Source organism: Cervus elaphus, chromosome 26, assembly GCF_910594005.1.
Source record: "Cervus elaphus chromosome 26, mCerEla1.1, whole genome shotgun sequence".
In the NCBI taxonomy this organism is placed as follows: domain Eukaryota; kingdom Metazoa; phylum Chordata; class Mammalia; order Artiodactyla; family Cervidae; genus Cervus; species Cervus elaphus.
The window spans coordinates 23,738,160-23,810,248 of NC_057840.1; the positions used below are offsets into that span (position 1 = coordinate 23,738,160).

At 39.6% G+C, this 72,089-nt stretch overlaps 1 protein-coding gene across 2 annotated transcripts; it reads right to left on the bottom strand.

Annotated features, from left to right (window-relative positions):
• Positions 1-1,384: 1,384 nt before the first annotated feature.
• Positions 1,385-54,942, bottom strand: TXLNB (taxilin beta). 2 transcript variants are annotated; one of them, XM_043888397.1, is made up of 10 exons: positions 54,776-54,942; positions 51,619-52,062; positions 41,116-41,207; positions 35,449-35,619; positions 25,872-26,066; positions 23,949-24,068; positions 18,612-18,686; positions 8,371-8,463; positions 3,911-4,006; positions 1,385-2,643 (listed from the first exon to the last, which is right to left on the bottom strand). In XM_043888397.1, exons 2-10 carry the CDS (start codon positions 52,046-52,048, stop codon positions 1,708-1,710), a joined length of 2,208 nt encoding a protein of 735 aa, XP_043744332.1. In that variant the 5' UTR covers positions 52,049-52,062; positions 54,776-54,942; the 3' UTR covers positions 1,385-1,707. The 2 variants fall into 2 exon arrangements, with proteins under 2 accessions (XP_043744332.1, XP_043744333.1); XM_043888398.1 differs by lacking the exon at positions 54,776-54,942 and adding an exon at positions 53,801-53,895.
• Between the last annotated feature and the right edge of the window lie 17,147 nt (positions 54,943-72,089).

The window sequence follows — 72,089 nt, forward strand, 5'->3', positions numbered from 1 at the left end:
CAACACTGAAGAGTGATTTCTTGGATGATTAGTAGAGAATCTTGCTTCTATCCATTTTTCTACTTTCAAGGTAGGATTGGGTTAGATGTTTTTTCCTCTTCCTCCCTTCTTTCTTCCTTTTTCCTACCTCCCTCTCTTCTTTTCCTATTTCTCTGTTGCAGTCTCTCTTTATTATAGATACAGTAATTCATGCTGTCAGTATTATTAGAGGTTCTTATTATGCAATGATAATGTAATACTCATGTAGACAACCCCAGGTGTTTTTAGCTTTTGCATCTCCTGAATCTTCACCTATTTTTCAAGTCATTTTGAGTAGGAATCCATTTTTCCTTTGCTTTGTACTTCTGGCTGTACAGTATTCATTAAAGCAGAAAATGTGTTAGCTTGTATACCTCATCACTCATATTGAGACCCTGTGTAGATTTCTGTTTCAGAAGAATAATAGCTTTTACTAAGCCATAATTGAGATGAGGGCTGAGTGTAATTTTCTGTTGCAAAGGAGAGGATTGGAAAGAAGGAGCAGAAGCTTTGAGAATTTAGACCACGAAAGTGACAGCAGGAGGTAGTGGGAAACCCTCTGGAGAGAGTGGTAGACAACAACAAGGCAACTGAAGAGTTGGCAGGGCCAGGTGAATATGGTCTCTTGAGACCTTTAGTTCAGAGATGGGGGATCAGAGCACAGCTTCTCCACCTGAGGGCCCTCAATGCCTCCACCCCCTAGTTCCGTTTCCCACTTCCAACTCTTTCCTTGTAGGAAGCTGCCTTGCCCCATGAGTGGGTTGCAAAGCAATGGACTGAGTTGTGTAGGAGAAGCAGCTGGAAGAGGTGAGCAGTCCACTGCTGTGATTGTTGCCCCCCTTTAGGGCTGCTTTTGGCTATCTTTGTGTCCATGCACTCTCTGTAGCCTTGCAGTCTAACTCAACTGCTGTTCTGTCACTTAATCCATCAGCTGAATTTATTGACCTACCATTGGGTTACTTATTTTTACCCAATATTATGTGGCCTAATATTTGTGTTCTGAACCTATTTCTGATTCACAGAACATTAATCTACTGTAGTCCCAAGTGCAAGTAAGAGATAAAAATTTTTTTGATAAGCATCTAAATATTTTGCATGAGAGAAAGCCAAAAAGAGGTAAGAGAAATGTGTATTCAATATATGCTTGCATACATGTATATAAAATATGCATGCATATATGTGCATAGACACATATATGTATATATTCACACATATACATGATAAGCATACACACATATGCATATATTATATGTATATAATGTCTAAATGGAAACTGATCATCCATTTAACTTACTGTGGAACTTATTAAACTCTATGGAAATAAAGCATCACATTTTCAGTATTTATGTAGTGGAAGTCTTTAAACACCAAATCTTACTGTTGATTAAGAAATGGAATTAAGTACCATCTTAATGGCAAATTAATATAGATTTGCTACGCTGTATGTTTTGTTGTCATTTGGGAAAATTATACTATCAACCAATGTTAAAGAGAAAAGCTCCAAATCAATTATAAATTGAGAACAAATAGCAAAGGCTGAAGATACTTTACATAACATTTAAAAATGTATTGATTCTAATTAAGCCTCTTCCATTAGACCTCCCTAGCCCTTAATGCCTCCTTCAGGAGATAATCCGTTACCACGACGATGGAAAGTCAGGAAGAACAGCCTCCAAAGGCTGAGGAGGCTTAGTCTACTCCTTCCAGATTGGTGTCGGCCACTTTGGGCTGTGGGGGTCCACCTGAGGCCCCTCCTGGCAGCCCCTCTGCTGCTGGTGGGGGCTGTCTCATGGGCTCACATCCAGACTCCCTAGCTGGCAGGTGCGCTCCCGCTGCAGGTGGTGGGGCGGAACATTCGGCCTCCATCACACATGAGGTCTCAGCTGGGGGCGCCAGGGCTTGACCGGAAGTCGCTGCCTCAGGCTTCCGGGGCTGCCCGTTCACTTCCATCGCCGGCAGCGAGGCCTCGGCTGCGGGCTCCTGGGCCTGACTGGAAGCTGCTGCCTCTGGCTTCCAGGGCTGCTCATTGGCCTTCACCACCGGTAGGGAGGGCTTGGCTGGGGCCTTCGGGGCCTGACTGGAAGCTGCTGCCTCTGGCTTCCGGTTCTGCTGATCAGCCGGTGCTGCACCAGGGAGACCATCGCCTTGGGCCTCAGCTCCTGTCTCTCCTCTGAGGGTAGGTTCTGTCTCACTGACTCCCTTGTCCTCAGCCTGAGGATTTGGGGGAGGCAGGGGGATATCTAAATGGCATGTGGGATTCAGAGGAGCTTGTTCCAGCCCCCTGAGGGTCGTGTCACAGCCCCCTGGAGGACTGTCGACTTCTGGGTGGATTTCTTTGGACACGTCGAGGGTTGACTCTGGACAATGCATTATCATGAAGGCCGCTGCGAGATTTTGCACAGCTTTGTGAACGCTGTTGGCTTCCTCCGCGTCAGCCTCTTCATTCACAGAGGTGTTTGGCTCCTCATCAGAGGTGTGCTGACCTTGGTCATCCTTTTCAGGCATTTTTGCTTCTCTGATTTTTTTATAGAGTTCGTTTCTCTCTTCTTGTAAAGCTCTACAGAGGTTCTCTAACCTTCCAATTTTCATCACGAAGCACTCATATTCTTTAGCTCTCAATGCTTTCTGTGATTTAAACACACACAAACAAAACGGTGTGAAAAGTGAAACTGCCAGGTTTTACTGGAGTAAAGTAAAATGCTTTCTGGAGACAAGTAAAATCATTAATCCAGGAATTTGTCTGTTAGGCTCTGACCACAGGGTGGTGGCTGAACAGATACTTGGTCAGGGATATCACTTCTATTTTTGCATTATGATGGAGACCTTGGTAGAATTTTAATCCACTTTTTTTTTTTTTTAAAGGAAAGAAAGAGCAAAGCTTCTCTCTGCTTCAGTCTAGGGCTTCTAAAAATCTTAAAATAGATGCATTTTCTGCTTCTAAGACTTAGAAGAAATAAGCAGAGGCTTGCGGCAAAATGACTGAGATGGACTGGGATTTGGCGGTCAGCAATGCCTTATCTGTCCTATAGATAAACTGCTATATGCTAATCCAGCATCTGTTTGATTTCCGTTTGTGAATAATAAGCACATCTCTTTGGAAGTGGTTGCAGTTTGGGATGAAGTGTTAAAACAGTAATTATATCCAGAGAAAGTAACCACGCTCTTTCATGATGCTTCTCAAACTATTCAGTTCTCCTTTTCTCTAGAAATGTTGGTGTGTTTGTGAATGGAATTATCTTACTTCTCCACCCCCCCACCCTCCCCCACCCTTCTGCTTTGTGCTACTCTGTAGCTTTTAAGACTTTTTTTCCCTCATTTGTTTACATGGAGAGACCTTCACCCATAAGCCTGTCTCTCACATTAAGGGTCATGTATCTTTGCTTTTATGGTCTCAAAACCTCCAGAGCCTGATGTAATATCAGGATTTAAGTGCTTGTTGGAGGAATTAAACAGTGTACATGCACATCTGTCTGTAAGTTAGCACATACCCTGGGTGCTCGGGCTGGTGTATTCTCTCAGTATGCTTGAATCAGCTAATAAATTTATTCTGCACCTGTTATGTGTCCGGCACCGGGGAAATTCAAAGACAGGTAAAACACTCATCCTGCCTTTGAGGAATTCACAGTCCAGCAGGTGTGGTGCTGTCTTGGGCACAGCTTTGGAATCAACAAGTAGTCATGTGACTTAGGGTCACAATGCTCTTTATGAATCTGGACCCAACTCTAAATTACTTTTGCTCAGATTAGTTTTTATTAGAGTATCATATACCACACCCTAGAAAAAATTCAGCTCTTCAAAGGTAATCATCTGTGCTATTAGGGCATAATTATTTTCTGAGTATAAATGTATTGACTAGACAAGGGAAGATGAGCAAAGGGAAAAACTTCCTCACCTCTTCAATCATGTCCAACAGAGCTTTGTTACAGTTCTCAAACCGAGCTTTCCATGTGGCTGTATCCTTTTCCAGCTTCTTCATTTTCTTTGTGGTCTACAGAAATTATAGTGTTTTAATGTTAATTCTGAACAGTTAATATATCAGAGAAACTATCAGTTCCATGTGGGACATCAAGAAAAAGTCCTTTCATTACTAGGTGCTGAAGGAAGCAAAAATCCAATGTCAAGGAATAAAGATTGAGTGGAAAGAGTCATTATTTATTTCTGAATCATCTAGGTCAGTGGTGAACAAACTTATTTGCACCAGAGCCAGTTCAGGAGAAGGAAAGCTACTTAGGTCCTTCCTTTTTTGTCACTGTGTTTTCTTTTGTTTAAAAGTCAAAATAACTTTATTGAGTTCCAAGAATAAGCTTGAAATTTAGATTATTTACTGTATTGAATGCAAGACTGTTAATGAGAAAATTGGCCCAGCATTTTTGCTATTAAAATGTTGATAATATCTGGGCACAGCTGAGAAGTAGCCACACAGAGGCAACTTTCAGTTTTCTCAGCCTTTGTATTTGTAGAGTGCAGTAGGATTCACAGAATGTGATTACATGCGTTATTCATTTCATTTCATCCTTGAGACAGTCCCCCAAGGAAGATTCTAATTTCACCTCTACTTTATAAATGGGGAAACTAAGGTTCAGAGAGATGGAGTAATGATTCAGGTGAGTTTTCAGAGGAGTAGGGCTGGAGTCATTTCCATTTAATGCAACATGTGCAGAGTGCCTGCTGGTGGCTAGGCAGGGGCCGGGTGTAGGGCATACAGAAATGAATAAAATGCAGCCTAGCTTTTGCAAATCTGAAACTACTCTGCATTCTTGGTTATAGGATCTCCTCTCTGCTTGGATGATGTGAAGGACAGGGCTTGTATTCAGGTACAATTACCCTGGATTAACTGCACATGGGCACTGGTTGCTTCGTGCCAAAAAGCCTAAGCTTGGGTCTGCTTGGAGGCCCAGGCTGTTGGCTTCTGGGCTCTGTAGAGAAGCTACGTGAGCCTCCAGTGCTTTTTTATTTTCATCATTTCTTAAGTGAGTTAATAGTTTATTAACTTTTTAAGTGTCACCAGCCCCTTTAGGAATTTAATGATAATCTGTGGAAAGTGGAAGTGATAAATAGATTCAAGGGATTAGATCTGATAGATAAGAGTGCCGGAAGAACTATGGATGGATGTTGGTAACATTGTACAGGAGGCGGTGATCAAAACCATCCCCAAGAAGAAGAAATGCAAAAAGACAAAATGGTTGTCTGACAAGGCCTTACAAATAGCTGAGAAGAGAGGAGAAACTAAAGGCAAAGGAGAAAAGGAAAGATATACCCCTCTGAATGCAGAGTTTGAAAGAACAGCAAGGAGAGATAAGAAAACCTTCCTCAGTGATCAATGCAAAGAAATAGAGGAAAACAGTAGAATGAGAAAGACTAGAGATGTCTTCAAGAAAATTAGAGACCCCAAGGGAACATTTCATGTAAAGATGGGCACAATAAAGGACAGAAATGGTATGGACCTAACAGAAGCAGAAGATATTAAGAAGAGGTGGCAAGAATACACAGAAGAACTATACAAAAGAGATCTTAATGACTCAGATAGCCATGATGGTGTGATCACTCACCTAGAGCCAGACATCATGGAGTGTGAAGTCAAGTGGGCTTTAGGAAGCATCACTACAAACAAAGCTAGTGGAATTCCAGTTGAGCTATTTCAAATTCTAAAAGATGTTAAAGTGCTGCACTCTCTGCCAGCAAATTTGGAAAACTGAGCAGTGGCCACAGGACTGGAAAAGGTCAGTTTTCATTACAATTCCAAAGAAAGGAAATGCCAAAGAATGTTCAAACTGTCTCACAATTGCACTCATCTCACACACTAGCAAAGTAATACTCAAAAGCCAGACTTCAGTAGTACATGAACGGAGTACTTCCAGATGTTCAAACTGGATTTAGAAAAGGCAGAGGAACCAGAAATTAAATTGCCAACATCTGTTGGATCATAGAGGAAGCAAGGAAATTCCAGAAGAACATTATTTTTGCTTCATTGACTATGCTAAAGCCTTTGACTGTGTGGATCAGAACAGCTGTGGAACTTTCTTAAAGAGATGGGCATACCAGACCACCTTACCTGCCTCCTGAGACATCTATATGTAGGTCAAGAAGCAACAGTTAGAACTGGACATGGAACAACAGACTGGTTCCAAGTAGGGAAAGGAGTACAACAGGGCTGTATATTGTCACCTTGCTTATTTAATTTCTATGCAGAGTACTTCATGTGAAATGGCCAGGCTGGATGAAGCACAAGCTGGAATCAAGATTTCTGGGAGAAATATCAATAACCTCAGATATGCAGATGACACTATCCTTATGGCAGAAAGTGAAGAGGAACTGAAGAGCTCTTGATGAAAGTGAAAGCGGAGAGTGAAAAAGCTGGCTTAAAACTCAACATTCAAAAAACAAAGATCATGGCATCTGGTCCTATCACTTCATGACAAATAGTTGAGTAAACAATGGAAACAGTGAGAGATTTTGTTTTCTTGGGCTGCAAAATCACTACAGATGGTGAGTGCAGCCATGAAATTAAGACACTTGCTCCTTGGAAGAAAAGCTATGACCAACCTAGACAACATATTAAAAAGCAGAGACATTACTTTGCCAACAAAGGTCCATCTAGTCAAAGTTATGATTTTTCAAGTAGTCATGTGTGGATGTGAGAGTTGGACCATAAAGAAAACTGAGTGCCAAAGAATTGATGCTTTTGGACTATGGGGCTAGAGAAGACTCTTGAGAGTTCCTTGGACTGCAAGGAGATCAAACCAGTCAATCCTGAAGGAAATCAGTCCTGAATATTCATTGAAAGGACTAATGTTGAAGCTGAAACTCCAATACTTTGCCCACCTGATGCAAAGAACTGACTCATTGGCAAAGACCCTGATGGCAGGAAAGATTGAAGGCAGGAGTACAACAGAGGATGAGATGGTTGGATGGCATCACTGACTCGATGGACATGAATTTGAGCAAGCTCTGAGAGTTGCTGATGGACAGGGAAGCCTGGTGTGCTGCATTCCATGCGGTGGCAAAGAGTCATACATGACTGAGCGACGGACCTGAACTGATGGGACCACACCTAAAGAAATGCAGTATGCATATCAATTTTTTTTCTAATTCTACTAAAAGTCTATAAATGAGCTTCAGATAAAAATTCTCACTCTAATATTTAACCAAATCTTAAAACTATTTAATTTTGAAATAAATAACATTTTTCTACTCTAATATTAGTTCCAAATTAAAACTCTGTAATTAAAAAAATATTTTTTAAATGGATGAATCCATTCTGGAGTGGAAAAGTTGTAACTTTTAAGAAATGTTGACCTATTAAGTTTTCTTGTGAATGTTGAAATTTATCATATATGTTTGTGAAATTTTTTTTTAAAAGAATGTTTTCTACACTTAAAAGAAGTTAATGCTAGTGCCTGTTCAGAAAAACAGTTCTGATGCTGATTTTGTTTTGGGAAAACAATGAATTAAATAAAATTTAAACATTATGTCCAGTAATAAAATTAGCAACTTATATTTGTAAAAGTGGACTTCCCTGGTGGCTCAATGGTAAGGAATCTGCCTACCAATGCAGGAGACATGGGTTTGATCCCTAGGTCAAGAAGATCCCCTGCGGGAGGAAATAACTACCCACAACAGTATTCTTGCCTGGAAAATGTGTGGATAGAGAAGCCTGGTGGGCTGCAGTTCATGGGGTTGCAGAGTCTGACATGACTTAGCGACTAAAATAACAACAAATGATACAATTTGTAAAAGACTTTTAAAAAGTTTAAAATCCTTTACATTAACTTATTTGAACTTCACAATCTTGTGACATAGGCAAGAAAAATAGCATTTTAATAAGGGAGAAGTTAAGTGAATTGTTTACTGCTACTTGATGAGTGAGAGCATGCCCAGAATTTGAATTCAGACTTCTCATTAAAGATTGTCTCAGTTATATCATATTACATATATTCTCTTCTGAGAAGGATTCTATGAAATGGTATTTTCTACTCTAACATTCTGCTTTTGCATATTTGTATGAAAGTTGTTTTTTTTAATCATTAGAAGATTTGATGTTTTTATTTCAACATAAACAACATAATATTATATTGCTAGCTCTTTTCTTTTTAAACGTCTCCATGGACTAGAAAAAGAAAATATTTTTCTTCAGGGTGAAAATGTATCCTGATGTTTTTTGATTCTTCCTAAAATTAATCCACCAGATATTTAACCAATAAAATACAGCCCAAATCTCATTTGCATGTATAAATGTTTCATTACTTCATGAAATGCACTGAAACATCTTAGCAAGAGAAACATGAACCCAAAGGAAAATTGCCTGTCGAAATAGAAAATGTCAGTATTTCATGGGAGACAAGCAATACTCACTTTATCCATTTCTTGTTTGAAAGTGGCGAACACCTCATTGCTTTTTGTCAGTGTGCTCTGAAACTCTTCAAACCTTCCAGAGTAGAGAGTAAGCTGTAAATGGGGGAAAGAGTAGATCTGTTTTAGGCCTGCTTTCCTGTTTTAGGAATGCTTCCAAAACAGAACAACCTGTCATTGTTTGTTATTTGAAAAGGAAAATGATTTAACAGAATTCTCAATATAATGTTAGTGATATGTTCAGTTCTTTTTACTTTGAGATCAGCCTAGGTCAGTGAGTATGACTGAAGTACTTCTTTAAAGAAAAATGACATAATAAAATGTATCATCACCATTTCATTGTATCATAGCTTTTACCAACAAACATTTATTGAGCTCTGACTGAACATAGCAAGGACTGTTATGTACAAAAGCATTTAACCTGTATCTCCTGTTTTTGAAGGACCTGTACTCCTGATAGGAAGATAATCCTAAAGACAACTTGATTACAGAACAGTGAACACAAAGTACCAAATTAGTTAAGTACTGATCAGAGAATTAGATGAATGTGGCAGGTGATCATATAAGCCACATTTTGGTAGAGAAGGTGAGCCTTGGACCTAAGGGAAGTGAGAATGCAGACAAGTATGGACCAGATATTGACTAGGGATACTGCCATTGTGTGGTTGTGCCATTATAAGCACTTGTCATTTCCCTTTTTGACATTGTGGTTTTGTGTGTTTTTGAATACAGTGTTCTAGCCAATAGCAGTTAAATGTTCCTTTTCAAGGAAATGAGTTTATTATACCAATTTTTAATAGAAATTATTGGAAGTTCATTGGAAGGACTGATGCTGAAGCTGAAGCTCCAATAGTTTGGCCACCCAATGCAAAGAACCAGCTCATTGGAAAAGACCCTGGTGCTGGGGAAGATTAAAGGTAAAAGGAGAAGAAGGTGGCAGAGAATGACATGGTTAGATAGCATCACCGAGTCAATAGACGTGAATTTGAGCAAACTTCTGGAGACAGTGAAGGACAGGGAAGTCTGGCATGCTGCAGTTCATGGGATTGCAGAGTCAGACACGACTTAGCAGCTGAACGATGATGATGACGATCCCAATTTTAATGGAAATAACGAGGAAGAAGTGCCTTTTTCTAATTTGCACCAAAAAATATCTTATGGGTTAACATGCAGGTATTGAGAATAGCCTCTGTACTTCCACATTTCAAGGCTTGTATTTGGGGTAGGAGTAGGGCAAGATTGGGAAGGAGATTGTATAAATACTTGATTGTTATTGACAGTGATATAATAATAAAATCTTACTTTTGAAAATAATTTTAGGATAGCATGTTTTGAGTGAGTGGAGATTTAATATGGATGATTCTAGTTTACTGACATGGAACTCTTCCATATTCAAATGAGACTTTGGTACTCTTGAATGTCGGGAATAGCCTGAAGTCCTCAGTTGGGCACCAACGGACTGGTAGGACCTATAGGACTGTCTTTTCAAAAGCACAGAAGAGTGATAGTCACAGCCAGTAGGTTGGAGAGTTTCCAGTCTTGGGAATGGGACTTCAGAGGGATTGTGTGGGAACCAAACAACTTCTAGAACCAAGAAAATTAGCTCATCTAGAACGGTTCATTCTCACATGATTCAGAATAGCAGAGGTTTTACTGCAGTACATGGGCTTCCCTTGTGGCTCAGCTGGTAAAGAATCCGCCTGCAATGCGGGAGACCTGGGTTCGATCCCTGGGTTGGGAAGATCCCCTGGAGAAGGGAAAAGGCAACCCACTCCAGTATTCTGGCCTGGAGAATTCCGTGGACTTGTATAGTCCATGGGGTCTCAAAGAGCTGAGCAACTTTCACTTTACTGCAGTACACAAGAACAGTAAAATAACATAAATCCTTTCGTAAGAAACAGATTTTCCAAAGAAAAAACAACAGCTCATCAGCATTTTGAAATCAGTCATTAACAATGTGAATAGGTGATAAATTTGGGGTAACTCTAGTGGCTTAAAAGTTTTCTCATGATTCCTTGCCATACAGACTGAAAAAGGCTGGGTACAGTGTCATCAGGGAATTCACGGCCAGGAAAGCTTTTAGACATATAGTTCACAGGACAACACAGTTAACCCTTGAACAAAGCAGGGGTTAGGGGGACTGACCCTCCATGAAGTGCAAAACCTGTGTATAATATATAGTCAGCCATCTGTATTCCCAGTTCCTTGTCGCCGCAGTTCCCTATCCATAGATTCAACCAATGTCAGATACTGCAGTACTATAGTATTTGCTATTGGGAAAAAAAAAAATCTATGCATGATTAGATCTTCACAGTTCAAATGTGTGTTGTTCAAGGGTCAAAACCAACTAATGCATTATGTGCAATGCACTCTTGACATATTCTGTTTAATTTAATAAATCTGTTTCATTTTTTCCACAGACAAGTGGCTAGGATTCACTGAATTGATTTCAGGGTGCATGAATAGGTCAAGTCCCTCAGTTTGAGGATAAGCCCCTGTGGGACTGCCTGCCTATGGGAACAACGACCCCAGCTGATCTTCACATATCACAAAATCCATTCATTTGCATTTTGGACCAACTCTCATGTTAACTTCTTTTCCTTACTTTCTCCTCTTTCTTTTCCCAACTTTTCAGTAATTCCGTTAGAATTACAGTGGGTGGATAGATATGGTCTCCTGAGCTGATCCTCCCAAACCCTATCTTGCAGTCCTATAGCTGCAGGCTGCAGACAAGAGGGGAAGGCGGGGCCACGTGTGTGATCCATTTCACCTGCCCAACCTTGATAGGGGGCTTCCATGGTGGCTCAGCAGTAAAGAATCCGCCTGCAATGCAGGAGACGCAGGAGACATAGGTGAGATCCCTGGGTCAGGAAGATCCCCTGGAGAAGGGAATGGCAATCCACTCCAGCATTCTTGCCTGGAGAATTCCATGGACAGGGGAGCCTGGTGGGGTACAGTCCATGGGGTCACAAAGAGTTGGACATGACTGAAGCGACTGAGCATCCATGCATGCATGCAACCTTGACAAGATCAGTGGGAGCAAACACACCCTTCCCGGCCAGCTCTCTTTTCCTTCTTTGGGCTGAGTGTTCTTTTGATGTATAAACTGGGCGGATTTTGTTTTCCTCCTCTATGTTTTCTTGTGTCATGGAGAAGACAGATACACCAGAGTTCAAGGGCTTAGTGTCTCACTTCATCACCACTTTGGCCTTTTTCTAGTGACCCTCAACTTTCTTATCTTTTAAATTGGGTAAAATACACATAACATTCACTGTCTTAACCATTTTTAAGTGTACAGTTCAATATTGTTAAGTATATTCACATTGTTGTGCAAATGGATTTCCAGAATTTTTCATCGTGCAAAACTGAAACTCTGTAACCCATTAAACGATAGCCCTCCATTTCTTCCTTTCCTTCTAGTGATTTTTTTTTTTAATATTTTGCTTTTCTTCCTGTTTGACCTTTTTGTCATAGGTGGCGAAATCTGTGTGAACTATACTTTTCTCAGGTAACCAACTCTGACACTCTTTACTTATATACTAACTAAAAATGTACACTTACTGTTTCCTTTATGGATATTTGTTTGGTCGTATTTTCCCTCTCACTATAATGCTGACATGATGCATGTCTGATATGTCATATTCCCTCTTTCACTTTGGTATATCAGAGAAGCATGGAAGGAACATCCAGAGGTCATCCTCAGGATTCTTACCAGAGGCAGAAATAGAAACAAACTACCCTAGGGTTAGTAACAACAACTCATGCCCCAGTATTTCACTTAAATGGGCTGGGTGGCACACACATTCTTTTAACTGAGCACAAATTTTAATTCCAACAGCACAAGAGAAGACTGTACACATGGACATCACCAGATGGTCAGTACCGAAATCAGATTGATCATGTTCTTTGCAGCCAAAGATGGAGAAGCTGTATACAGTCAGCAGAAACAAGACAGGGAGCTGACTGTGGCTCACATCATGAACTACTTGTTGCCAAATTCAGACTTAAATTGAAGAAAGTAGGGAAAACCACTAGACCATTCAGGTATGACCTAAATCAAATCCCTTAGGATTATACAGTGGAAGTAAGAAATAGATTCAAGGGATTAAATTGGATAGATAGAGTGCCTGAAGCACTATGGACAGAGGTTGGTGACATTGTACAGGAGGCAGTAATCAAGACCATCGACAAGAAAAAGAAATGCAAAAAGACAAAATGGATGTCTGAGAAGGCCTTACAAATAGCTGAGAAGAGAGGAGAAACTAAAGGCAAAGGAGAAAAGGAAAGATATACCCATCTGAATGCAGAGTTTGAAAGAACAGTAAGGAGAGATAAGAAAGCCTTCCTCAGTGATCAGTGCAAAGAAATAGAGGAAAACAATAGAATGGGGAAGACTAGAGATCTCTTCAAGAAAATTAGAGACCCCAAGGGAACATTTCATGTAAAGATGGGCACAATAAAGGACAGAAATGGTATGGACCTAACAGAAGCAGAGGATATTAAGAAGAGGTGGCAAGGATACACAGAAGAGCTATACAAAAGAGATCTTAATGACCGAGATAATCACAATGGTGTGATCACTCACCTAGAACCAGACATCCTGGAATGCGAAGTCAAGTGGGCCTTAGGAAGCATCACTATGAACAAAGCTAGTGGAGGTGATGGAATTTCAGTTGAGCTATTTCAGATCCTAAAAGATGATGCTATGAAAGTGCTGCACTCAATATGCCAGCAAATTTGGAAAACTGAGCAGTGGCCATAGGATTGGAAAAGGTCAGTTTTCATTCCAATTCCAAAGAAAGGCAATGCCAAAGAATGTTCAGACTACTGCCACAATTGCACTCATCTCACACTAGCAAGGTAATGCTCAAAATTCTCCAAGCCAGGCTTCAGCAATACGTGAACCATGAACTTCCAGATGTTCAAGCTGGTTTTAGAAAAGGCAGAGGAACCAGAGATCAAATTGCCAACATCCTCTAGATCATTGAAAAAGCAAGAGAGTTCCAGAAAAACATCTATTTCTGCTTTATTGACTATACCAAAGCCTTTGACTGTGTGGATCACAATAAACTGGAAAATTCCGAAAGTGATGGGACTACCAGACCACCTGGCCTGCCTCTTGAGAAACCTGTATGCAGGTCAGGAAGCAACAGTTAGAACTGGACATGGAACAACAGACTGGTTCCATAAATTGGGAACGGAGTACATCAAGGCTGTGTATTGTCACCCTGCTTATCTAACTTCTATGCAGAGTACTCATGTGAAACGTCGGGCTGGAGGAAGTACAAGCTGGAATCAGGATTGCCGGGAGAAATATCACTAACCTCAGATATGCAGATGACACCATCCTTACGGCAGAAAGTGAAGAACTAAAAAGCCTCTTAGTGAAAGAGGAGAGTGAAAATATTGGCTTAAAACTCAACATTCAGAAAACTAAGATCATGGCATCCAGTCCTGTCACTTCATGGCACATAGATGGGGAAACAATGGAAGCAGTGAGAGGCTTTATTTTGGGGGGCTCCAAAATCACTGCACATGATGGTAAATGCAGCCATGAAATTAAAAGACATTTGCTCCTTGGAAGAAAAGCTATGACAAACCTAGACAGCATATTAAGAAGCAGTGACATTACCTTACCAATAAAGGTCCGTCTAGCCAAGGCTATGGTTTTTCCACTACTCATGTATGGATATGAGCGTTGGACTATAAAGAAAGCTGAGCGCCGAAGAATTGATGCTTTTGAACTGTGGTGTCGGAGAAGACTCTTGAGAGTCCCTTGGACAGCACGGAAATCAAACCAGTCAATCCTGAAGGAAATCAGTCCTGAATATTCATTGGAAGGACAGATGCTGAAGCTGAACCTCCAATACTTTGGCCATTTAATGCCAATGACTCAGTGGAAAAGACCCTGATGCTTGGAAAGATTGAAGGTGGGAGGAGAAGGGGACAACAGAAGATGAGATGGTTGGATGGCATCACGGACGCAATGGACATGAGTTTGAGTAAACTCCGGGAGTTGGTGATGGACAGGGAAGCCCGGTGTGCTGCAGTCACAGAGAGTCAGACATGACTGAGCAACTGAACTGACTGAAATTTTAATTACAAATATTCATAGCATATATGAAACAGAAAGTTTTCTAGAAATTGTTTAGCCAACTTAGGTGATTTCGCTTGGGAACTAATTCAATTATTATTATAGTTTCAGAGAAATCTCCTCTCATCTTAAATAGATACAGTGAGGTCTTCTGAGATTAAAGACTGTGATTTCTCGTCTTTAAGAGTTGACTCACTGAACTTCCCGCTTGGGTAGTATTTTGTGTCTGCAATGCTGTGTTTTGTTGATATTGCTGACTTTCCACATCTACCACCATCTTCAGCCTTATTGATCCAATGAACACTATTTGTAGCCACAGTTGTATTCCATTGATCATCTCTGACATTTACTCTGTTGCCTTGGTTTGTATAATTGAAAGCCAGATGTCTCTTCCCTAAGTGAGAATCATGCTCCAGACTGGCAAGCTATTGTTTTAGGCTGAAAAGTGACTTCAGGCTAGGGAAACACAATCTGTCCTTATATTTTCTTTGCTCAGACCATAGACATGGGGACTAAGATGTCTCCCTCCTATCAACCCACTCTTTTAATTGTCACACCAAAGGAAGTGTTTGAGTGCTTTGCAAAATCATCTGTGATGGACATTGTTTAAGTTTGCTTAAAACTCAGAATTCTAAAAACTAAGATCATGGCATCCAATCCCATCACTTCATAGAAAATAGAAAGGGAAAAAGTGGAATAAGTGGTAGATTTTATTTTCTTGGGTCCAAAATCACTGCAGATGGTGACTCAAGGCATGAAATTAAAGGATGCTTGCTCCTTGAAAGAAAAGCTATGACCAACCTAGACAGCATATTGAAAAGCAGAGACATCACTTTGCTGACAAAGGTCCATCTAGCCAAAGCTATTGTTTTTCCAATAGTCATGTATGGATGTGAGAGATAGACCATAAAGAAGGCTGCATGCATGCGTGCAGGTGTGTGAGCTCTGTCATGTCCAATTCTTTGTGACGCCATAGACTGTAGTCCACCAGGCTCCTCTGTCCATGGAATTTTCCAGGCAAGAATACTGGAATGGGTTGCCATTTCCTCTTCTAGGGGGTCTTCCTGACCCAGGGATGGAACCCATGTCTCTTGCATCTTCTGCATTGGCAGGTAATTCTTTACCACTGTGCCACCTGGGAAGCCCATAGAAGAGTGCTGAAGAATTGATGCTTTGGAACTGTGATTCTGGAGCAGACTCTTCAGAGTTCTTTGGACAGCAAGGAGACCAATCCAGTCAATCCTAAAGGAAATCAATCCTGAATATTCATTGGAATGACTGATGCTGAAGCTGAAGCTCTAGTACTTTGGCCACCTGATGTGAAGAGCCAGCTCACTGGAAAAGACCCTGATGCTGGGAAAGATTGAGGACAAGAGGAGAAGGGGGTGACAGAGGATGGGATGGTTGTATGGCATCACTGACTCAATGGACATGAGTTTGAACAAACTCCAGGAGATAGTGAATGACAGAGAAGCTTGGGGTGCTGCGGTTCATGAGGTGGCAAAGAATTGGACATGACTTAGTGACTGAACAACAACAAACTTTGTTTTTCAAAGGCTTAAACTTTTAAAAAATATAGTGCTGATACTTTTCAATAGAAGCTTGTTTAAGCATTATTACATGTAGGGATTCGGGGCCTCCATATTCTTCTTGATGTTTAAGTAATTATTCAAGTTTTGAAAATGCCTTGAAGGCAAAAGAGATAGACAAGAGGGTCCTTGCAGAGAGAGCCAACCACCATGGAAAGCAAAGTGATGGAGGAGGCAGGGTTAACTCTGTTTAGTACCACACTTCTACAGCCCTGGAAGTTCTCTGTGTTCATGAGCTAGAGCTGAACAGGGTCCTGAGATCATCTTTTCCAGTGGTTCTGAAGCTTTTTGGCAGCTAAAGAACTTCTTTGTCTCATCTATCACTATGTGTGTCCTTACCCATGAGATACCACAAGTATTAACTCATACACTGATCAGTTGTTAGCATTCTAATTAATATCATTGTTATCACTAGATTGTGAGTTTAATTAGGCATTTTTGGTTCTTTTATTGAGTAGTATATCTCTAACATGTAGAGCCATACCAAACACTTAAATGCTCAGTAAATATTAGTTGAATTAATTATGCTTATTATGGGGCAGGCACTGAATTAAGTGCTTTGCATGCATAACTTGAAAACAAACTTCATGTATTACATAAACTCATTTGCCTTTTATAAACTGAATCAACTATACGAATAGCTACCATCCATGCTGCTGAGCGAAGCTGTTATAATGTCAAAAACAACTACATTTTAGATAGCAGCTGCTGCCTCATATGCTGTTATGTTTTGGAAATACTGAAAAGTAATGGGCCTCCAAGAGGTCAGAGGACTCCAGCTTGGGATCTTAGATACATTGCAGCATCCTTGTTTTACAGACCTGGAAGTTTAGGTCCAGGGAGGTTTAGGTGAATTGTACAGAATCAGACAGCGTCTCAGCAGAAGAGCCATCTGGTCCCTGGACTCAGCCCAGTTCTGAGGATTGAACAAGGAACACTGGCAAGTCTAGACCCTGGTTTCTTCTTTTCCAAGCTTGAGGGAGTATAGGTGGGAAATTATATCATACCTTTCAAATCATTAAAGGCCTGTTTTCTGATACCACCTGAATGAACCACTCTCTAGCCCAGAGTCTTAACGGTATTAACGTATTCTTCATTTAGCATAGAAGAGTAGAGATTGCTTATAACAGATGTTGTGAACACTGAATAGCTTCAAGTACTGTCTGTTGTATACCTCAAGGCTTTGTGCTGTGAATGGGACAGAGATAGAGCCAGAAGCCCTAACTTGATGCTCTGTATTCTCCCCTCCCCAACCCCTGCCCCACGACAGTCAGGTCACACCTCCTTCCCCCTGCCTGCTTCTGGCTCAGGAACTGTCGCTGCCTGCCACCCACCCCACACCATGAAATGATGTGTTCCATGACTGCCTAAAGGATGATCTTGGGTGTGTAACTTTATAGTTTAGTCTTTTAATTCTGAGTCCTTTCAATCTATTAATAGTGAAAAAATGTATTCAAATTTATATGTAATTAATATTTAAAAACTGTTTTGGTATATTAGTGGGGAAACAAATCATCATTGTGTTTGGTAAACACTTTGGAAAAGTGTTCTTAGGAAGGTTAGAAATCAAAATGGTATCTTTGTTTTTGTCTATGCAGTGATGTAATTTGTGATTTTGCTTCTTGTTTTTTAAATTTTCTTTTAAAAAATAAACAAATATTCATTGAACTTGTTCATTCATACAATGAATAATTTTTTAATATTTACAATGGACAAGTATTCAGCAGTCAGCACATAAACATTTATAAGTGAATTATTCAAATCTTAAATTAATGCTGCCCAGTTTTGGAAGGCTTCTGATTTTCTCGCTTTTCGTGAATTTTCACTGTGTGATTTTACAGTCCCTTTAGCACGTGGGCATTTCTCCCAGCCAGGGAAGTAGGACTCTGTGGCCCAGCTTATGGCAGGATGAGCAGAGCCGCAAGGGCCCCAGAAAGATGGGAGAAATCTGGCTTTCCTCCAGAGCCAGCTGTTGCATGAAGCTTTATTTTTGAGCCTGCAATATCATTTCCCATAGTCTAATAAAAATACACTCATAACTACATGAAACCAAATAAAAATGGTTTATGACTTGTCCACCATTTCTAATCATTCAGCACTGGCAAGGCCAGCACGAAAATGTGGGTGCTGACTCTATTTTTCTAATTTCCTTTTATTGTAAATAATATCAAACAAGTAGGGACATTTTCAGTATTGGGAATCATAGATGGTGCATTTGCACAGGTTCCATCACGCCTTACCTTGAGAGGTTAGTGGGGGAGGAGGGAGAGAGGACCTGTGAACAGATGGGTGAGGACCCAGCCACCAGCCTATTCTGGTTGACCCTCATTTGTATGTCAGCAGACCTTTTGACCAGAAGTTGTTGGTGCAGAGCATTTATTTTTCTTAGATAAATGATAACACTGGGCCTTTATTTTTACTTAAAAATAGTAAATATGAAGTTATTCTTCCTTTCTAACTCCTGTCCCCACTTCCCCTCCCACATAGAAGGCCTTGTGTAGACTACCTTCGGTTCACAGCAAGGAAGACACCCCGCATGCATTGCTGTACCCCTACTTCACCTGAGCCTGCAGGACCGTCTCTTGTTCCTTTAGCACTTTAGCCTGAAGTTTCCACTCTGCTGCCTGGTTCAGCAGCTGTAAGGAGACAGAACGCATGGAAAGACTGTCAAATTGTCTTTTAAATTACCATTTATTATAACTCGTGTATAAACTTAATTGCATGCTAAATAATCTTCTTAAGTAATTTTTGGGGAACTTTATAAAGAATCTCAGAAAACTAACAAGACAACTAGTTTTAAAGGTCTTATTCTCAGCTAAAAATTAGTGATTCTAATGGGAAAAAAAAAGAGGAAAGAAAGTCTCCAACTCGAGCATGAATCACACAAAATTCAACCTCCCACCAAATTCTGGACCCCTCTGTAGCAATTCTGCCCAGCTATCATTCAGCCTCTGCTTGAACATTTTCAGATTATCCCTACCTGGGGCATTGTGAGCAACTGTTCCTTTGTATTAAACCTAACTGTTCCTTTATATTAGACCACTATTCCCCATCATTGTATGCATCAGAAGCCCCTCAGGGGCATGTTAAAATGCAGATCCTTCTCAGAGAATATGATAGGAAGTGTAGGGTGTGATTAGAATCTGCACAGGGAGCAAATACCCAAGATGGTTTGGATATTGGTAGTCCATGGATTTTATTTTGAGAAACACTAGGTTAGAAATTTGACCTGTTGGTCCAAATTCTGTATAAAGTTTACAAAAGAAGGCTCGTGCCTCTTCTGTAAGGCAGCCCTTCAAATACAACCATGTCAAACACAATCAGAACGGAACTCATGGGTAAAATTGAAAAAGTTGTTTTGGCAATAAAATGACACACACATATGTAAGACATGTTATGTTAACTTAAGATGTATATTCAAGTATCAGTTTTGATGTAGGGCTACAACTTTGTTTTGGATATGTTTCTCCTAGTTGGAATTCAGAGGGTTTTTGTTTTTTACAAAAATTATATCCATAATATGCCATATAAGACTTATAGTTTTTTTAAAAAATCAATAGTGCTAGAACCTGAAGACCTAAGATATTTAATTTGTAAAGCAGCTTGATTGGATAATCCTCTTGGAGTTTTACAACTTTCTTCCAGTCTTTTATATCTGCTTGCATCCAACTTGACAATCATTTATTTATTTATTTTTTCTATTTGCCTACATCTAGGCTTTCAAAGCATTAAAGCATAGTTTTTGTAGAAACAACTTTTTGACACTTATTTCATGAGTTTATATATTATTCTGTTGATTTACATAATGCAAAACCAAGGATAACTGGGAAAAGAGTTGGGAGCAAAGATCTGACTCTTGGTCTTACTTAGCTTGGGCAACCATGTTTAGACACTGCAGAGTGGCTAACTTGCCCCGGGATCCAACATGCTGTGAGCATCTGTCAGTATGCTCACAGAGAATGGTGAATGTCATGGATCACCATCATCAGTCAGTCAGTCAGGTGGCTGTCAGTTAAGAAGTTCCTATTTTATTTCAAGATAGGCTGATAAAAATTTTTTCCTTTTTGTTAATCCATATTTTTAAAAAAAATGTCCATTTTTGTTATTAGAACCAAAAATAGTAAAATCGGTATTTTTAAAAACTTGGAGGCATCTTTTCCTTATCCAAGTTAGTCTTGACCTCTCCATTTATAAAAGGGGGTTATATGTGTTTCTCCATGCCTCTTAGTGAGCAGTGAAGGTTAGTTAGTCTAGAAGTGCACTGTAAGAGACGGCTGAGGCAGCTGCAGGGCAGAAGCCCTGCAGCAACCCCTCTGGTCGTCTGAGCTGTGTGGCAGCAACGTACATGGTGGGCTGCTGCCTGACCCTCAGGGGCCCTGATACGATGAGTTATGATGAAGAGGGAGGAAGAAGGCTGCCTGTTCTTGGGATGAAAAACCCCATACCCCGGCTCTGATGTGTTATTTTAGCACTTTCAAAATGTCAGAGTGGAACCCAGGAAGATGACCAGCTTTGAAGAAGTGAGGGGACTACCTTTATTTTTTAACAGAAGCAGAATATATTGAGAAGAGGTGGCAAGAATGCATAGAAGAACTGTACAAAAAGATCTTCATGACCCAGATAATCACGATGGTGTGATCATTCACCTAGAGCCAGACATCCTGGAATGTGAAGTCAAGTGGCCCTTAGGAAGCATCACTATGAACAAAGCTAGTGGAGGTGATGGAATTCCAGTTGAGTTATTTCAGATCCTAAAAGATGATGCTGTGAAAGTGCTGCACTCAATATGCCAGCAAATGTGGAAAACTGAGCAGTGGCCACAGGACTGGAAAAGGTCAGTTTTCATTCCAATCCCAAAGAAAGGCAATGCCAAAGAATGCTCAAACTATCGCACAATTGCACTCATCTCACACGCTAGTAAAGTAATACTCAAAATTCTCCACGCCAGGCTTCAGCAATACTTGAACAGCAATACACGAATCTCCAGATGTTCAAGCTGGTTTTAGAAAAGGCAGAGGAACCAGAGATCAAATTGCCAACATCCTCTAGATCATTGAAAAAGCAAGAGAGTTCCAGAAAAACATCTATTTCTGCTTTATTGACTATACCAAAGCCTTTGACTGTGTGGATCACAATAAACTGGAAAATTCCAAAAGTGATGGGAATACCAGACCACCTGGCCTGCCTCTTGAGAAACCTGTATGCAGGTCAGGAAGCAACAGTTAGAACTGGACATGGAACAACAGACTGGTTCCATAAATTGGGAAAGGAGTACATCAAGGCTGTATATTGTCACCCTGCTTATTTAACTTATATGCAGAGTACATCATGAGAAACGCTGGGCTGGAAGAAGCACAAGCTGGAATCAAGATTGCTTGGAGAAATATCAATAGCCTCAGATATGCAGACGACACCATCCTTATGGCTGAAAGTGAAGGAGAACTAACGAGCCTCTTGATGAAAGTGAAAGAGGAGAGTGAAAATGTTGGCTTCAAACTCAACATTCAGAGAACTAAGATCATGGCATCCAGTCCCATCACTTCATGGCAAATAGATGGGGAAATAGTGTTAGACTTAATTTTTTTGGGCTCCAAAATCACTGCAGATGGTGATTGCAGCCATGGAATTAAAAGATACTTACTCCTTGGAAGGAAAGTTATGACCAGCCTAGACAGCATATTAAAAAGCAGAGACATTACTTTACCAACAAAGGTCCATCTAGTCAAGGCTATGGTTTTTCCAGTGGTCATGTATATATGTGAGAGTTGGACTGTACAGAAAGCTGAGTGCCGAAGAATTGATGCTTTTGAACTGTGGTGTTAGAGAAGACTCTTGAGAGTCCCTTGGACTGCAAGGAGATCCAACCAGTCCATCCTAAAGGAGATCAGTCCTGGGTGTTCATTGGAAGGACTGATGCTGAAGCTGAAACTCCAATACTTTGGCCACCTGATGCGAAGAGCTGACTCATTTGAAAAGACCCTGATGCTGGGAAAGATTGAGGGCAGGAGGAGAAGGGGACGACAGAGGATGAGATGGTTGGATGGCATCACCAACTCAATGGACGTGAGTTTGGGTATACTCCGGGAGTTGGTGATGGACAGGGAGGCCTTGCTTGCTGCAGTTCATGGGGTTCCAAAGAGTCAGACACGACTGAGCGACTGAACTGAACTGAACCTTTCTTTGACTTATATCTGCTGTTCTGCTAAATCACTGGAGGAAAAGGGCATCATTTTAGTTTCTTGCTAAGATTGAGTTACTCCAAGTCTGGCCTCTATTCTCACAAGAAACTTTGCCTGGTTGTTCGTCTGTTGTGCCTCATATATTAAATCTGAAGGTAGTGATATTCTATAGGAAGCATAGTTTACCTGAGGTTAATTACGTCTAAATAATAAATAAATGCTTTATTTCTTCCTTTGAGAGCTAGGTTGTAAGTGGATTTAGTAAATTAATCTTTAAGAGCGCATTGACATCTGATTGAAATTATGCAGTGTCCACCAGGTTATGTTTTCCAAAATTCATTCTTTTGTTGTCATGTTTGAAAACCAAAGTTTAAAAAAATCACTATCTCACAAACTGAAGTGATTCCAGTCTGGTTTTAGGTAAATGCAAAGCTTGTGATCAGTTGTTAAATGGCCAAATCTGAATGACTGGTCTGTTGTCTCTCCCCAGCAGTAGACACGTGCATTAACTCATGCCTCTGAAACACACCTCTGAGTGTGATGTACTGTCACAGAGCTTGGGATCTGGGGACAGATGTACTGGAGATGTGGCCAGCATACCCCAGTCACTTAGCAGTGTGTGACCTTAAGCAAGTCACATATCCTTTTATGGGCCTCAATTCTCTCATCTGTTTTGGAGTGTTTAGGGTTAATAAGATATCAGTTAAAGATATCACTTGGTTTCTTAAACCAAAACTCAGGAGTCATCCTTGATTCTTCTGTTTCTTCACTGTCACCATCAACAAGCATGGCTTGTTGGTTTTATGTTAAAAACTTAACTTTTATCCATGTCCAGTTCTCCTTCTCCACTGCCACCTCCCCAGTCAAAGCCATCATCAGATCTTGCCCAGATTGCTGCCTAGCTCTCTTGCCCCTCTCTAGTTCACTTTCCACCTATGAGCCAAAGTCACCTTTTACAGATGCAAAGCAGATCCTGTCACTTCCTTTGCTAAAATTACCCAGTACTTTCCCATTATATTTAGAATAAAATTCAAACTATATTTCAAGCTTACAAAGCAATACAGTTTGCCCCTTGCTTACCTCTACAGTTTCATTTTGAAATTTTCTCCCACTGGGGCACCTACTCTTGCTACCCTGACCTCCTATTTCTGGAGTATGCCAAGCTGGTTCCAGCATTAGGACCTTTGTCTCTGCTATAGACATTGCTGCTGGGGCCCTCCTCTCTGATTCCCTGATCATCAGGAAGGGAGCAGCTCAAGCATCCTTCGCTCCAGGAGGCCCACCAAGTCACCCTGTCTAAAGGAGGCCTCCTCCTTCTGCCCCTTTGAGGTTCCTCCTCATTTCCCTAGTAGCACTTATTATCTGAAGTTATCCTTCTTTCTTTGCTTGCTTATTTATTGCCTTTCTCTTCCAAGTTAGACTCTAGTCTCCATGCTGGGATGTGGACTTCTCCATCTTGTTCACCACTACACGCCAGCACCTAGAATGGTGCATAGCTCATGAAAGGTGCTTGCCAAAGGTTTGGTGAATGGATGCATGATACAGTGTTACAGTGATAGGTACAGTGTTTCCTCCTGGGCTGGCCAGGGTCATTCTCCAGGGAAGCTGAGGCTCTTCCTCCATCGGTCTAGTGCTCTATGACCGTTACCAAAAACATTCTCAGGGGTTCTCTGACCCCAAGGCAGACCAGACAAGCACATAGATGCATATGATAAATACATATTCCTTTTCACGTTTGTGTCGCTCCTCTGCTTCCTTCATCATTTCTTGTGCCTGCTCAAGTTTTGCATCCACTAGCTTCTGCTGCAGTTCTCTGTGTTTAAATATTTTGTCGAGGTGCTGAGGAAAAATAAAGTGCACATATCAAATTGAGTTATTATTGGTGCTGAAAAACGTGTATAAAAAAGTAATATTGATATAAACATGTGTTCTCTAAGTTTTAAGAGTTAAAAAGAGGGGGAGTAAATGCATTGGTGTCACTTATCATTTTATACAAAAGTCATAAATTGGTGGAGTCTCCTGCAAAAAGGTGGAGGTGCCAGAGTTCAGCAATGCAACACCAAAAGGTCCCAACAGTATTTTTCTAAATATGACAACTGTTAGATATGGCACTAGTTATTATGCTAGGCTCCAAAGACAGTGATGTATATCGCAAGGGCTGTAGCCCTATCACTTGGTATTTTGGCTCTCTCTGTGAATATGCAGTCACATTTAATCACAATATTAATTCAGTTTATCATGGTGAATTCTCTACATGCTTGCCTTAAGGGTGGTGGGGAAGCCTTGAGGTAACAGTCTGTGGCCCTTTGTCTGGGACTGAGGCAGGAGCCCCCTGACATCAACTCTGTTGCCCTGGTGGTCAAGCAAGGCTCAGGTTTGCACATGAATTGATATGCAAATATGCTGCTGCCTCCTCCACACATTTTGACCAGTTAACTACCTTGGTAAAATGAAGCTTCCTACTCCACCTCAGTGTGGAGAATTTCTTGGTCATTAGGGGGTCCCATTGATAAGAGGACATGTAGAATTATATCTTTGGGCCTTATCTAGAAACAGTCCTAGGGATATACAACTGGTCTACCAGGTCATTCCCATACATGATCTCTCTGCAGAGTATGGGCTTTTTTTTTTTTTTTTTTACACTCCTTCCCTTTTGTTTTTTCCTGAACCTCCACTTTGGAGCAGGATTGATCTTTGTGACAAAATAAAATGGTAGCGTGGAATTATGGCCTACTGTGAGACGTTTCTTGATTTACCGAACTGCTATATCAGTTTTTTTCCCTTGATTAAAGCTTAGCATGTTGCCAGCCGAGCTCCTTTGACTATGTTATATTACATTTTAAGGCAGAGATTTAAAATTTTAAGTGAGATGGGAAAAGGGATATGACATATCAAAATCCGGAGGGTGGCATCTGGAATCTTCAAAACATATTAAATATTAAAGTATAATCTTGGAGTAATGAAAGATCTTTATAGTCCCCCAATGTAAACTATTGATAACAAACTCTCTTGGCTTTTGTGACTGTGGATACGTGATTTAATCTTGTGGCTTCTGCTTCACATCTCTAAAATGTGGATAATATGTTATTATCTAGTACACAAGATTGTTGAGACAGTTAAATGACATACTGTATGTAAAGTATAATACTTAGCACATTGCCTGGCACAAACTAAGTATAAATAACAATACCATTATTACTATAATTGTTATATATATACTATATAATAATAGTATACATATTATTATTTGTGGGGTATATACAATGCAGACTTTTAATTTCGATGACATGGTAATTCTTAAGAGGGCATGCATGAGGTATTTCTTGGTTCTGTAGAGAGAGTTTAAAAAAGGCTGAGAAATATTATTTTTTATTTTCAAGGATAAATCCATTCATGTCCTACCCCTTGTTTATTGCCTCTGCTTTGCAGTGATTCTAGTTTTGAAGAAATGCTGTATCACTTTCAGCCAGGTATTTTGTAATATCATCTGTTTTTATTTTGTATAGTAAAAGAAGTACAAACCTAAATATTGATCAGTTGAGAAGGCTGGCCATAACTTTGTTATTAACCGACCTCCCAACCTTCACAAACCAGACCCAGATCTACATGCAGTGTTTGTAAGTTGTCTCATGTGGTTCTCACCTCCTCTCTGAGCTCATACTGATCAATGATGCTTTTTAGTTTCTCTGCAAGCTCTGTGTTCTCCTGACAGAGCTTCATGTTTCGCTCACTCTGCTGCTCAATCTGGGCCTGGATATCCGTCAGGGTGTTCTGGAAATGACTTGTGATCTCCTTCCTTTTCTCTTCTTCCTCACGTGCCCGCTGAAGGGTTTCCTCCTGCAGAGAGAATGCACGCTCTCGTTATGCTGGTTTATAAGCCCCTAGGTTCACAGAACTCAGAGTTTGGTCGATGAAGGGAGAATAGTGTGCAGGGTAAGGAGGATATATTTCCTCAGTTCTCTAGAGGTAACATTGCTCAGCCCCAACATAAATGTTTGAGCAAAGGTTTCAACTGTGAATACACGGTCACTCAGAGCAGGTGCAGCAGGGGCCTTGAATTTGATAGCTGGTGATAAATAGACTTGTTTTAAAGACAGCAGGTCCCCTGCTGAGTGAATAAACTGCAGTGTTTCCTAACAGACATGCAGCCTGAAGGTTCTATCTCTTGGTTGTGGCCTAGAAAAAAGGATACTCAGTCTTACTGATTGATGGGATAGATCACGTGTTCGTTTAGTTTGGTACAGAAAGAGGAACAACAGATCTTATGTTCCTCTGTAAAAATGATGGCATATTGATCATGTAATTGTATTCCCCAAGTTTGGTAACTATAAGTGATTACAATGTATATTTTTTTCTTATTAAAAATAAATGTCATCCAAGCTTGAAAAGAAAACTAAGATAGCCATATATGAATTACAGCAATTCAAAAGTATCAAAAAAATCTTAGAAAATATGCTGGGTATTTTTTTAAGGAACAATCATCCCATGAGTCACACAGAGTAATTGAAATATTCAGTGTAAATTTTAAATTTGAAAGCAATATGACGTTTCAAATCTTCTTTAACTCTAAAATGAAACATCTAATTTTCCCTTCTTCCACTTTGTTAACATTGAAGAATTGAAAATTAACTTTTATATCATTTCTGTTCTCTTTTCTCCTAAATCAAAATTCCCCTTTCATTGCTAACTACTTACAATGTACCCAAATTTCCCCCATATCTATATTGAGAACTATTTGCTTTGTGCTTATTCCTGTCATTCTTTTAGAATAAAAGGGTTTAATCTTCTACATACACCAAAGATAGAGACTCTGCTGACAAGTGATACAGACATTTTAGGATCCCTTTAGTTCTGATTAATTTTATTATGAAAGCTTCCTTCATTGTTGGCAAGTAATATTATACTGCATTTAGTTGCCTATCATGATCAAATTATGTAACAGGATTTTTAAAAAGAAATACTGATTGAAACAAGTAATTGTGCAAGTCTTTATTATGACAGTAGAATAATGTGATAAAAATAAAAGCTGATGCTGGAAATACATGCTCTGAAAATATTTTAATTTATCATTAGATATCCCCTTTCTTCTACAATATTGATATATTTTCTAACTCTGACTCCTGATATCAGAATCATAATTTATTCATGGTATACACATTTATTGAGTGGAAATTTCTTCAGTTCAGTTCAGTTGCTCAGTTGTATCCAACTCTTTGAGACCCCATGGACTGCAGCATGCCAGGCTTCCCTGTCCAACTCCTGGAGCTTGCTGAAATTCATGTCCATCGAGTCAGTGATGCCATCCAACCATCTCATCTTTTGTCATTCCCTTCTCCTCCTAACTTCAACCTTTCCTAGCATCAGGGTCTTTCCAAGTGAGTCAGTTCTTCACATCAGGTGGCCAAAATATTGGAGCTTCAGCTTCAGCATCAGTCCTTCCAATGAATATTCAGGACTGATTTCCTTTAGGATGGACTGGTTTGATCTCCTTGCAGTCCAAGGGACTCTCAAGAGTCTTCTCCAGCACCACAGTTCAAAAGCGTCAATTCTTCTGTGCTCAGCTTTCTTTATGGTCCAACTCTCATGTCCATACATGACTACTGGAAAAACCATAGCTTTGACTAGACAGACCATTGTTGGCAAAGTAATGTCTCTGCTTTTTAATGTGCTGTCTAGGTTTGTCATAGCTTTTCTTCCAAGGAGCAAATGTCTTTTGATTTCATGGCTGCAATCACCATCTGCGGTGATTTTGGAGCCCAAGAAAATAAAGTCTGTCACTGTTTCCATTGTTTTCCCATCTATTTGCCATAAATCATGGGACCAGATGCCATGATCTTAGTTTTTTGAATGTTGGGTTTTAAGCCAGCTTTTTCACTCTCCTCTTTCACTTTTGTCAAGAGGTTCTTTCTTAGGTATATTTCTTAGGAAATTTCTTAGGGATACCTAGAAGAAATCTGTGCTTCCTAAACTGGAGAAATTAAGTATCGGAGATGTTATTTCATTGAATTTTGAATGCTAACACTTACTATATGTCTTTCACTAAAAGTGATTACAGCCATCTGTTAAACAGTTGTTGAATATATATGATAGTGATTCTCTCCTTATTGTTCCTGATTAACTTAGAAGTCAACAACCTCCTAGTTGTAGAATTATAGTCCATGATTTGAATATTATTTGCATTTATAACTATTCCATCCATGAATGAATGAGTAAATGAAAGGACCATCCCATGCTACCCAGCAAGGCTGAGTTTTTCACTGGCCACTGGCTAGAAAAAGAGGGTATATCTGTTAACATGGCATTAAACACATGTCAAACCATCATAGCACCCTATCCTGGCCCATAGAATGGCATCTTGCATTTTACATCACACTCTTTTTCAATGAGAGAAAAATAAGTTTATTGAAATAATAAAATTTGATTCCACTAGTAAAGAAAAGGCAAAATGGTTGTCTGAGGAGGCCTTACAAATAGCTGTGAAAAGAAGAGATGCAAAAAGCAAAGGAGAAAAGGAAAGATATTCCCATTTGAATGCAGAGTTCCAAAGAATAGCAAGGAGAGATAAGAAAGCCTTCCTCAGTGGTCAAGGCAAAGAAATAGAGGAAAACAACAGAATGGGAAAGACTAGAGATCTCTTCAAGAAAATTAGAGGCCCCTAGGGAACATTTCATGCAAAGATGGGCTCGATGAAGGACAGAAATGGCATGGACCTAACAGAAACAGGAGATATTAAGAAGAGGTGGCAAGAATACACAGAAAAACTCTACAAAAAAGATCTTCATGACCCAGATAATCATGATGGTGTCATCACTCACCTTGAGCCAGACATCCTGGAATGTGAAGTCAAGTGGGCCTTAGGAAGCATCACTATGAACAAAGCTAGTGGAGGTGATAGAATTCCAGTTGAGCTATTTCAAATCCTGAAAGATAATGCTGTGAAAGTGCTGCACTCAGTATATCAACATATTTGGAAAACTGAGCAGTGGCCACAGGATTGGAAAAGGTCAGTTTTCATTCCAATCCCAAAGAAAGGCAATGCCAAAGAATGCTCAAACTACTGCATGATTGCACTCATCTCACAGGCTAGTAAAGTAATGCTCAAAATTCTCCAAGCCAGGCTTCAGCAATATGTGAACTGTGAACTTCCAGATATTCAAGCTGGTTTTAGAAAAGGCAGAGGAACCAGAGATCAAATTGTCAACATCTGCTGGATCATCGAAAAAGGAAGAGAGTTCCAGAAAAACATCTATTTCTGCTTTATTGACTATACCAAAGCCTTCAACTGTGTGGATCACAATAAACTGTGGAAAATTCTGAAAGAGATGGGAATACCAAACCACCTGACCTGCCTCTTTAGAAATCTGTATGCAGTTCAGGAAGCAACAGTTAGAACTGGACATGGAACAACAGACTGGTTCCAAATAGGATAAGGAGTACGTCAAGGCTGTATATTGTCACCCTGCTTATTTAACTTATATGCAGAGTACATCATGAGAAACGCTGGGCTGGAAGTAGCACAAGTTGGAATCAAGATTGCCGGAAGAAATATCAATAACCTCAGATATGCAAATGATACCACCCTTATGGCAGAAAGTGAAGAGGAACTAAAAAGCCTCTTGATGAAAGTGAAAGAGGAGAGTGAAAAAGTTGGCTTAAAGCTCAACAATCAGAAAACCAAGATCATACCTCTGGTGCCATCACTTCATGGGAAATAGATGGGGAAACAGTGGACACAATGTCAGACTTAATTTTTTTGGGCTCCAAAATCACTGCAGATGGTGATCGAAGCCATGAAATTAAAAGGTACTTACTCCTTGGAAGGAAAGTTATGACCAACCTAGACAGCATATCAAAAAGCAGAGACATTACTTTGTCAACAAAGGTCCATCTGGTCAAGGCTATGGTTTTTCCAGTGGTCATGTATGGTTGTGAGAGTTGGACTGTGAAGAAAGCTGAGTGCTGAAGAGTTGATGCTTTTGAACTGTGGTGTTGGAGAAGACTCTTGAGAATCCCTTGGACTGCAAGGAGATCCAACCAGTCCATCCTAAGGGAGATCAGTCCTGGGTGTTCATTGGAAGGACTGATGCTGAAGCTGAAACCCCAATAGTTTGGCCACCTGATGCGAAGAGTGGACTCATTGGAAAAGACCCTGATGCTGGGAGTGATTGGGGACAGGAGGAGAAGGGGACGACAGAGGATGAGGTGGCTGGATGGCATCACCGACTCGATGGACATGAGTTTGCGTAAACTCTGGGAGTTGGTGATGGACAGGGAGGCCTGACTTGCTGCGATTCTGGGGGTCGCAAAGAGTTGGACACGACTGAGTGACTGAACTGAACTGTATAAAGGAAACACAATCATTTGGGCAATGTCTGAGGTAAAATTTTCTTCTTCATGCACAAAATTCAAAGTGAAAATTAACAATGCAAAGAAAATTGAGGGACAAAATCTGAAATAACTAAGAAAACAACTTTTCAGGAATCACTGTGCATCTTAAAACCAGTGCTGTGCCTGGCACACAATCTGCAGGTATTCCGTAAATGTTTCTTTAATGAATCAACAAATTTCATTAATTTACATATAGACATATGAATAGCTTGGACCAGATGATTCCTATAGTCTTTTCCACATTAAAATTCAGTGATGTTCTGATAATAAACCCTGCTTATTTCTTTACTAAAATCATATTGCCTGAGACACTAATTTCTTACAAGGTGGGTCTTTTGGTATAATTTGAGGCTCAAAATACTGTGTTCATTGATAAAAAGGAAAATATCTCAATAAAAAGATAGGAGCTGTCAAGAGAAAAATAGTCTATGAGAAAGAGAAAGGTGGAAATTCCAGAGTTAAAACTTACAAAATATGAAATGTAAAAACCACTGCATAGGCTTACTATAGAATAGAGATGACAGAGGACAGAGTCAGTGAATATGAAGATAGGTCAGTTTGAAGTATCTAATTTAAAGATCAAGGAGAAAAAAGATTGAAGAAGAACATGAAGTGAGACTCAAGGACCTGTGGGACAATATCAAAAGATCTAACCCACATGGAGTTAAAATCTTAGAAGGGGAATGGGAGAGAGAGAGGGAATGAGGCAGAAAAAAATATTTGAAGAAATAATGACTGAAACTTGCTGAAATTTGGTGAAAGACATAAGTTACAGATATAAAGTGAAAGTTGCTCACTCGTGGCCAACTCTTTGTGACCTCATGAACTATACAGTCCATGGAGTTCTCTAGACAAGAATACTGGAGTGGGTAGCCTATCCCTTCTCCAGTGGATCTTCCCAACCCAGGAATTGAACCAGGGTCTCCTGCATTGCAGGCAGATTCTTTACCAACTGAGCTATTAGGGATATAGGTATAAGAAGCTCAACAAATCCCAAGTAGGATAAATATGAAGAAAGCCACACTTGGGCATAAAGCAAAATTCCAAAAGCCAAAATCCATAGAAAAATCTTAAAAGTAGTCAGAGATAAATGACATCACATCAGGAGAACAGTAATTCAAATTATTGTTGATTTTCATCAGAAATTGTGGAGGCCAGAATCTATGAAAGACTGAGTAAGAGAAAGAAAAGAAAAAAAAATTCTTGTCAAGCCAGAATTCTTTATCCAATGAATATAGCCTTAAGTCATAAAGCAAAATAAAGACATTTTAAAGATAAAAAGCAAATAAAAGAATTGACCTATACTATAAGAAATACTAAAGGAAGTTCTTCAGGCTGAAGGGAGTGACACCAAACAGAAATGTAAAGTTTCAAAAGGAATAAAAAGCATCAGAAATGGTAAAATCTGGGTTTGAAAAAAGACAGTTTTGCCTTGAATTTTTAAAGGACTATATTAACTTGTTTAAAGTAAAAATTATAGCATTGCCTCAAGAGTTTTATAAATTATATAAATATAAAGATAGGGAGCAATAAAGGGACCTTCTATTTGTAGCATTTCTACATATTATATGAAGTGATACAGTTTGAACTCCAGGTAGACTGTGACAAGTTAAGAATATCTATAGCAATCACAGAACAACCACTAAAAATGGAAAGAGATATAATTAGAAATCCAAGAGATGAGATAAAATAAAAAATTTAAAAAATTTCCAGTAATCCAGATAAGGCAGGATAAGAGCAGAGGAAGAAAAAAACAGATGTGACAAATAGTAAATAAATAATAAAATGGAAGACATATCCAACCACTCCAATAATTACATTATATTAATGGACGACTACTCCAGTTAAGGGGCTTCCCTGGCTGCTCAGTGATAAAGAATCCACCTGCCAATGCAGGAGTCCCAGATTCCTCCTGGGCCGGGAAGATCCCCTGGAGAAGGAACTGGCAACCCACTCCAGTATTCTTGCCTGGGAAATCCCATGGACAGAGGAGCCTGGTGGGCTACAGTCCATAAGGTTGCAAAAGAGTCAGATGTGATTTAGCAACTAAACAACAACAGTAATCACTCCAGTTAAGTGGCAGATATTGTAAGAATGAAAAGAAAGAAGGCTCAACTATAAGGGATGCATTTTAAATAGAAAAGCATAGAAAAACCCAGGTTGAAAATAAGTGGATGGAAAAAGATATACCATGCAAGCAATGAGTAAGAAAGCTACAGTGGCTAGATTGATATCAGATAATGTAGACATTCATATTGATGAAAGTCAGTTTATCAACGCGACTTAGAAATCACAATAGTATACATATGTTGTATTAATACTTCAAAGTATTAATACATGAATAAAAAATTGACATAATTGAAAGAAGTAGGCAATTTAACAATTATAGTTGGAGATTTTTTACACCCATCCCTCAGTAATTGATAGAGGAACAAGTCAGAAATTCAGTAGACATAAATTCTCTAGAGTTAATTATTACTTATGTAGTATTACACCTAACTTCTGAAAAACAGACATTTTTTCCAAGTGCATTTAGTGTGTTCATCAAGATAGACCATGTAAAGGGGCCATAAAAATTTAACAATACTTCTAAATAATCCATGGGTCAAAGAAACAATCAGGAGGGGAATCAGAAAATGTTTTGAATTTGAGTTCTGCTTTTGAGAAAATATTCATGACTTTAGACAACTGATTTTGATTGCTCAGTCTCAATTCTTTCAATAAAATGGAGATACTGATAGTTTTTGTGAAGATTGGACAAAATAACATACGTAAAGCACTCAGCACAAGTCCTGGCATAGTAATACTACTTAATTCCATTGTCCACAACTGGAAGTCATTACTGAGGGGGTGCAGATATATGTACAGGGTCTCCTGCCACTTCCATCATTCTGTCTTTGAATGTTATCCAAAGCAACTACACCACATCATTCCATCCACATCATCAAAGGAGATTTAACTTTTATCTCCTTATGTTACACCACTACTGAAAGCTGGGAGATTTATGTAGGTGCAGAGTGCTATTACTTGATTACGTGTCTGAAGTTGAGGATAATGCCCCCATTCCCATCTAACCTGAGTTTTGATGGTCCCAGAGCAATGATTACAGAGATGCCAGAAGTCCACCTTCTACAACTCGTAATTTGAGAGTTAAAGTTCATCACCCTGGCGTTTCATTTCCCAAATATCAAAAACTGATTGTGGGGGTGGGAAGAGCCTCAAGAAGGAGGGGATATAGTATGTGTATATATATATACATATAAGTGTGTGTGTGTGTTCAGTGTTCAGTTCCTAAGTCGTGTCCAACTCTTTGCGACCCCATGGCCTGCAGCACATCAGGCTTCCCTGTCCTTCCCTATGTCCTGGAGTTTGCTCAAATTCATGTCCACTGAGTTGGTTTTGTTAGAACTCTCCACTGAGACCCGTCCATCTTGGCTGGCCCTGCATGGCATGGCTCATAGCTTCATTGAGTTATACAAGCCCCTTTGTCACGATGAGGCTGTGATCCATGAAGGGGATGTGTGTGTGTGTATATATATATATATAGTTATGACTGATTCATAATGTCATTTGGCAGAAACCAACACAACATTGTAAAGCAATTATCCTCCAATTAAAAAAATGTGAGAGATTAACAGACGATGTCAAGAACTGTGTGGAATTTTAATGACCTGAGCTTTTAGTGACCAAAGCAGAGAAAGCAGTGGAGGTGGTGAGAGTCAGAGCGGTAATCAAGGGCCATGTAGGACCTCATCCACCACACTAAGGGTAGTGAAGAGCCACTGAAATGTTTACGCAGGAAGATGGCCAGATTGGCATTTTAGAAGGATCCTTGTGGCAGATGGATTGGAGAAAGCAAGACTGGAGGCAGGGAGACCGCACCTCTTAAAACTGATACCAAAATAAATCATTTTCTTTTTCTACTTCAAAAAACCCCCAATTTTGGAATATGAGGAGCCATTATCCAGTTCTGTTTTTCTTCCTAATTCCATTGTACAAACTCAGCAATGATCTTAATCTGTTTCTTAAAGTATCTCGTTTTAAACATAGGTAATAGTAATTATATCACAGAAATATTGCTGTCTAATTCTAGTTTGTCAAAAGCTTTAGGATCTTCAGCTGGAAAGGGGATTGTGGCTGCATGCAGTACTGTCTTGGAGAACTCTGCATCTTGCTTCATTGAGTGGAGCTAGTGTCTGTGTGTAATCAAATTAACCATACTGCTAGAGCTTACACTGTGATTAATGAAGCCCATGCAAACTGACTGAAGTGATCAGTCTATTATTTTTAGACTGAATAATTAAGCTTAGAGAGCGTCAGTGTTTTTTCAAGTAACTTATTTTTTCAGATGACTGTTGACATTTTAGCTCTCAATCTTCCCTTATTCTGTCAGTTAGCTTTGTGTCAACTTATTTCATGTCACACAGATTTCATTTTCAGACAAAAAATGTTGAATTTTTATAAATTTGCATTTTAAAGAGTAGAACTAAGGTCCACCTTAAAAAACAGAACAAACTCAACATAAAGAGGAATAGCACACATTTTACTAAAGTTCTACTAGTCATTGGATACCGCATGAGAACCTTACATATGTGTTCTCATTTAATCTTTTCCTGACCACACAGTGACTTTGGTATAATCCCCATTTTATGGATGAGGTAACAGGCTTGGGTGGTAAAATAATTTATTGCAGGTCACAAGTGAGCAAGTGGCCAGGCTAGTATTTGAACCCAAATCTCTCTGATTCTAAAACTCACACCACAAATAGCAGAAGCCTGTGCCTACAAAGTGTGCAAGAAAGTGTGTTATTTGGGGCCTTGGTGACACATACCTTCAGTGTCTTGTTGTGTCTCTGCAGCTCCCGGCACAGACTCTCCAGTTTGCTTCTCGCGAGGATAGCTCTGCTGTGTTCACTTTGTAGCTGGTCCTTTTCTTTTTGGATCTGTACCTGTTTCTTTTGTAGGAGTTTTAACTTCCTTTGCTCAGTGCGATGTTCATCCAGCTAGATGTGGGGGTGCAAATGTGAAAGAAAATGGCAGGAATCTGTTGAGTTGATAGGAGCAGAAGAGGAAATGCCTAGAGACCACCCTCTGGTTGTTTGGAAAATTTGTTGCTATCATCACTGCCCCCTCTGGAGTCAAATGAACTTCATGAGTGTTACCATGGCAATACTTGTAGATATGATTTAAAAGCATAACATTTATAGGTTTTTCCTTTATCATTATTATTATTGATCTCTTTTACTTTGATCTTCTTTTCAGTAGTCTAGAAACAGTTTTATCTTTCTTGAGTCTAATGAAGCCAGTCAGCATAGAAAGGCAAGTTTCAGAATTCATGATAATGCATTGCCTTAGGAAAATGGTCAGTGGTGTGTCTGCATGGTTTACATTTAAATTTTCACAATTCTTTCTCAAAACAAGCTTTAGCAGCTATTTTTAAAAGTAGAAAAGCAAAAAGCAGCTAGTAAACAGAAGGTGAAGTGTGTGGATTATGAGAAAGGGGGAGAGGAGCATGTACTCCTCGACTATTTAAGGATTGATGATCTGCCACCAAAGTTTCTGAAATAGCCACTGCACAGCTCAACAGCGCGCAAGGGAAGTATCTGTAACAAGCCGCGCTCTCTGCCCATCACCCACACCCTCCTTGCTTATCCGAATAAATCATGACACTTATTTCTGCTGAGCACAGGTGGGGCCTCCTCTCACATCAACCACAGCTGAAGTATCGAGGGCAACATGGAAAATGAAACCAATGGACCCCTAGACTTTTTGTCTCAGGATGCTCAAGTTCTGAACTAGGGGTTGCCGGGTAAAATGTAGGACACCCAGTTGAATTTTAATTTCGAATAAATAGGGAATAAGTTTTTAGTAAAAGTATATTCAAAGTATTGCCGTTTGCTGTTGGTTTACTTGAAATGCAAAGGTAACTGGGCATTCTGTATTTTTATCTGGTAAATTTGGCAACAAATATTTATGGAATTCTAGTTGGAATGGGAGAGTGTGGATTCAGCCTCCCCCATTCCAACTAGAATTCCATAAATATTTGTTAATATAAATTAAGCCTCCAGAGACTGCATACTGGGAGTAGGACTGGGATCTGACAGTGTGGCCATGAGCAAGCTGGAGCCTGTTTTTCAGAGCCATTTCCTCCACTGGACTGAGTTCCCTTAGAATCTGAATGGTGCGTAAGCCAGGTGGGTACTCCCTGTGATAATTATCTTGTTGGCCAATGAGGAGGAAAAGGCCTGGAAGCTCATGGGTTCTTCCGACTGCAGGTGCCCCTGGTGCGTCTCAGAGCCAGATACAAATGGATACACACACACACACTGTAAGCCCCGATATGTGTCTTAGTTAGTTACCTTATCTTGAAAAAGCATTTGTTCTTTCTGAGCTGGGTGAACAGGATTGTCACACTTTCTTCAGTTCACATCTTATTTTAATCTTTTCCTCCCTCCCTCCCTCCCATTACACTGAAATGTCCATGGTAAACCTTTGCCAGATTAAGCTGGGGATATTCATTCATGATATTCTATCTTCATACATATGTATGTTTTTACTTATCGGTGAGTGTTATTAGTACTTATTAGTGACCCAGGAAAAACTAGGTCCATATTACTATACATATTAATTGAAATTGGTATCTTTCTTGAGGTTCAATTGGAAAATCAATGATATTTTATTATATATTTATCATGCTAACTTCATTTTGCACCATAGTTATTAGATATGGATGAAACTTCTTGTCCTTGTGTGTGGACTTGTCCTTTCTTGAAATTTATATGTTATTATTACTGCTATTGCCATTTTGGTTTAGATTTTTCCTTTGGAAGATTAAACAATGTGTCAGAGTTTCTCAGCCTTAGCACCATCGACATCTGGTGACAGTTCTTTGTTGTGGGGGTTGTCTTGTGCACTGTAGGCTATTTAGCAGATGACCCCTACCCATTAGAGACCAGTAGCATCCCCACCTGTGATATCCAGAATATCTCCAGAGACATTGCATGTTGTCCCATGGTTGGCAAGACTTTCCCTCTTTGGGGTAACACTGCCCTATGTGGATTTATCTGAGCATCAGGAGAAGGATATTTGCTTATGTTTTGTAAGTTGAAAGAGATGATTTGTGCTTGCTCACTGACCATTTAAATGTTCTAGTTTTACTGAAGGATCATACACATTTGAAATATAGCTAGGTCTATCTTGCTTTGCTCTAAATAAAACCCCTTAACTTTCTGACAGTTTTTTTTAGAGTGTGACTAATTTTGTTCAACTACTTCAAGTTTATGTGATTGCATATGGTGTTTCTTAATGGATGAAAGCAAACATTACAACTGAGTCAACTTCAGTCAAATGCTGCCTCTGTGATTTAATAATACATTTAGACGTATGCCTTCTATCCAATTCTAACAGGCATATAGGATTTTTATCTGCAGTTTCTCTTGTTCTCTCTCTCTTTTTTAATCATTAAGTTAAAAAAGTAGAATTAATGCCAAGTAGTTTTGTGATGTTGTAACTATTTATATATTGAGGAAATTTGCAAAAATATTTCTTCTAGGTCATTTCTTAATTTAGTCATGAGTTGGCCTTATTTATTTATGAACTTATTTACTAATAAAGTACAGTTGTTGATATTATAGGATTTAGAATCTGTAAGGGTGAGTGAACTTGAGTAGCAATGTGATTCACAGCTTTTGAATTTAACAATTTATTCTATGTTAACACTTAAATTCCAGACACTCTCCATATTAATTTCTGAATCAGTGAGTAGGGACATAGCTTTTAGTCTCCAAGTAAAAGATTGAAATTCTTCATAGGGATATGTAGTAGGGTTTTGAGGTCAATTTTCTCCTATTTATTTTTTCTAGAATGATCTTTTGAGTTTAAACGTTTATTATAAGATATGATACAAATGCCAAAGTATAGTAAGTCTGAGGTGAATAGGATTTCTGGAAAAAATAACCTCTGTGGGATCGACTGCTTGGCTAGGAGGATAAGTGGGTTTGGGGAATTCTTGGAGTCAGGATGAACAGCCCTGGCTCATGAGAAAGATCTTGGTCAGACTGGATAAGTGATTCTTTTCTGATGTACTGCTGTGGGGCTACAGCAAAATAAAGAGTAGTAGTCTGGAAGATGCCCAGTTCATCTAAGTATGGGGCATGGTACTAGAAACTAAATATGAATGGCCTTGGTGTGAATAAGTAAATTGAAGGGTAAATTAAAGGGAAATCAATGTAGTAATTATCGAAAAGAGCAAGGACGAACCAGTGAAGATGGGGTCAGATTTGGGGGAAAAATATTATGTTTGACACCTACTGTTTTATGGTGCTGAAATTGTTCACGAGTGGTTAACAGCCAATATTAAACAAGTTGCAGTAAAATTGATGCACTAATACTTGCTTTAGAAATTTCTACCATTCTTTTGGAAAGCAATATGGCCATTAAAAACATTTATACTGCTTGATTTAGTAATGCCAATTCTGGAACTTTTCCCTAGGATCATAAAAGAGAAGGAACAAATCTCATGCATGATGATGTCCACTGAACCAATATTTGGTAAAACAAACAACGGAAGGAATATAAATGTCCCCAAACTAGAGAACCAGTAGAATAGAGTCAATTAATGGAAAATTTCATAGCTTTGACAAAATATAATTATGAAGAATACATGTGAAAATGTTTGTCACATGAGCTGAAAAACAGGTACTAAATTCTATGCACCTAATGATGGTAGGTATACAAAAGGTATCTTTGTATAGTAGAACTGAAAAGGAAGACAGATAAAGCAGCATTCATGTTTTAGATTGTAGGATTAGAGATATTTTACTTGTGTATTCAGCTTTTACCTTATATCATTGTGATGTGGTTTCTGTGATTAAAAAATAATTTAAAAGCATTGTTGGCAGAGTTAAACAGTCACTAGTCCTTCAGGGTTTCAGAATTTCTTTGAGCCTGTGCTGTGGTGTGCTAAGTCGCTTCAGTTGTGGCTGACTCTTTGTGACTCTGTGGACTTTAGCCTGCCAGGCTCTTCTGTCCAGTGGCTTCTCCAGGCAAGAATACTGGAGTGGATTGCGGTGCCCTGCTCCAGGGGGTCTTCCTGACCCAAGGATTGAACCCAAGTTTCATGTCTTCTGCATTGGCAGGCGGGTTCTTTACCAGTAGCGCCACCTGGAAAGCCCCTTCTTTGGGTCTGTTGCATGACAATAAAGCATAATGATGTACATGAATGTACAAGGAAGAAAGGAAAGACTACACAGGGATCGCAGGATTAAAATCAGAGTGAAAAAGAAGGTAAACAAACCACTCATAAACTCTACTCCATCAATAGGGATAAGATGCAACCAGAGACCTGAGTGGTTCGTGGGTCTCAGTTTTGGAGACCTTCCTTAAAAAAAGAAGAAAATTAAAAAGAAAAAAGAATTTTTTCTTCAGGGCTTGACAGGAGCCTATGCAAGTGAGAGGCTCTGACTCTTAAGCTTTTCTGCTGTGAGGTGAATCTGCCTTCAGGGGCAGTCCAACCTACTGCTAGGAGGAATTGTTTTGTTGTGTGTTGGGAGGGCTGTCACTGCTTCTCTGAAAGAAATAAGTAAGTGAAAAAAAATGAGAAAAAGAAGCAGAAATGAGAGAGAGGTGGCATATTGCCCAGCCTCACTTGAGAGGACGCCACATCTCCACAGTGGGTCTCGAACACCTCGGGGCTGGTGCATGGACCTCAGGTGCAACTCCTTTAGCCAGTTTTTGTGGGGCTTCACTGAAACTAGTGGTGCTGGCTTTGCTGAGCCCTTTTCTTTCTCCCAAGTGGACTATTGTAAGAGTACTGTGAGGAGACCATCCACTTCATGGATTCTCTGAAGTCTGGGAGTGGCTTCTCTTCCTGCCACTGGCCCTAACTTGTTGAGAGGGAGACTGCATGTGGAGGATCTATAACTGGAAACAAAATCCATGTCAAGTGCTTTGCCATTGTGGGGGGCAGGAGAAGAATGTAGATCATGGAGAATAAATGAATGAATGAATGCATTCATCAGGAATAAATGAGAATGTTTCACAAACTGAGGGGTGGAATTAAGTCAACCTCTGCCTTACTTGAGAAGACCGTTCCCTCAAAAAACCTGTGCTTAAGAACCGGTTGAAAGTTTACTTTTTATTTCTAGTGTACTTCTGTTTTATTGCAAAGCCAAAAAGAACTTTTAAATTTTCACAATGTTTAATTATCTCTGATTTGCTCCTCTCTCCCTCAAATTCTGCACATAATTGAAGGTGGAATGATTCCAACTCTGTTCTCTTTCTTCCTTTTGCTTTTATTCCTCAGTTTTTCTGTTTCTTTCTTTCCTGATTTAAAAAATTTCCAGATTTAAAAAATCTGCCTTTGTGAATTCTGATTTTGACTTGCCTGAGGTAACCAGCCATAATCTATAATGATGTACTTGAAAAGCTAACAGCCTCCTTTTCTCAGCTCTAACCAGAGCTTAAGTCTTTCTGGCAAAAGGGCTAATCAAAGAACTTACCAATTCAGCATATTTCTTGAATAAAAAGTCAAACTTTTCCTCAGGAGTTTGCAACTTGTTCAGATTTTGCATTAGCAGGTTGGCTTCTTTGCCTTAAAAGAAAACAAAAACCATAAAGACATTTTAAAAATTAAGAGTTGAACTTGAAGTCAGATGATAAGGGCTGGAATCTCAGGTGGTCTCCTTGTTGTGCTAAGTCGCTTTGGTCATGTCCGACTCTTTGCGACGCTATGGACTGTAGATTGCCAGGTTCCTCTGTCCATGGGATTCTTAAGGCAAGAATAGTGGAGAGGGTTGCTATGCCCTTCTTCATGGGATCTTTCCAACCCACATGTATTTGTTAGCTGCTATCCAGCCTTGGGCAAGTCACTTCATCTATCTGAGATGCAGATGGAATTTTTCTTTTTTTTCCCTTTGAAAAGGAATGACGCCTACTTTGCAAAATAAGTGATTAATTGAGAAGTTTATAAAAATGTGTGGTGCAGTGTCAGGCTCATGGTAGATTCTCAATAAATGTTGACTATAAGAGTAGTCCCCAAATGTCCATCCCAAGAATTCGTTCTTAGTTACTTCCCCTTATATTCTAAATATTCCAGGGAATTTTGAACATTCTGAAAATATTCAAAAGAATAAAAATCCACTGACTTTATGGAAGAGTGAATCATCCACTTCCCCATGTTAATTATTAAAAAAAAAAAAAAAAAAAGGAAGCAAACCAGCCTATATCTGACTAACATAAAACAGTCGGCATTAATACCTGGAGCTGTAAAAAAAAATCCCAGCCCAAAGTAGAGAAACTTCACAGTTTAGTCTGCACATGTTTTTGGTTTTGTTCCTTTAGTGCCTCCTTCTTTTTTGGGGAGGAAAACCAATTGTCTTGTTTCTGTGTCTGAGCCCATTTCATGCAGTTTGGGTGGGAATAACTCTGATCATATTTCCTATCAGAGAATAAAGTCAATATATAGAGAAAATGGACCCAAGACATGCAGGGCCTTTCCCGCAGGGCTTTTTGTGTCTCTTTGGTTACAAGTTTAGCCTCCTGGGTCTTCCCTTCTCCCACCTAGACTTTAATTTCTGCTGGCAGTTTCGTTTTCTGTTCCCAGTTGGAGTTTATGTTATGTTTAAAAACTCATCTGTTCATGATTATTTGATAGTGAGCCTTAGATTCTTTCTTTCCGTTCCCCATTGTTCTTTCTTTTGTCTTTTGAGCTCAACCTCCCAGTTAGCCTTCCTGAGATGCTTGGCTCTTTGGTATCCACAGGGATACTTGTAGATCTTTCAGTATCCACAGGGTTGAGGGTTGCAGGCAGGAGCTGGACCCTGAGGCCTACACACATGTACCACTGAACGTATCTTTGCCAACAGTAGGGTCAAGGTGGAGCAGCTTCCCCATTCTCACCTACCTGTTAGAGCTGCCCTGTCTAATCTGAGTAGAGAAGTCAAGCCACCCAGCAGAGCCTCTGTTTCCTGATATAAATCTGCTTGAGGATATTAACAATTTTGACAACCTCTCCCACAAGAACAGGCAGTTCTCCTTTGCTGGAATTTTTGCTTTCATCCTGGAGAGGCAAATTTATCATGGAATTAGGGTTTCCAGGTGAAATATAGGGCATGGGACACTCTTATACTAAAATATAATGGTGTCTCTGAAATTTAATGTTCCTTGGGTGGCTTGTATTTTCACACTTGCTAAATCTGGTAACTCTAATGGCATCAAAAAATTTTAGGTTTAGAAGGAACTTCAAAGAGCACCCAGACAACTAGTTAGTTTTATAGATTAAGAATAGAAAGCCCAGAGAAGCCCAAAGTTATGTAATTAGCACTGGCAGAGCCAAGGCTTGGATCCAGGGCTTGTCTACTTGTTCTAAATCACTCCACTCCCATGTGGAATTTTGATGCCAGGGAAACCTAGAGAAATAAAAAGAAACTTCTTTTGAAAAAAGAAAAAAATGACCTCATTCCTAACAGCAGGTTTCATCTATCTTTGCCCAGTGAGTCAGTTCAGAGTAGAGACATGGTCTGAGACGGGGGAGAGGGTGGGGGTGAGTGGTGCCCAACCAGCAACCCAATTATGGCCTGTGGCATAACACTGCCTTTAAACTGATAAGCTCTGCTGTCCCACCCCAACCAGGCTTGGCTTTGAGTGATTTCTGTAGCAGCAGGGATGGCTTGTGTTGGTCTGGCCATCCCTTCACCCTGGTCTTCAGTTTGTGGAAGGCACCTATGTAATGACTGCTGTCCTGGGTTACAGGATCATCCATTAAAGGCAGGAGACTGTACTGTTGATCATGTCTGGCCCAGCAGCCCGTATAGTGTTTGGTCCATGGCAATTGTTTAGTGAATCTTGGTATAATAATGGAACTAAACAGAGCCAACCTGTGCACACTAATATCATGTAAATCAAATAAACACTGTCCAGAAAACAACTTTGTGATCAACTGGAGGAAAGACAGGTCTTACTCTCACCTGTGACCTGTAATGTATGCTTAGCATAGCTCTCAATGTGAGTATCAACCAGAAAACCATATCGTGTTTCTTTTGGGAAAGATAGAAACACTTGAGTGAGGCCAGTGGGTCTCTTTTTCTATGTTCAGTATCTTCTCCCCCTTTAGTTTTTCTAACAATGAGAACAGTTTTGTTTTTTTTTTTTAAATTGTCACACTTGCTGAGGTCTTTTTCTGCTCTCATATTCTCTTATTTTGTATAGAAGTTTAACATTCAGATGCATCAATCTACCCTTCAAAAATGATTTCTAAAAAAAAACATCCAAGAAATTGGAGACAAACATGTACATAATCCATTCTTTGTAACATGAGAGAGCTGAGTTTTTACATGATCATTAAAATTTTGCTGGACTAAAGTACGGTGTCATCACTTCATGGGAAATAGATGGGGAGACAGTGGAAATAGTGTCAGACTTTATTTTTTTGGGCTCCAAAATCACTGCAGATGGTGATTTCAGCCATGAAATTAAAAGACACTTATGCCTTGGAAGGAAAGTTATGACCAACCTAGATAGCATATTAAAATGCAGAGACATTACTTTGCCAACAAAGGTCTGTCTAGTCAAGGCTATGGTTTTTCCAGTGGTCAGGTATGGATATGAGAATTGGACTGTGAGAAAAGCTGAGCGCCGAAGAATTGATGCTTTTGAACTGTGGTGTTGGAGAAGACTCTTGAGAGTCCCTTGGAGTGCAAGGAGATCCAACCAGTCCATCCTAAAGGAGATCAGTCCTGGGTGTTCATTGGAAGGACTGATGCTGAAGCTGAAACTCCAGTACTTTGGCCACCTGATGCGAAGAGTGGACTCATTGGAAAAGACCCTGATGCTGGGAGGGATTGGGGGCAGGAGGAGAAAGGGACGACAGAGGATGAGATGACTGGATGGTATCACCGACTCAATGGACATGAGTTTGAGTAAACTCTGGGAGTTGGTGATGGCCAGGGAGGCCTGGCGTGCTGTGATGCATGGGGTTGCAGAGTCGGACACGACTGAGTGATTGAAATGAACTGAACTGAAAGTGCTGTGTGCGATTGTGTGGAGGAGAGATTAGACCAATCATCTTGTAAGAAAGGCTGTCATTGCAATTTTAGGAAATGGGGTTATTAGGTGACAGTGTCAGACACAAGAAGAAAAATCAGCTTTATGTGTTTAAACTACTAGCAGTTTCTTAAAGAAACCTTTCCTAAAAAGAAAAAAAACACTGAGCCTAATAATGAGATTAGCAAGAAGAGATAAGAAAGCCTTGCTCAGTGATCGGTGCAAATAGAGGAAAACAACAGAATGGGAAAGGCTAGAGATCTCTTCAAGAAAATTAGAGACACCAAGGGAACATTTCAAAGGAAGAAACGGTATGGACTTAACAGAAGCAGAAGATATTAAAAAGAGGTGGCAAGACTACACAGAAGAACTGTACAAAAAAGATCTTCATGACCCAGATAATCACAATGGTGTGATCACTCACCTAGAGTCAGACATCCTGGAATGCAAAGTCAAGTGGGCCTTAGGAAGCATCACTACAAACAAAGCTAGTGGAGGTGATGGAATTCCAGTTGAGCTATTACAAATCCTAAAAGATGATGCTATGAAAGTGCAGCACTCAATATGCCAGAAAATTTGGAAAACTCAGCAGTGGGCACAGGACTGGAAAAGGTCAGTTTTCATTCCAATTCCAAAGAAAGGCAATGCCAAAGAATGTTCAAACTGTCACACAATTGCACTCATCTCACATGCTAGCAAAGTAGTGCTCAAAATTCTTCAAGCGAGACTTCAGCAATATGTGAACCGTGAACTTCCAGATGTTCAAACTGGATTTAGGAAAGGCAGAGGAACCAGAGATCAAATTGCCAACATCCATTGGATCATCGAAAAAGGAAGAGAGTTCTAGAAAAACATCTGCTTTATTGACTATGCCAAAGCCTTTGACTGTGTAGATTGTGGATCACAACAAACTGTGGAAAATTCTTAAAGAGATGGGCATACCAGACCACCTGACCTGCCTCTTGAGAAATCTGTATGCAGGTCAAGAAGCAACAGTTAGAACTGGACATGGCACAACAGACTGATTTCAAATCAGGAAGGGAGTACATCAAGGCTGTATATTGTCTCCCTGCTTATTTAACTTATATGCAGAGTGTGTGAAATGCTAGGCTGGATGAAGCACAAGTTGGAATCAAGATTGCTGGGAGAAATATCAATAACCTTAGATATGTGGATGACACTACCCTTATGGCAGAAAGTGAAGAGGAACTGAAGAGCCCTCTTGATGAAAGTGAAAGAGGAGAGTGAAAAAGCTGGCTTACAACTCAACATTCAGGACTCCCCTTGTGGTCCAGTGGCTAAGACTCTGAGCTCTCAATGCTGGGACCCTGGGTTTGATCCCAGGTTGGGGAACTAGATCCCACATGCCACAACTAAGACCCTATGCAGCCAAATAAATAAAAATAAATATTAAAAAAAAACCCTCAACATTAAAAAAACTAAGATCATGGCATCCAGTCTCATCACTTTATTGGAAATACATGGGGAAACAATGAAAACAGTGATAGATTTTATTTTCTTGGGCTCCAAAATCACTGTAGATGGTGACTGCAGCTGTGAAATTAAAAGATGCTTGTTTCTTGGAAGAAAAGCTATGACCAACCTAGACAGCATATTAAAAAGCAGAGGCCTTACTCTGCCGACAAAGGTCCATCTAGTCAAAGCTATGGTTTTTACAGTAGTTATATGTCGATCTGAGATTTGGACCATAAAGAAAGCTGAGCGCCAAAGAACTATGCTTTTGAACTGTGGTGTTGAAGAAGACTCTTGAGAGTTCCTTGGACTGCAAGGAGATCCAACCAATCCATCCTAAAGGAAATCTGTCCTAAATATTCATTGGAGGGACTGATGCTGAAGCTGAAGCTCCAGTAGTTTGGCCACCTGATGTGAAGAACTGACTCATTGGAAAAGACCCTGATGCTGGGAAATGTTGAAGGCAGGAGGAGATGGGGATGACAGAGGGTGAGATGATTGGATAGCATCACCAACTCAATGGACATGAGTTTGAGAAATCTCTGGGAGTTGGTTTTGGACAGGGAAGCCTGGCGTTCTGCAGTCCATGGGGTTGCAAAGATTTGGACACAACTGAGTGACTGAACTGAATTGAACTGAATAATGAGATTATTTCAGGGAAAACAAAATAAAACAAAACCTTACAATAAAAAAGAAAAATGTCAGAGAAAGCAGTAAGAAATAAATATATCCATTTCCAACTTGGGTCAGAAGAAAGTACTAATCATGTTATCCAAACAATTATTTTTCCCTTACTTCACTTACTCCTCTAAACCCTCCTCTGTCTTCAGGATCTGACCTAAGTTTGAGCATCCCTGTGAATCTATTCATGAATCCTTCAGTCTCTGTGGATTCCTCTCTTCCCTAAATTCCTCTGGTCTTCTACCATTTCTTCCAGAAAATTTAGCACTTGTTTCAAAGCCACAGTTTGTTTCCTTCTCAGAGTGAAACTAGAAATCAAGCTAAAATCTTATAAAATAGACCACCTGGGAAGGTGACCGTTCTAAGGCAGAGCAAGTCAATAGCTGAAAAGACTTGAGAAAATCAGTGTCCTAGTCAAGATGCTACTCAGAAGGTAGAACCGAAACTCCCTTGTAACTGGAGAGATGAAACCCATTAAACTGAACTATAGCCCCGCTAAACACTTCTCAACTGACATACCAATTATTTTTGTCTATCTTTGGTCCTGAACAGGAATGACTTTAGGTCTGCACTTTGCTTTCTTTATGACTAATCGCACAATCACATCAATTAGTTGAATAACTTTTTTGGGGCAGACTTTAAAACTCTCTAGGCTTTAATTTTCCTATCTAGAAATCGATACATTGACCAGATAAATTCTGAGCTCATAATAGACCTGTGGATCCGCTTTGTTTTTCTCCTAGAATTGTGCTGCAGACCCATGATTTCCTACTCAATCGGTTATCAACCTGAGTATCAAAAGGTATATTACATCTATCATTGTTTTGTGCTTCTTACTATGTGGTACTTATGCCACTCACATAATGTTGACAGAGGCGAGATGAGTAAGACACCTGTGAGCTGGAGGATGGGGTGAGGGGAGGAAGGGACAGACTTAGGCGTTAACAGGACAGGTCATAGTGCTGTCTAGTGGGGAATCTGTTTTTATTTTGTTCAATGCCAAGGAGAAAGTGACTCCACCAACTAAAGAGATTTTAGTGTTCCCTCAACTGCTCTGGTGTGTTACTTGTGGGAGGATGTGCAGTCTGTAAAGGAAAAACAAGTCCTAGGTGCTTGGATTGTAGAGACATTTCCCAGATATTAATCAGTGTTCTGTGAAAGAGGGATGTTTTTGGTCCAGTAAATTTAGGAAATATTGTAAACTATGCCCATCACTATTGGAGATTTTCACTGTTGTGTATGTTAAAGGTCAGAGAATTCTGGCAGTTGGGAAACTATCTTGGTCTGAAATTTCAAATATCCCAAAGCATATACTTTGGAAAATTTTGGGTTAGAGAGAACATTTCAGTATCTCAAAAATATCAATAAAGCAAATGTTATCTGACAAACATACAATAATTAAAGATTGGTCTTTGATCAAATATGTAAGCAAAGACTAAGGATATGTCTTGGATATGGATTGAATGACATACTCAACTTCTGTAAAAGTTCTGAATAGTTTCTAAAAGAAGACCACAGCTGGCACTTTATATTTTTTCCAGAAAGGTAGAGGAAGCATTTTCTGAAGCATAAAACCATTGCTTCCACAATCTGTTTGTGTCAAAATTACCCAGAGTGCCTTGGCCCCAATCTAGACCTACCAATTATGAATCTCTTTGCTCAGGAATGGCATTTTTGACAAATTCTGTATTTGATTCCAATGCACAGTTAAGGTTGAAGTCATTGGTCTAGACCATAGTTTAAATGACATAGTAATGTCATTTAATTGATAAATAGCCAAGCAGTTTGTTGAAGCCACTTGCAGGCAATTGAAATGATGTTTAAAACGGTGATTGCATATTTAAATTAGCCTAAAAATGTTGTTTAACTCATAACGTAGATGAAATAGTACATTGTTTAGAGAATATACTGAGAATCTTCAGAGGAACAGCTTGAAAGTATCAGCGGCTTATACACATATAACTAGAGTGCACCCATGAGGACACTCTGATCACAAACATTGGTCCTGATAAACACATTCAGTTGAACTTTGTTAATTTATATATAATGGCAGAATTAGTTGTGACATTTTTTTTCTTTCTCTAAAATTTTTTGATTATTTGGTAAAGGAAAGCGTGAAGTCACTCAGTCGTGTCCCACTCTGTGACCCCGTGGACTGTAGCCCTACCAAGCTCCTCCATCCATGGGATTTTCCAGCAAGAATACTGGAGTGGGTTGCCATTTCCTTCTCCAGGAGATCTTCCTAACCCAGGGATTGAACCCTGGTCTCCTGCATTGTAGACAGACGCTTTACCATCTGAGCCACCAGGGAAGTAAGTATGTGGTTAATATGCTTCCCAGGTACATCTGTGCAGTAAAGAATCAGGTAAAGAATCCTGCTAGTACAGGAGACCCAGGTTCAATGCCTGGGTCGGAAAGATCCCCTGCAGTAGGAAATGGCAACCCACTCCAGTATTCTTGCCTGGAAAATGCCATGGACAGGGGAGTCTGGCAGGGCTACAGTCCATGGGGTTGCAGAGTTGGACATGACTGAGCTACTGAACACAGCAGCACATGAGGTTAATACAGATTTTGAAATAACTCGTGGAAGACAGAGTAGAAACCAAAATTGGTCATCTTTAACTTTACCCCTGCTTTCGTCATACCTCTCCCCCATTATAACACATGCAAATTCCTGTGTAGAAGTAGTTTTAGAGTGATAAAGCCAAAGATCTTTTCTGGTTAGAAACACTTGAAATCATTCACCCTTGCCATGTGATTTTATATTATTTTATGGAAAGGTTAACAATGACTAATGCAAGAGCTTATTTCTGAGATGCCTTGGATAGGGAACAAAAAATACCTCTATAACACAGAGCAGCTTTATTCTCTTTCCCAAAGTTTCAAAACACTAGAGTGATTCCAACCTTGTACTTTAGAACCTGGTATTATCTGAGTTAATCTTTATGCTGAGTAGGTAAAGTAGCTGTTTGAATGTGTCTTTTAGCCCTTCTTGAAAGCATTGCTAGCAGTGATTTCAAGCCTCATAGTGAGGTCCTATGCCAGCACAGACATACTTTGGGGTTTGCACATAACCTGTTCACTGAAGTCTGAACCCAGTTCTGACTCTAGTGCTCATGATCTTTCACTCCGCCACACCGGCTTCCAGAAATTAGCAAGATGTGACCAGTATCTCAATAGATTCTCCTTCCAGTTTGGAATGAAAGTGAAAGTGAAGTCGCTCAGTTGTGTCCGACTCTTAGCAAGCCCATGGACTGCAGCCTACCAGGCTCCTCCGTCCATGGGATTTTCCAGGCGAGAGTACTGGAGTGGGTTCCCATTGCCTTCTCTGCTTGGGATACAGGTATATAAACAGATGATTGCTGCAGAAAACTTAATGGAGAACTACAGAAGATGATGTTAACTCTACCTGGGCATGTCAGGGAATGTATCACATAGGAGGTGGTGATTGTAGTGTTTCAGTGAAATTTCACCAAGGAAGACAGGCAGAGGACACTCATATGTGTAGTAACATGCCCTCACTCATAGCTAAAAGATTAACTTTCTCACCCTTCTTGTATAGCCATTTTTGGTGTTACCAACCCCCCTACCCCATGCTCTTCTAACAATTTCCTGTGCCTGTTCTAGCACTTTCCTATATAACAGTGTACATGCCTACTTTCTCTCTAGACTTACAGGCCTTAACCAAAGATCTTTTTTTTTTATCTTTGTGTACCTCATAAAGACTAGGCATTAGTAAATATTTGCTGAGCCAGTTAACTAGTGAGAGTGAAAGTATTTCCTGCAATTTTCAACATTCTATAATTAATATATTTCTGAAGTTTTATTAAAATAAAAATATTATATATATATAGTAATGGAAATACTCAAGTGATCCAGTGACATTCATTTTATATACAAAACCATCCCTATATTTAGACTTTGTTTAAATCTAGATTCCACTAGCTTTGCTTTGAACAATTTCCTTTTCATTTATTCACTCACTCATTCATCCTTATAACAGATATTCAGTAAATATTCATTGAGCACCCAGCACATGTCAACCACTGTTCTAGATGCTAGACATCCAATAATGTCCAAATACACACATTGCCCCTGCTTTTGAGATAAAAGAGCTAGTGGGGACAAGATGTATTAATCAAATAATCACAAAAATAAATGTATACTCTCAAATGTAAATGTCTGGAAGGAAAGATACATAGTACAAGTGAAATGGAAAACAAGAAGACTTTAGGGTGAGACTAAGGAAATGCCATTTGAGTTGTGAGCTAAGCGATGAGTTAAGTGCCCAGAGGGCCGAACTGGGAAATGGGGAGGGATTTCTAGGTAGAGAAAATAGAATGGACATGGGCCCTGTGGGGGAGTGGAGCATGGCCTGTTCAAAGAACTGAAAGAGAAGATGAGAATGACTAACTGCTAGACGGTGGTGATGACAGTAATGGTGTAATCAGGGCAGCGTGTTCAGAAAAGAGGCTTTGGGGGGTAACTTGTTGAGAGAGAAAGCTGGTTGGGGTTAGATATTAAGGCCTGAAAGACAATGTTAAGAAGCCTGGCCTTTGTTCTGTGAGCAGTGGGAAACCAAAGGGGACAGAGAGTAGATGGGTAACATGCTGAGAAATTCATTTTAGTTCTGTTGAGGGGGAGGGGGCTGGGGAAAAGTATAGTGAGAGAAGATGTAGGGCGATCCCAAAGGAAGCTATTGTGCTAAAATCCAAGTATGAGGTATGGCTTTTAGCAAAGGTTGGAAGAAGTGCCCCATTTTAGGAATAATTCAAAGAAAAATCATACATTAGAACGTAACTACTTGCCTAATCCTTTTAGAATTTTCTTCTCCAGTTTTTGCTCTTTGTTGCTGACAGGCTCTTTGGCTGTGGATGGCTCTCCAGTGGCTGCGGGTTCTCTCTCGGCCTCTTCGGGGGCCTCCTCGCAGTCTCCATCCTCGTTGTCAGGTGGGTCTGTGTTCTCAGGCTGCTCCTTGACCATGATGGTACCCTCCTTCCCTGCAGCGGACCCGTACGTGTTAATGATGTCTTCCAGTTGTCGGTTCAACTCTTCAGAGATATCCTGGGCTCCCCGTTCCAGCTCTATACCTGCCGCCTGCTGTGGTGCTGGGTGTGGGCTTGAGCAATCCTTATTGTTCTGCTTCTCCAGGCCATTGTGGCTGGACAGTGCTGAACCGGCCCCCGCAGGTGTTGATGGTGGCTCCCCCGACAGCTGCCCAGGCTGATTGCTGTCCATACTGGGAGTGGTGTCTGGTAGTAAGCACAGCCAGGGTTAATGTAGTTAACCCAGTTACAGGCAAATGGTAAGGCTAGCCCCACACTGGTACCTACTGATTACACTTTCTAACACAGAATGAATGTACTTCCACAAAGCATTGATATTGCAATTAGTTGGGTAGGAACAGTGAGAAGCATTTCCAAATTAAGTCATACAGTTAGCATATGTTTGATTTTGGTCTTTAATTTCACTAGTATCTCCTATTGTTGACATTAACAGTTAATTCAAGGTATTATTTTTCATGGTCATATCTGTCATTTTGCTTAGAATAGACAATTTGTGTTACCATTCTCGTCTATAATTCTACGTAGATTTACAATAATTGGAAATACATTAATGTTTAATCTACATTTAATGTCTACATTTAAATTGATACTTTCCCCCTAAAGTTAAAACATTGAATATAAGAGCCACTGACCTTACTAAAATCACTCACAACAGTAACAGTCTAAACTCTATTTTAGTGCATATTGATTAGTGTGAGCCCATTGCGTGTTAGTCACTCAGTCATGTCTGACTCTTTGTAGTCCAATGGACTGTAGCCCGCCAGGCTCCTCTGTCCATGAAATTCTCCAGGCAAAAAGACTGGAGTGGGTTGCCATTTCCTCTCCAGGGGGTCTTTTAGACCCAGGTATTGAACCCAGCTGCATTGGGGGCAGATTCTTTACCATCTGAGCCTCCAGGAAAGCCCATGAGCCCAATAATATAGATCAGTTATCATACTGGATATAGGAAGTACTTGCTTTTCTGGTATTGTCCTTTTCCCAGATGAGCAACATGTACTTATTAATCAGAAAAAACCCCCACTTTTTTGAGGTTCAAACCAGCATCATTTTTGACATAAGACTGTATGAGGAAAGGTGTAGATTAACTAATAAACATGTATGGTGATACTCATAATGACAATTCCTTGAATTTCTATACCATTTTATTCCAATGAAGGCTTCCCTGCTCAGTTGGTAAAGAATCTGCCCTCAGTGCAGGAGACGTGGGTTTGATCCCTGGGTTGGGAGGATCCCCTGGAGAAGGAAATGGCAACCCATTCCAGTATTCTTGCCTGGGAAATCCCATGGACTGAGAAGCCTGGCAGGCTACCGTCCATGGGATCACAAAGAGTCAGATGCGACTGAGCAAACATTCTGTCTTTTGTTCCCATATAAAAACTGATTTTCTTTTAGGGGAAAAATAAACCCAACGTATTATGACTTTCTCATCTCAATCAAGAAGCTCTAGGATAACAATAATTTTTAAGAAGTAGAAATGTCTAAAAAGCAGGGAGGGAATGAACCAGGGGAATAATCCAAGTATAGTATAATAATCCAAGTATAATAATCCCAAGTAATCCCTTTGGAAACAGGGAGTGAGGGATGGGCTGAATCAGGCTTTCTAGGGTGGCTGGATATAACCATTTCTAGAGTTGTAATATGTTTAGCTTCGGCCTTTAAGTTACGGTGCATTTTACTTGTGACTAATAATTAATGGTGGTGCTGCTAATTAGCAGCATGAAATTACTACAGGGTCCTAATAATCCACAGGCTATGCTGTTGTGTTGGCATGAAAGTGAAAACAAAAACACACTGCTCCATGCACTGTACAGCTTCCTCCTCCCCTCCTCAGGGCAGGTGACGTCAAATGCTCGAATGCCAATAAGAACAGAAAATTCAGCGTCCAGACATTGCCACCCACCTGTGGCCCTCACCAAGTACTCACTAACTTTGAAGGAAGAACTGTTTTCTCTCGCTTATTTTAATTCACCATTTTTCTTATCAAATGATGCAGTAAACAGCTTCACTGTCTTCATCACTGGGATTGTTTATCCTGAGCCCTGCTTGTTGGGCACAGTCAACTATATATAACTTATGCTTCCGCTGAACTTGGACAAAGATCCATGGCACCTGCTGTCCAGCCAGTAGTTATTTTAAGCTCTTCTAAAAGAAGCCCTGGCCTTTAACACCTCATCTTTAGAACTCAAAGGAAGAGAATACTTTTTAAATCAAATTGAAAACAGTAAACATTGATTGGTTTAAACCCATATGTGGGTTTTAAAGTGTTAGGGGGGCTTCTGAGGATGCAATAAAATCTAAAGTAAACCAGACTTCAAAGCAATGAGTTTAAAACTAGCTGTCCATAGGAGTTTTAGTGTGGTTAGTCTGAATACAAATGTTTTGTTTGTATTTTATTTATTCTTCATTCATCAGAGGCCATAATCATTGATGTTTTTTACATTAAGTCCATGGATCTCCTTTAAATTCATGCTCCACATTTACTTTAAATCAGAGTAACTGAGTCACTGTAAACCACAGGACTGCTCAATTCCTAAAAGTAGCCTCAACAAGTCCCCGACAAAAACAAAAAAGTAAAAAAAACTCTTGTTATTTGTAAATTGTCTGTTTCTATATCAATTAGTTTTACAGCAAGAAATTATTTCTAAGTTTTATCTTCTGTAAACTTTATTGCCCACCTTTTGCCTCCTCTGAGAGAGAATTTTATTTTTCACTTGTCCTGGCAGTCCCAGCAGATGACCACACTCACACACATCCCTTCCTGAGCAACACATTTTACTTATAAATAAAACAATGGAAAGTTCTTCAGCAGTTCACTGGCAGTCTCAAAGTTGCAAGTTTCGCACACCACAAACCGCACCCTACATCTCACAGGGCTCGGGGGAGTGTTTGTCATACTTACCAGAAGGCAAGGTGCTAAGCAGAATAAGAAAGGAGAGGCAAGAGGCAGCAAAAGCTCGTCAGAGCAGCAGCAACAGCAGGAGACCGGCGTGCGGCTGCGCCCTTACAGGGGAGAGAGAAACCACACACTCACACACACACACACGCACGCACGCACACACACATGCAGTGGGAGAGCAGAGCGGGGGTGGTGGGGGGATGGGGGGAGAAAGAACATCCTGTGACACAGCAAGAGAGAAATACACCCAGGCTTCAGTAGCTGTCTCCTGGGCAAATGTCGAAGGAAAAAGAAGCAGCTGATAGATCTTAGCTGATAGAGCTCCTTGTTTTGTCCTTTAAAAACTTTAAACTCTCAGTACACATGCCCATTGCTAGTGCAATTTTTACTATGATTGTTCTTTGGGACAGAGACCAACTTTTCTTATTTCTTAGTTTATTTCCAGTGTAGCCTGTGATTCATCTTTTCTTCCCCCTCCTTCATATGCTAGCTTAATTAGTGTCAAGTTACTAATAGGAAACAAGGAAAAAGAGGAACAATGGCATAACAGAAAGAGGTAGTAGAAGCACTTTAATTCTGATGTCATCATTTGGTTTCTTTATAAAATTTGAATATAAATTTAGATGGCCCTTTGGCAGTGGGTTTAGTGCCATCTTCATGTACATGCTAGTTAGTGTGACCTCCGACCCCATGCCTTACTCAGGTAACTGCCTTTATTCAGATAAGCCCCAGGGAAGCAGTTGCTTTTTCTTCTTTAGTTGTAGATTTTCCACAGTGACATTTCCAAGTCTTTCCTCCCCTCTCAAATCCTGAATCTGTTCCTTAATCCTCAGAAAAAGAACCTCCTCTTCACTGACCATATAACGCTTCTTTTTCTTAACCTACATCCATTCCCCTTTTCTCCTGTTTCTGGAAAATATGTTCCCACATTTTTCCAAATTGGATTCCTCCATCAGAGCTTCTTCTCTTGAGACTGACTGGCATACTGATACCCACTGTGTTAGGCAGGATCGTGCTGCCAGAAAGGCTTCCACACCCTAATCTCAGGAACATGTGAATATGCTGCTTTACGTGGTGAAGGAGACTTTGCAGATGTGATCCACTTAAAGATCTTGAAATAGAGAGATTATCCACAATTACTGGATGGTTCCCATGTAATTATAAGGATCCTTAAAAATGAAAGAGGGAGGCAGCAGGGTCCAGGTCAGAAAAGTAGACTTGGTGATCTAAGCAGAGGTCAGAGTGATGGAAGGACACAAGCCAAGGAGTGTGGGGAGTCTCGAGAGGCTAGGAAAGACAAGGAAGCAGATTCTTCTCACAGTCTTGCAGAAGGGATGCAATTCTGCTGACACCTGCTTTCAGCCCAGTGAAACTCATTTTGGATTTCTGACCTCCAGAACTATAAAAGAAGATATTTGTGTTGTTTATAAGCCACTAGATTTGTGGTAACTTGCTTATGGCAGCAAAAGGAATCTAAAACATCCTACTCCCAAACTTTCTCACCCCTTTCTCTGAGTTCAGGGAAGGCATGGATTATGTATAGATGGTACCTAGTAAGTGGAGGTCAGGATAAAGAAATCCCAGAGAAAGACAATGATGCTGTTTACTGCATCATTTGATAATAAAATTGATGAATTAAAATGAGTAAGAGAAAAAAGTACTTCCTTTGAAGTTAATGAGTGCTTGGTGAGGGCCATAGTGAGTGATACTTTGTATTGGATTGTAGCAAACCATTCCAGGGCAGTCTCTCATAAATACAAACATTTCATCAGTGCTTCTCAAGTTTAAGTAATGTACATATTCTCTTAACAGAACAACTTAATGTTGAAATTAAAGGAAAAAAAAGAACTCACCATGACTGAAACAAGTTATTGCATTATTACTTATACCAATATATACTGATATAAAAATAGGTATAACCTTCTGATATTTAATGATTATATGATAGAATTAAAAAATATTACTTCAAAAACCATACAAAAACAATAAATACAATTCATACTAAAAACATTACTTTCATGTGACAGATAATATTTTGCTGAACCTGAGTTGTTACTTGCAACATGAATAGTGGTCCTTTTGAGTTCATGGTATTCTTCTACAGTGTGCTTTGTAAAATGACTCAACTTTATCAACTCTTGGTCCATTCGGATTACTACATAAGTTTCATTCATATGACCTGCCATTATTTCAATCGGACTTCCTTTGATACGAGTACATCACTTACTGCTGTTTCTCATGTTCCTGCAATTATTAAAATAGTGCTGTTTGGAGCTGACTTAACTAGATATGCACATGATATTGAAGACACAAAATGAAAGATATATGTGTTAACATGGACGTGACAGCTACCCAGATGACCCAGAATTGGCTTATACAGGCATACCTTGGAGATATTGCAGTTTAGTTCCAGACCACCAAAATAAAGGTAATATTGCCATAATCAAGTCACATGAACTTTATAACTTCCAAGTGTATATAAATTATGTTTGAATTGTTCTATAATCTATATAGTGTGCACTTTATAGTCTGCACCATAGTGTGCAATAGCATTATCTTAAAAATTGTACATACCTTAGTTAAAAAAATACTATTTTGCTAAAAAATGCTCGCCATCATCTGAGACTTCAGTGAGTTGTGATATTTTTGCTGAGATAGAGAGTCTTGCCTCAGGGTTGGCTGCTGGCTTATCAGAACTGTGGTTGCTCAAGGATGGGTGGCTGTGGTAATTTCTTAAAATAAGACAACAGTGAAGTTTGCCACATTGATTAGCTGTTCCTTTGGCAAGTGATTTCTCTGTAGCATGCAGTCCTACTTGATAGCATCTTACCCACAGTAGAACTCTTTTCAAAATTAGTCTTTCCTTCCAAGCCTGCTGCTGTTTTATGAACTAAATTTAAGTAAAATTCTAAGTCATTTATTGTTATTTCAACTGTTTTCACAGAATTTTCACCAGCAGTAGATTTCATCCCATGAGACCACTTTTCTTTGCTCACACATAAGAAGCAATTCTTTGTCTGTTAAGGGTTCTGCCATGAGATAGCAGAAATTTAGTCACATCTTCAAGCTTCATTTTTAATTCTGTTTCACCTCTGCAGCTACTTCCTCCATGGAAGTCTTGAATCCCTCAAAGTCATCCACAAGGGCTGGAATCAACTTCTTCCAAACTCCCATGGATGTTGATATTTTGACCTCTTCCCATGTTCTTAAAGGCATCTAGAATGGTGAATCCTTTCCAGAAAGTTTTCAATTTACTTTGCCCAGATGCATCAGAGGAATCACTGTCTATAGCAACTAGTGCCTTAAAAATGTATTTCTTGAATGAGAAGACTTAAGAGTTGAGATTATTCCTTGATCTGTAGGCTACGTAATGAAATTGTGTTAGCCGGCATGGTAACAACACTAATCTCATAGTGCATCTCCATCAGAACTCTTGGGTGACCAGGTGCTTTATCAATAAACAGCAGTCTTTTCAAAAGAATCTGTTTTTCTTGGCAGTAGGTCTCAACGTTGGCCTAAAATATCCAGTAAACTATGTTGTAAGTAGATGTGCTGTCACCCAGGCTTTGTTGCTCTGCTGGTAGAGCATAGGCAGAGTGGATTTCGCATAATTTTTAAGGACCCTAGGATTTTTGGAATGCTGAATGAACACTGGTTTCAACTTCTAATAAGAGAGTCAGCCTGTCCTTTGAAGTTTTGAAGCCAAGCATTGACTCCTCTTTAGCTATGAAAATCTTAGATGGCATCTCCTTCCAAAATAAGACTGTTTTGTCTACACTGAAAAACTGTTTAGTGTTGCCACCTTCATGAATTACATTTGGTAAGTCTTCTGGATAACTTGCTGTAGCTTCTACATCAAGGACTTGCTGCTTCACCTTGTACTTTTATATGTTGGAGACGGCTTCTTTCCTTAAACCTCATGAACCAATCTCTGCTAGATTCAGGCTTTTCTTCTGCAGCTTCCTCACCTCACTCAGCCTTCATAGAATTGAATAGGGTTGGGGTCTTGTTCTGGATTAGATTTTGGCTTAAGGGGATGTTGTGGCTGGTTTGATCTTCTATCCAGACCACTAAAACTTTCTCCTTATTGGCCAGAAGGCTGTTTTGCTTATCATTCATATGTTCATTGGAATAGCACTTTTAATTTCCTTCAGGAACATTTATATTCATAACTTTTTGTTGCATAAGACTTAGCTTTTGCCCTGTTTTGGCTTTCAACAGGCCTTCCTCACTAAGTGTAGTCATTTCTAGCTTTTGATTTAAAGTGAAAAATATATGACTTTTCCTTTCATTTAGAAGCCATTGTAGGGTTATTACTTGGCCTAATTTTAATATTATCATCTGTCAGGGAATAGGGAGGCCTGAGGATAAAGAGAGAGACAAGGAAACAGCTGGTTGGTGGAGCAGTCAGAACACCAGCATCACTTAATCCATTAAGTTTCCCATCTTATGTGGATGTGGTTTGTGGTGTGCCAACAAATTACAATAATAACACCAAAGATTACTAATCATAGATCACCATAAGAAACTTAATAATAATGAAAAACTTGGAAATTTTTGGAGAATTACCTAAATAAAGTGACATAGAAACATGAAGTAAGCAGATGCTATTAGAAAAAAATGGCACCAGTAGACTTGCTAGATGCAGGGTTGCCACAGACTTTTAATTTGTAAAAAATGAAGCATCTGTGAAGAACAATAAAGCAAAACTCAGTAGAATGAAGTATGCCTGTATGTATTAATTACAATTAAAATGAATACAAACACACTAACCAAGGACTCCCAAGAATATATCTGTAACCTGATAGAGGCCCAAAGAACTGGAGTAGGTAACTAAAAAGACAAATTAATAGAGCTCAGTGCTGTATTATAAAATCAATCTTTGAAGAATAAAAATTAAATATAAGGAATAAATTTATTTTTTGAAAATAAGATTGTTCTGTAAGTATAACAAGAAAATAATTGAAAGTCAAATGATACTAGAAAGCTTATCACAAGAAACAATATTCTTTTGCTCTCCTCATTACCCCTTCCTCTAACTTTGCCATGCTTCTCAAAGCTCCTCAGGTAAAAATATTGAACTATTACAGATATCGCTTCTGTGATTTACTTTCTCATTTGTAAGTAAGATGCCTATAATGCTGTCTGTCCATTCATCAGTTTTTGACATTACCTATTATCTTCCCATAATGATAGATGAAGAGTTAAATTATTTACACTGCTTTCCCTTTCCATATTTCTTGAGAAAATTACATATCAATTTTTAATTCATATTCTATTTTTTCGTTATTGAAATAAAACTCACTGCCAAATCAGATAGAACACTATGATTAGAGTTCCATTCTTTTGCAGCTTTCTGTTTTTCTTGGAGTTAATGATAGCCTTTTCTTTTTATTTGCTTAGTAATAAGAACACTCAGTCTTTCCAACCTGTACAAGAACTCTGTAAGATACCTCCGTATGCAGTGTCCTCCAAGATCAAATCTGTCAGGTAATCTATGTTAACATGTTCCAGTATCTTCTTGGGAGGTGCCGCTTGCACACACGAGCGCCCGCAGAGCCCTGACTTCTTGTGCTGCTCTGGTCTGGTGGTTTTCTTGGTCTGCTGCACCGCTGTGGTCCTGGCACTTCTTTTGCTGTCCTGCTGGGAATTCCCTTTACCTCTCTCGTGTGTCCTGATTTCCATTCTTCCTCTTTCTTGGTTTACTTCCTCATTTACTGAACCACATTGTCTGTTGGCTTCCTGAGAAGGCATTCATGGGAAATTTTTTTATGTCTCAAATGCCTTTTTTGCTACTCTCGTACTTAATAGTTTGGTTAGATATAAATCTTTTTACAAAAGATAAAAAAAAATTGGATAAAACTTTTTTTTACATCTCTATAAGAATATTTAAGGCATTATTCCATTGTCTTTTCATTCTCAACCATTGTTCTTAAACTTTTATTCCTGGTTCTTTGTGAGATCTACTTTTGTTTTTCTCTCTGGAACCTCTTAGGATCTTCTCTTTAACTCTGATATTCTGAAGTTTCACAATAGTAAAATTTGATGTGAGCCCTTTTTCATTTATTGTGATGGCTACTTAATGGGTTTTTTAATCTGAAGACTCATGTCTTTAACCTCCTTCCCCCTATGTAATTTGTTCCTCATCTTGTTCTCCTCTGGGCCTCATATCCCTGAATCCAGAACCTTTTAGTTAAGTTTCTCAGAAAACAATCCTCAGGTATCTCAAAAAGATGGAGAGAGGTTGTTTGACTTAGTGATTTGGAGTTGGGGACCCTTGGGTTTAACTGTTCTCCTAATTGAAAACCAAATGCAGAAACCAACCAAACAAAAAACTAGTCATCAAATGTTCCCATTGTAGCCCCGTGCCTTGTTACTACTTTTGATATAGTATCACCACTTTAGTGAGTGAGTGAAAGTCACTCAGTTGTGTCTGCCTCTTTGTAACCCCATGGACTATACAGTCCATGGAATTCTCTAGGCCAGAATACTGGAGTCCTTTCCCTTCTCCAGGGGATCTTCCCAACCCAGAGATAGAACCCAGGTCTCCCGCATTGCAGGTGGATTCTTTACCAGCTGAGCCACAAGGGAAGCCCTCACCACTTGCTCAGTATCAACTTGAAGTTCTTTAGTCTTTTCAGAGTCTGCTAGGGCAATTAGCTTGCTTTTCAGTTCCTCACTGCCTTCCCCATGGCCACCCAACCCCATTTCTATCAAGCACAGTTTTTCTGTGGGACCATTTACCATGATATCTTGTATTCTGGTCTTCATTCATTGTGGTTTGGGGTTTACGGATTCAATTCTTCTGATTTTATTGATGGTAGAGTTTTTGTTTCTGTTTCTTGTTCTTGTTTGCTAGTGAATTTTAGAAGAGAAAGAGTTCAGAAAATATCTTTGTACTGTCATTCAGGAAGATCTGTTTAACTATTACGATGATCCAGCAGTGAAATGAACTATCTTGAAAGAAGCTCTAGTTTTGGAAATACCCAATAGAGCTGGTTCTTTCTTTTAAAGACACTGAAGAAGAAGTTTCTGCATGGTGGGTTTGGGAGGGGGGAAGGATTAGATTAAATGACTCACTTAAGTTCTCTTTCAAACATAAGAGTGTATGAATTCTGTATTTTTCTACCATGGGCTTAAGGGAAGCAGACATCAAATAATAATTACAACTATAAGCCTGAAAATTAGGCTGCCTCCATATGAATTCCAGTTCTGTCTTTTACTTAGGCTATATTTTAAATTCTTCAGCTTTAATTTCCTACTCTGTAGAATGAGACGACCTATTTTGTATGGTTAGTATGAGACTAACACAGTAAATATGATCTATATAATAAGCACTAGTATATGTTAACCAATTCCAGTAATGATGTGTTTAAGTCAAGTCTGTGAAATGTGAATTAATATTTTCTAAACTAATAGCTTTTTGCAGTTATTGCTGTTTAGAACCAAGTTTAAGTGTGAGAATCTGTTGTATTGTTTCTTGGTCATGGTGTGTATACACTTGATCTGGGTTAGATTTGTGTTGGGATAAGAAGCAAGTCTTTGTATATTCTGCTTGTACTCAGCAGATATCATCTTTGTGTTTCTGGAATAGGGCTTGTGGCCAAGCAGAGATTATTGTCAACTAGTCTAAATACAAAACCATGCAGAAATTTACAATATTTTATTCCTATGGTGATACCTTTTCAGTTTGTACTAGTTGTGTTCAGAAGGTCTCCAGAAGTGAAACGTGTGATTCATATTCTATGGAAAGAATTTAGTTATATTACTTTTAAGTGAGAATTAGTTAAACAAGGATTGTCTTTAGTAAAGGGCAATGTGAACTAGCTTTCATCGATAAAATAAATCATTTGAAATCTGCATAAATACTGGTTGCTGGGCTTCCCTGGTGGTTCAGATGGTAAAGAATCTGCCTGCAGTGAGGGAGACCTGGATTTGATCCCTGCATCGGGAAGATCCCCTGGAGAAGGGAATGGTTACCTACTCCAGTATTCTTGCCTGGAGAATCCCATGGACAGAGGAGCCTGGCAGGCTACAGTCCATGGGGTCGCGAAGAGTCAAACATGAACTGAGTGACTAACGGAACAATTTTGGTGCTACACTTAGAAAGAAGAGCTCTATTTCTTAAGTGGCCTTATTTAGTTACTTAAATATATTTTCAGGATAACAATTTAATCATGATTTTTTTTTCTTATGAATAATGCAGGTACATTTTAAGGTATGCTCCTTTACTCAGATTTTCTGTTTAATCTCAGTTAAAAGATTTTGCTGCATGCATTCTGCAAGGGAGATTTGGCTCATGTCAAGGTAGGTTAGAACAAAGTCTGCATATTGCAAGAATACTGAGTTCATCTCTGCAAAGTTCCTCCCTATTGCACTGCTGAATGTACCAGTGACCTAGGGGCATGGAAATTGTGTACTGCCTTGTTCATACAAAACGTCTCCACTGAGGGTAGGGTTGAGTTTTCATGGCCACCAAGGGCTGCAGCAATGTCATTCCCCTGGAACAGGCTTCACTGTTCTCACCTGCTGGCAAGGGGGCTGGAAGACCATATGGCTGAAGCATGGCAGTGTTTCTCTGCTTCCTCCTGTCGATGCCTGTTTCACCAGCACTTTATTCAGCACAGTTTAGGATACTGTATTGGATAGTGGTCTACTTGTTGCTGCAGATCAACAGGGAAAGCCTGCCGGCCTTTGAATACTCTAAGGGGGGAGTATTGCTGAACTCCAGGGTTACAGTCACTTTGTGGTGTCCCACTTCCTCTGGCTCATGTTCCCCACAGGAGAGTGGGGAAATATATCCCTTTTGAAAGAACTCTGGTCACAAGATACCAAAATTAGTGACAAGAAGGTAATGATGTAGAGTGACTGAAATGTCAGTTGCTGATGGTCCCAACTTGGGAGGCTGCCAAGCCACCTGTGGTTTTACACTGGGCCCTTGCTGCAGCATCCCCCTTTCCCATTACCCTTTGTTCTGGGTGTGACAGCTATAGTGGCATCTGCAGAATCTTAGCAAGGGAAGGGATCTCACAGATCATCTTCTCTCCTCCCTTGAACTCAGAGGTTCTGTCCAGAGCCACCCTGACCCATCCTCAGGTGGATGACATTTGATGAAAAAAAATCAGTTCAGTTGCTCAGTTGTGTCTGACTCTTTGTGACCTCATGGATTGCAGCACGCCAGGCTTCCCTGTCCACCATCAGCTCCCAGAGATTGCTCAAACTCATGTCCATCAAGTCGGTGATGCTACCCAACCATCTTATCCTCTGTCATCCTCTTCTCCCCCTGCTTTTAATCTTTCCCAGCATCAGGGTCTTTTCCAGTGATTCGGTTCTTCGCATCAGGTGGCCAAAGTGTTGGAGCTTCAGCTTCAGCATCAGTCCTTCCAGTGAATATTCAGGACTGATTTCCTTTAGGATGGACTGGTTTGATCTTCTTGCAGGCCAAGGGACTCTCAAGAGTCTTCTCCAACACCACAGTTCAAAAGCATCAATTCTTTGGTGCTTAGCTTTCTTTATAGTCCAACTGTCACATCCATACATGACTACTTGGAAAAACCATAGCTTTGACTAGACGGACCTTTGTTGGCAAAGTAAGGTCTCTGCTTTTTAATATGCTGTCTAGGTTGGTCATGGCTTTTCTTCCAAGAAACAAGCGTCTTTTAATTTCATGGCTACAGTCACCATCTGCAGTGATTTTGGAGCCCAAGAAAATAAAGTCTGTCGCTGTTTTCATTGTTTCCCCATTTATCTGCCATGAAGTGATGGGACTGGATGCCATGATCTTAGTTTTTTGAATGTTGAGGGTTTTTTTAAATATTATTTTTAATTATTTATTTAGCTGCACAGGGTCTTAGTTGTGGCATGTGAGATCTAGTTCCCCAACCAGGGATCAAACCCAGGACCCCAGCATTGAGAGCTCAGAGTCTTAGCCACTAGACCATCAGGGGAGTCCTGAATGTTGAGTTTTAAGCCAGCTTTTTCACTCTCCTCTGTCACTTTCATCAAGAGGGCTCTTTGGTTCCTCTTCACTTTCTGCCATAAGGGTGGTGTCATCTGCATATCTGAGGTTATTGATATTTCTCCCAGAAATCTTGATTACAGCTTGTGCTTCATCCAGCCCCACATTTCACATGATGTACTCTGCATATAAGTTAAATAAGCAGGGTGACGATATATGACCTTGATGTACTCCTTGAAAAAAAACTTGAACGTACTCCTTGAAATAAACTTGAACATACTCCTTGAAAAAAACTTAACGTACTCCTTGAAAAACTTGAGATACCAATTGAAAAACAATCAGTCCTTCCTAATAAGATAGCACTGCTTGGCAAGAGGAAATAAAGGAATCAAGTCTCCAAAAATGATAGATCTATGGTGTTTTACCACTTGAGCACTGTGCCTCCTTTCAAAGGTTTGCCAAAGGCATGTATCTCTCAAAAAGTGCCTTTTTTTTTTTTTTTTAAGGTTTTTGGTAACTTAACATTATATATCAGTTCTTTTGATTTTCTTCCCTAAGGGTCATGAGTTCTCCTTTCCCCTACCTGAGTGTCATGAGGCCTGACTTTCTCTGCTCATCACAAAGCCATTCTAAGAAGGAGTCTAAGGTTGAAATTATGTTTAAAGGACAGCCTGTCATTTTGATGTGTTAAAAAAACAGGAGTGTGGTGGTCACCTAATTACAGTCCAGTAAATACTCTTTTCCTTCCTTCTTGCAATGCAGTTCTTATCAAAGATTATGGACCTATTTTTAAATTCTAAGTGTGTCGTTTTTTTCTCCACAAAAATTCAATGTGATTTTGATAGAATCTGGGATATCATAAACCCTGAGAAGGCAGAGGAGGTCAGCAGAATAGGAGGGAGTGAGCAAATGGTTAAGCCTCTGTTCCTTTATTTTTTAATCCTCTTTATTGTGTCTCCTTCTTATCTCCCTTCGGTAGTGCACAGATACCTAGGCTTTTTTTTTTTTTAGAAACAGACCACTAACTGAGTTTGTCTGTCTGCCTGTCTGGTCTTTAAGATCCCTTTTCTGCTCTAAGTATCTTTATGTGACTGGTTGTCCCTGTATGCATGCACGTTCAGTCACATCTGACTCTTTGCGACCCCATGGACTGTAGCTTGTCAGGATCCTCTGCCCGTGGGATTTTCCAAGCAAGAATACTGGAGTGGGTTGCTATTGCCTCCTCCAGGGGCTCTTCCCAACCCAGGGATCAAACCTGCATCTCTTGCGTCTCCTGCATTGGCAGGTGGATTCTTTACTGCTGCGTTACCTGGGTTGTCCCTAGATTAGATTAATTTACCATGTATGGGTCTTGATTCAAGTTTAAGAACTGGAAAGGAAACACCTCACCTCCTCCATATGTCTTTAAACCATTTTGCAATCCATTCTGTATCAGTTTGAATTGTACCAAATTAATCTTGTGAATCAGTTGATCTTGCTAATCAGTTATGATTCCAAATTGTAGCAGAGTCCTGACAGAGCTGCCCTGTTGCCTAACTTCAGGGGTCACCATTCAAACAAAATAAATGTGGGACCCACTGGTTTGGGGCGACATGATGGTCTTAGACTCAGCATGGAACTATTGCCAGATGGAGTCATGGTATCCTTGGAAAGGACAAATTCCCAGTTGCCATCCCCGCAGATACCCAAAAGAGATCATAAAATCATTAAAAGCATTAAGGAAAAATTCAGAGGAATCCTCTCAGGTATCTGTATGGTGCCACCAGATACAAATACAACTTCTTCAAAGACTTTGCTATGGGAAAATGGAACTGTTATTAAAAAGTAATGAAAGCCCAGCTGTAAACCTTCACTCTTAGCCCCAAATCTGCCTTCCTATGAGGTTCCCATTGGTGAAAAGAAGTATTTTGTAGATTGTATTTTGTAGATAAAATTAAATCTCTGAGATGTGATCACTACCTCCCCGTCCGTGGATTAGAAGACAGCCTAGAAGTAATGGGTGCTGATCCTCTCAGGAGGAAGTGCAGTCTTACAGTGTCCCACCCAGAATTGGACAAGGGCCTCCCCAGAAGTCTCTTCACAGAAGTCAATAATTCCATGCCTGAACCTTACTTTTAAAGTCACGGGATGTAGGTAAAAATGGACTAATATATTTAAATATGTATGATCATCAACAAGTGTGTGCGCATTAGCAAAACAGAAAAACAAGAAATGGGAAAGCAAGACAAAACAAACAACACTTGGAAGACTACTAATGTATTTATTTTTTAATTCAAAATGTAAAATTCAGAGATCTTAGAATCTAAAGAATGAGTAAATGGGCTTCCCAGATGGCACGGTGGTTAAAGAATCAGCCTCCCAATGAAGGACATGTGGGTTTGATCCATGGGTTGGGAAGATCCCTTGGAGTAGGAAGGGGCAAACCACTCCAGTATCCATTGGATTTCCCAAGGCTACAGTCAGTGGGGTCGTGAGGAGTCAGATACAACTGAATGATTGAGCATACATACACAAAGATTGAGCATCTTTCGTAGGGGTAGGAAGGCAACAATAAGCAATTAACTTAAAAAAATCTATATACTTATTGAAACTATGAAACTGTTGGTTAGAAGCACATATGAAGAATGTGAACATTTTGCTTGAGTGTATTTTGTATATTAAGCTAAAAAATAGAATGGTGATATAAATTTATGTATATAAAGTTAAACATTATATGAATTAAGCAGTTTTAAATGAGTACTTTTTTAATATCAAAGACTTAAACTCAAGAAGATAAATTTAACTTTGTACTAATAAGAAAAAAATAAGGTCATGGAAAAGAAAGACATCTTGGGCCTAAAAGGGGAAAAAAATGAAAGGTTTAAATCTGTCCTAAATATTAGTAATAAAAGTCCCAATTCTAGAAAACAGGGATTGAAAAATAGCAACAACAAAAATTAATGTGGTGGGTTTTTAAATATTTATTCCAAAATCTGATGGTTATTTTTATTAAAAAACCTGTTAAATTTCAAAAGTAACCACTCCTATATTGTACAATGGAAGTGGGAAATTAAATGTGATTTTGTGTTTTTTCTCTATAAGGATAAATGACATAAAAATTGAAGTGAAAATATGCAATTACTTTATGTAAATGAACATAATATTTCTGTTGCACTGTCTCATTTTGATACAGTCTGCTTATTTTCTGATATTCTGAAGTAGTTTTTGGAAGACTGAATTTATAAGATAGTAAGGAATAGATACTTTCATTTATCCAAAGACCCATGAAAAATTGGAGTTCTACGTCAGTGTCATCTGTAATTAAGTTAAAGATAAGTATGTTTTTGATAAATGAAAATTTATTGGATGATATACTAAGAATAAATGAATCTTGGATCATGAGCCAAGGGGAAGACTTTCAGTTGAAACAACAAAATTGAGTTTACATGTAATGTTCAGTTCAGTCACTCAGTTGTGTCTGACTCTTTGCTCAGTTGTGTCCGACCCCATGGACTGCAGCACACCAGGTTTCGCTGTCTAGCACCAGCTCCCAAAGCTTGCTCAAACTCATGTCCATCGAGTCGGTGATGCCATCCAACCATCTCATCTTCTGTCATCCCCTTCTCCTCCTGCCTTCAATCTTTCCCAGCATCAGGGTCTTTTCACATGAGTCAGTTCTTCACATCATTTGGCCAAAGTATTGTTGCCTACATAAAATCCCAGATGGCTCAGTGGTAAAGAATCCACTTGCCAATGCAGGTGATGCAGGAGATGCGTGTTTGATCCCTGGTTGGAGATCTCTGGAGGAGAAAATGGCAACCCACTCCAGTATTCCTGCTTGGAAAATCCTGTGGATGTAGGAGGCTGCCAGGCTACAGTCCACGGGGTTGCAAAGAGTTGGACACAACTGAGCACAAGCATGTAAAAAAAAAAAAGGAAGACAGAAAATTAAATGCTTTGAACTTGTCTTATGCTCAATGGAAGTGGTACTCCCTGGGGCAATCATTGGGTCATAAAATGCAGATAAAACATTCCATGATATATCAGGTTGCTAAGGGAATGAGAAAATGTGTGGTATACACTAGGAAGTGCTTTTAGCTTAGGAAAGAGATTAGGATATATTTAAAGAGTTTTATGATAGGGCAACATTTAGGAGAGATAAGTTTTAAATTACTTTAATTACTAGAAATGAAAGAGAAGTGGGAATCACTTTGCCCAGCAATCCCTTGGATAAATGAATTCATCCGTTTCATTGTCGACCACACAGGGAAACTTTCCATTCCCAAAAGGTGGACTGAACTAGGTGTGGGACTCCCTTCCAAAACTATTTATTGGAACTAAGAAGAGTAGTGACCCAAAGCTTGCATTTCTGAGAATGCTGAACTGGCAGTGATGAGGATGCCAAAGACCTAGACTCAAAACCAGTTGAAAAAAGTGAAACAAACCACCTGTCAAACAAACACCTACGTAGCTATGGGGAATGGAGGCTGAAGAATGAATCTAGAACCGAGTAGCTGGGATCCATATCCTTTCTGGGCTCCCTGCTTAAAACAAAAGTGACTAACCAGAAAATACTGGGCTTTGCTCAGTATTTTATTGTCTGTATTGATCTTGGGGTGGATATATTAGAACTCATAGTTCAATAAGGAAAATAAAAATTATTCTTGCTTGTGTCAGAGAAAAAAGTGCTGCAATTATAGAATTACTCAAATGGGATCATTGTACTTCTAGAACAGAATTAGAAATATCAATGTAAACTTTAAAAGAAAACTTTTGTACCTTTGACAGTGCAATAACCTAGGAAAAATGGTACCCCATGTTGCACTCTATCACCCTGTTCTTGCTCTCTCTATTTTGTCACTAAAGGAAATTAAGGATCCTTGGAGAAACATTTCAGTCTAGGCTTGGTGTAGAAATATACCAGGTAGCTTGGGTCATCCTCTACCAGAAAGCAAGAAAATTCTCAAAGATTAATAAAGTCATATGAAAAAGACAGAACAGTTCAGTCGCTCAGTCGTGTCTGACTCTTTGTGACCCCATGACTGCAGCACACCAGGCTTCCCTGTCCATCACCAACTCCAGAGCTTACTCAAACTCATGTCCATTGAGTCAGTGATAACTTCCAATCATCTCATCCTCTGTCGACTGCTTCTCCTCCCGCCTTCAATCTTTCCCAGCATCAGGGTCTTTCCAAATGAGTCAGTTCTTCACATCAGGTGGCCAGAGTACTGGAGTTTCAACTTCAGCATTAATCCTTCCAGTGAATACTCAGGACTGATTTCCATTAAGATTGACTGATTTGATCTCCTGCAGTCCAAGGGACTCTCAAGGGTCTTCTCTAGCACCACAGTTCAAAAGCATCAATTCTTCAGTGCTCAGCTTTCTTTAGAGTCCAACTCTCACATCCATACATGACTACTGGAAAAAACATAGATTTGACTAGACGGACCTTTGTTGGTAAAGTAATGTCTCTGCTTTTTAATATGCCGTCTAGGTTGGTCATAGCTTTTCTTCCAAGGAACAAGCGTCTTTTAATTTCATGGCTGCAATCACCATCTGCAGTGATTTTGGAGCCCCCCAAAATAAAGTCTTTCACTGTTTCCATTGTTTCCCCATCTATTTGCCATGAAGTGATGGGACCAGATGCCATGATCTTAGTTTTCTAAATGTTGAGTTTTAAGCCAACTTTCCCACTCTCCTCTTTCACTTTCATCAAGAGGCTCTTTAGTTCTTCTTCACTTTCTGCCATAAGGGTGCTGTCATCTGCATATCTGAGTTGTTGACATTTCTCCCGGCAATCTTGATTCCAGCTTGTGCCTCATCCAGCCCAGCGTTTCTCATGGTGTACTCTGCATATAAGTTAAGTAATTGGGTGACAATATACAGCCTTGATGTACTCCTTTCCTTTATTTGAAACCAGTCTGTTGTTCCATGTCCAGTTCTAACTGTTGCTTCTTCACTTGCATACAGATTTCTCAAGAGGCAGGTCAGGTGGTCTGGTATGCTCATCTCTTTAAGAATTTTCCAGTTTTTTTTCTGACCCACACAGTCAAAGGCTTTGGCATAGTCAATAAAGCAGAAGCAGATGTTTTTCTGGAACTCTCTTGCTTTTTCTGTGGTGCAGCGGATGTTGACAATTTGATCAGTGGTTCCTTTGCCTTTTCTAAATCCAGTTTGAATCTCTGGAAGTTCATAGTTCACGTACTGTTGAAGCCTGGCTTGGAGAATTTTGAGCATTACTTTGCTAGCGTGTGAGATGAGTGCAGTTGTGCGGTAGTTTGAGCATTCTTTGGCATTAACTTTCTTTGGGACTGGAATGAAAACTGACCTTTTCCAGTCCTGTGGCCACTGCTCAGTTTTCCAAATTTACTGACATATTGATTACAGCACTTTCACAGCATCATCTTTTAGGACTTGAAATAGCTCAACTGGAATTCCATCACCTCCACTAGCTTTGTTCATAGTGATGCTTCCTAAGGCCCACTTGACATTGCATTCCAGGATGTCTGGCTCTAGGTGAGTGATCACACCATCATGGTTATCTGGGTCATGAAGATCTTTTTTTGTATAGTTCTTCTGTATATTCTTGCCACCTCTTCTTAATATCATCTACCTCTCCCTGGTGAGCCAAGTCTTACCAGTGATTCTCATGTGTCTCTTTTTGTTAATCTTGAGGTATTTGTATCATTATTTATAAATGCAAATATTTGGTAGCTCTAAGTGTACGTTTGAAAGGGACGACTCTCACTGCTTATACTATTTTTTTTCTTTTTAACATATTATTTTTTTATTTTCTATTTTTTTATTATTGTAGTGGTTTTTGTCATACATTGACATGAATAGATAGGGTTTTTTTTGCTTCTTTTTAATGTAAATGCTTTTTAAAAAAGTGGATACTGTCTTGTTTGTCAAGCTAGTATTCCATAGCCTACAGAGGTGCAGTTTTAATAGCATACAATATGAGATGTAACTAAATAGCAATTTGAAGTCATAGTCATGTATTCCACATGACAAATATTTTAAATAAATTACCTTCTCTACTCATTTTTAAAAGTAGAATTGTTGCCACAAATACCATCATTCTGTTCTTAACTCTTCCCGTAGAACTGTAACATCTTTATAGTTGTAGTCCGCCTTTCCCTATTACTTTAATAATATGTTAAAGAAGATTTGAAAATTTTTGATCATGCGGTGTATATGTGTTAAATTACAAGTTGGAAGGAAATTAGGTCTAACAGCTTATCAATATCTTAAAATATTAGTATTTGAAATCCTCTATTTAAGAATAAATTGGCTACAAATTTCAAGATGGAAAATCCCTGGAAAATTTCTATGGATTAAAAGTCATGAGTTTAAAATTTCTTGGTATTAAGAATTATT

Bases quoted from the DNA above. Each gene is read 5' to 3' on its own strand.
- TXLNB (XM_043888397.1), bottom strand. From the start codon at position 52,048: ATGGACAGCAATCAGCCTGGGCAGCTGTCGGGGGAGCCACCATCAACA. The intron at 35,620-41,115 runs GTAAGTTCTTTG...CCCCACATCTAG, and splicing joins TCAAGAAATATGCTGAATTG to CTGGATGAACATCGCACTGA. The intron at 24,069-25,871 runs GTGAGAACCACA...ATTTTTCCTCAG, and splicing joins AGTATGAGCTCAGAGAGGAG to CACCTCGACAAAATATTTAA.